Below are 72,089 nucleotides of genomic sequence, written 5' to 3'. Positions count from 1 at the left end.
GTTGGGTCCGATTTTACTACGACTATGAATTAAAAATGGAAACTACGGTTGTGTGACATGTGTGAGAAAAGTTTTTATTTGCCGCCATTTCGCCTGTCGTAACATGCGGTTCCTGAACACATCACAGAGAGCTTATAATATGTGTGTAAATGAAGCAGTGTATGCAACTGTACATAATTAGGCATTAAAACACTCGTGAGATGTTTTAATGCCTTTCATTATGTAACAGTCACATAAATTACTATTGTGATATTCTCAGCTACGTCCGCTAGAGTTCATTCGGGTAGGCGCGATGCAGTGCGGGCGCCAAAGCAGCGGGTTCTGTACCAACGTACGCTCACCCACCGCGCGCTTGTACCTGCTTGGCTCTGGACAACACTACACGTAAAATATTGCTGATATTTTTTAAAAGCCTTTTAGTTAAATATGACCCTTGCAGTAACAAACTAAAAAGGGATGATTTACAGTTTAAGCCCACAAGTAAGTTTACGATCCCAATTTGACCATGTTATCGGTGGACAAAAACAAGCTTGATACTATTTTCCTGCTTGTGAATTTGCTTTATATGATGACATTAAAATTAAACTCGGTTTTCTCATTTACGTAACTCGCATTCAATTTTTTGTTATTTTGAAGGGTACAAACTCTATTCCTCTTAATATAAATTACATTTCCATAAAGGTACTGTGACGCTAGTGTAAGAATGTTAATCTCTTTAAACTTATCCCTCACTTAGAATAATAACGCATAGAAACCTAGTCCGCACACGCTAAGTGAGGCAAATTGAAGCGCTCCCAAAGGGCCTACACGAGCGGGCGGGCCGTCAGTGCTCAAGGTCAACTTGCACAGCGAACAGATCAATAATTTTAGCTAAAAATGACGAAATGTGCGGTTATTGAGTGTAAAAATACGTCAGACAAACCTAAAATAGATACTAACATCACATTCCACACGGAAGTAACGCGTTTCAACTTGTATTTTTAAATAAATATTCACTAAAACCGAAAATGAACCTACTACTAAAACTAGCCTACATGAATTTGATTTTTGCCTCACTTGTGACAGTTCGTTTGATATGAAACTATCGTTATTATTCTAAGATTCCTCAAAGACCCTATGGGGCCCAAATTGTAAATTGCCCTAACAGCACGTTTCTACAGGACAAGATTCTCTTAATATCGGCGGCATTACCCAAAATATGAAAAGGCAACTATTTTAATAACCGGCAATTAATACACCATCGCACTGAGTCTTTATTAGTCTTTCAACCCTGACGTTGGCGAAATCGTCGCTCAAAACGATGGAGCCATAGATGCAAAAGTTGAAGTTGATCATTAATGACCAAAAACAATGATACGGCGGAGAATGGTACGATGCAGGTAGCCAACAGTGATTGTTTTTATTTATTTTTTGTTGGAGCCTGTGATGAGATGTGACCTTCTTACATCGTCTTTTTATCGCCTTTTCTCCGGTTTCTGGCCACTCGTTTTTAAATTTTGAATCGTTCTTTAATTCCTTTGCCGCGCCATTCTGATTTTGTTTCGTTCCATAGTCACGCCCTTTTTTTTTTCTTTTGCCCGATCGCGGCAGCGAACACGTCTTCTCGTTAGTTTTTTGAACCGTTTACCAGTTAACCAAAAATCTCTTGTGCGATAAACATTATATATAAAGATCACAAATATTAATAAAACGGGAATAATATGATTTGTTACCACTATTTCTTTACCCTTTTGAATTGTGAACTTTAAACTCGCTAAGCAAGATGTGTGGAGGCTGCGGAGACTACTACACTCTCCTGGTTACATTCCAAGCGGTACCATTAGCGGTACGCGCGCTTTCAGCCTTGTTTGAAGGTGGAATAGTGAATGGACAGACAGTTTTACATCGTTACCAGACCTTAAAAAATGGAAAATTATTACTGATTCTATTTACGATTTACCCTACCTTATTTATTTCATCATCTCTTGGAACGTCATCATACACTACAATTAGCAAAATATCAATTGTTACAACATAATCTACTTAGTTAATATTGAAATTGAACATTTCTATGATAGCAGAAATATCTCCAAAGATGGAGTAGAAATTAAATGTTAATTTAGTTGAAAAAAATACCTTCAGGATATGTTATTCATTAAATATTGATAATCAGAATAATTGTTAGAAGCTCCTTAGTCCTCTCTGTTAGACTTTACAAAGTGTAGAATAACACATACAAGTTTTTTTTATTTAGTGGTTATTTCTCGCAGAGTAAGCCTGCAACACCTGCAACAAGCACCTTACATGTTGGAGTGGGCGCTGGAATATATCGACGACTCCGTCACTAAACTCAATTGGAACTCATTCAGCAAACATGTTATCGCTGAAGAGTTACACCCAAAGAGGTAATTTAAGACCATATCGATACTTCGGGGAAGAAAAGGTGTAAAAGCCAAACTAGAAAGTTTACATTGGTTCATATCATTTTTTAGCAAAAGCAATTCTTTGACTAAACGGAATCGTATGAGTTTGAACATTAAACTCGAGCACATCCGCAGCTTATTTTTGATAAAATTGTTTTATCAAAAAACAATTGATAAAATTTTACGCCCTTTCCCGAAGTAGCGATATGTCTATACAAATCTTTCATTATGTCATTTTTTTATACCCCCTGGGTTATCTTTTTATTTGCATTGCATTTTTACATTATCAATATTCCAAATAAATCAAAATTACAATAGCAGAAAGGAAAATACTTTAAGATTAGTAACTTAGCTAGTACTATAAAGTACAACGCCCTGCTGATATTCTCAATCTAATAACGCTAGCGACAGGGTTTAATATTTGACAGTTTTGTATGACAAATTGTGCAGCGCCCCTAGCGGTGACTAGGAAAAGTAATATTTTGTATGCATAAAAACTGTATTGTGTTTTTATAATATCCAATTATAAGATTTAACCGTCAAGCAATATCAAAGTTCCAGGCAAGTACTGCTACCTTACCTATTTCTGCCGCCAAGCAGTAAAGGGTGCTGGTGAAATTAAAGTCACATGGGACTTGTCGACTAATGTCTCAGGGTGACAGGCGCAGTGGCAGTGTCCACCAGATGTTTGCGATTTAAAGCTCCGAGGGACAATGCAACTGCAATGGCCATTCTTGTCGCTTAACACCAGGCGCACGACTTGTTTGTCCTGTCACTTATTATTGTAAAAAATAATAATAATTCATAATAATAAATGATTATGTTGAGCGTGGGCGATATTATTATTAATTTAGTTCCATTTTTATTAACATTGATTTCCGCAAAGTAACACCTGAATTTACAAATTATTTTGTATACATTTTAGTATCGCGCTCTCTAGCTACAACTGTCCCAGTAACTTTATGACACTGTTTCTAAATTCGCAAATTTTCCTTTTTCAGTGATAAGAAACCTTGGCTGGTGTACTTCCATTCTCCCAGATGTTACCGATGCTATGAAATGTATGCGGACTTCGCTATAGTAGGCATTGTAAGTATCTACATAAAATTTGTTATAATTACCTTAAATATTTCAGTTAACTTGCCATCAATATCGCGTGAATTACACATACCGGTGGTACATTTATGTTACACAAAAAAGGGAAAATATAAAATAGTAACGTTTAAATTTCAATAAATAAGAACTAAACATTAATTTAAAACGAGCCTTCGCGAGAATTCCGCAGCTGCATTCGGCGACGCCTGTGTGACGTCAAATTTCGACGAAATACTACCGCCTCAAGACGTGCTCGCTGGAATGCTCGAGCATTCCGGAATCGCGCGCGCCTTATCGCGCAGCGTGGCGAAATTGACACTTCCATTCCATTCCGCCGCAATGTAAAAGGAGATCTTGCTCAAGTTGTTTATTACAATTTTATTTCCACAGCACGGTTATAATACAACCTAATATTCCATTCCAGTTACTAAACAATGCAATCCATCTGGGCAAAGTGAACTGTGTGAACGAGCGTGGTCTGTGCCAACACGAACAAATCACAAATTATCCATCCCTCAAACTATATTTAGGCAGAAACAAGCACCATTCATTCAGTAGCGTTATACCTATCCCTGTTACAAACTACGCAAGTTTATTGCAAGACATCAAACCGCATTTGAGAAAGTATGACGAGAACTTGTTAGCTGGTATTGATGTGGACGTTAGGCAGGGAGTGCATATGAAACATGATGAGTTTTAAAGTGTTTTTATTATATAGAAACTATAGCAAGATTATTTTTTCGCTGCAGACTCTGCCATAAAGTATCGGAGCGAGACAACGATATTGTACTCTTTCTCCCACTTATCGGTAGAGGACGGGTAGGTACGGGCCTTTTATCTTAGCGCAGGGCTGTGCATTACTCCATTCGATAAATGCTATCGATATAGATGATGTTTCATTCTGTTTTAATAGTGAAAGTAGGAACCAGGGTTGTTGCGAATATCGGCATCCGCATCAGCATCCACAGATAATCGGCATCAATTAATTATCCGCATTCATCGATGCTGATATTCATAGCGGATGTTCGAGTCGTGACATGACCTAAAAGGCATGTTGGAATAATTTACAAACCTTCGAGAAACAGACTGTAAGCCGAAAAAGCAGTTCAGCTGTTGTTTTTAAAACTTTGACAAAATTCCACAACAAGCAGATTGATTGTGGTCATGCAGATTGATTCTTTTGTTAACAAAGTCACAAAATCATTGAAGTAATATTTTATTACAGTATCAAAGAAAATAGACAGCTTTCACCATTTTACATGTAGATAGATTCAGTAAGTTAACATTAAGTTTCTTTTTAGTAACGTAAAATATCCGCTGATGTGTAAAGAACCTGCATCAGCAACAACCCTAGTAGGAACCCAAATAAAAAAATATTTAATTGTTAAATAAACAATATACAATATTAAAAACTTGAAACTATTAAAAATACGAAGGCTTGCAATAATTTCGTAATTTTACGGAATCTTTAATCTCAGCCAAAAATTGTAACATGGTATTCAAAGGTTTTTAGGTTGCGATATTTAAACAATAGTAGATAATAAATTACCCAAAACTGAGTAAGTGGGATAGAGAGCGCAATATCGCAGTCCGGCTCTGATGATTTATGACCGAATCTACAGCAACTAAATAATCTTACGAGAGTCTGTTCCAATCCATTTTGAACAAAAAGTAAATTAAAATTCTAAATAGTCACTCAATAAATCGAATAAGTAACACTTTCCACGAATATTTCGGCTTGATAATATCATCACTTTTCCAACAATATTCATTTGAATAGCATCGTAAAATCGTATTTGAAAAAGTGAGGTATTATTCATCTATAGTAGTCCAAAAGTGAGGTTATTATTCATCTATATTCTATTTCTTGCCTATGGTTGCATAGTGCTGTTAGAAAAAAACATTCGGTTCAATCAATTGAAAGTTTAGTAATCGATTATTACATCGAACATTTCAATCGCAATCGAACGAGTATCTGAGTGTAAGGATTTGAATTGAAATTTTAAATATGCTTATATAGGTTATGTAAGGAAAACCGCTAGTATGACTCAATTGAACAAATCGATTCATTCAATTATTTAATCAATGTGTAGTTGGCGTTACAATTGGCCATCACTAAACCGTCTATGGTCGGGTGACTTGTTTACTTACTTTTTGTTTAAAATGAATTGAAACGAAGTATAAAGTAAAAAGCTGTCACAAGTCTCCAGAGGAATGTTAACACCATAAAACAAATTGTATAGAAAATGAAAAACGGACTTGCTGTAAAAATACGATTATATGGATGATATACGATATGGATTACGTAGATAAATACTAATAAACTCTGCGCCCAGATTAGCAGCAAGTCACCTTCTTTCTTTAGCCAATTTTTAATGAATTTCATGCATTCATATAGACAATTAGGTTGAGTAAAAATATGCTTATAAAGCATTTCAAGTGTACAACAACCATTGTTGCCATTAATACTTGTACCTATAATATCACAATGTATCTGTCGCTACTAATTTGAAGATAGGTAGGTACACACATTATTTTATGATAGTTTGTAAGTAGGGGAAATCAATTAATTATTATGTATAAGTATACAACAGCAATGTTTAGCTTTTTATTGATAATAATTTATAATTAACGTTATATTCTTACAGAAATGTAGAAACTAGCTTCATAATTTTATAACAATTCCAAAGCACACAAAAGTGAAAATGAATAGTGTATTATACGTATTTCATGCATTTAAAGTATGTATTGTGATATTAATTAGTGGAATCTCGTAAACCCCACTGACTTTAGCCAGTTGTAATATTTATGAATTTTTAATAAATTTATTTGTGAAAATTTTATTTTATTTTCTATGTAACCCTGATAACCCAATTCATAAACATAATCTAAAAAATGAAACAAAAGAATATCAATTTGAATACATTTGAGATGAAAATGGAATAGTTTCATAATAAAATGAGCAGCAAAGCAAATTAATGGATAACTGGCATTTTCACAGAGAGCATCTGCAAAAAAAAAGATAATATTAACATTATAAATTAAAGCATTGTTAACTGTTCATGGGAGTAATCAATATCTTACATCATTGTTCCTATTCAACTGAGCATCAATAACTTCCTGGTCTACGCTGCAAGGCAGAAAAAAGTCTACTGGATTGTACATTCCCTCAAGGTCTAACACAACTCTGTCTTCACCCACTTCCAGGTTGACATCCTTTAAATCCATCTACAAAAATAACAAGATATTTATAAATAAAATGAAACAAAGCATGTTCTTATTCTCTTCCATTATATACCTGTAACATTGGTTTTCATTCAACCTATCAAATGCAATAAAACTATAAAGGAAAATGAATTGTTACCGGTATATCTATATGTTAATGGTTTAATACATAGATACCATAGAATATAGACAACTCTGCTCTTCTTGTTATAACACATTTGCATTTCAATATACTGGCACCTAAAGTTTTTTAATTCGAAAAATGTCAATTAACAATAAAAATGAAAGTAAATAATATTAAAAGCGAACAGTAAAAATATCAATAATGTTACATGTTTATGATAAGGAGGGCAGAACTGTAGGACTTGGATCTGTTCAATGAACTGAAATTTAATTCCTTAAACATTTGTGATTTGACTAAAATTTCAAGTAAACTTACAGTAGCAGGTATTTGAAATTCAGCCAACAAGTACTCTATCTCACCAGTAGGTGGTTCCCTTCTCAATCTATATACTATCTCCTTTTTCTTAGGCTCTGGTATTTCAACAATCTTCGAAGTTTTCTGATCCCCTATCTCCTCAATGAGAGGAGGCTTCATTGCCTCTTCACAGTTCTGCACGTCTCTTATTTGAATTCTATGAGACTGCAAAGTACCAATGGACTTCCTATTCTTAAGCACACAGAACTTTTGCATGTCAATTTCAAATTGATATTTATCCTGCAAGCCCTCAAAGACAACAGTAAGAAAGAATGTGCGAAATAAGTCATCTTTCTCAATTTTTTTGAAAAATTCAGGATTGATAGCAACATCATATACTGTGGTAGGTAAGCCAGACTTATCCTGCTCTGTTCGACCCTCGCCGATACTCATGGGAACTCTGTAAGTAGATGGATCCTCAGAGCTCAATATCTGCATTAGTTCCTCATTAGTAATGTCTCTAGGACACGGTATAGCTTCCGTAAGACATATGTTTACAAACACTTTCTTATTGTCTGGCTTGGTAAATGTTTTAACGCACATACCTGGAAATTTGTTTACAATCAGTGAAGTGTAGGTTAGTATGCAATTGTTTGTAAGAAATTACCATCGATTACCTGGTCTTGGTTTAACTAGCTTGGACGGTACAGTGTCCACTGAAGCTAATAATTTGTTTATTTCTTCTTCAACTGGATTCTCCTGAAAGTTAATTGTTTCCTTGAAATTGTGTCTGTTGATCAGTGTTGGTAATAACTTTACGCAGGTTTTTCAGTCCTTACCTCGATAATTCTCATGTTCTTTTCCATGATTGTTGGATCCACTTCTAAAGTTATCGACTTTTTCGTCATATCGTTTGGTTTCTATGGAAAGTAATAACGATTTGAAAATAATACTAAACCTCCTTCCTATGTAGATTTTTTTTATTAGAATAAATAATAATCCTCTTTGTTTATTAGTTTGTGCCAGTGCCACTATTTTTATGGATTTGGGCTATAGAATTACAAAGTACAAAAGAGCTTCTTAGGTTCTCAGTTAGAAAAATTATAACTCTAACCTTATAAATAACATAAAATCGTTCCACATAAACATCCAAGGACGGTCTTCTTCATTCGACCAATCGTATCCTTGAGGTAAAATATCTTGACCAATACCAGTATCGTTCTATTTCATTCGTTCGATGAATTGACTCCCTATCTGAGTTTTGCAAATATTCATTCGTTTCTTTATACGTCAGTCAACTGTCATGAGAATTGGGTCGATCAACAGTCGATGTCTAATTTATTGAGCTAATTTACCGCATCTTGGACTCATTTTGGAAGAAAATACAATGTCCACGGTACGCCTGAAAATCATATTGATGATGTAATTCTCTTCGGGTGACAAATTGGCTGATAACCTTGGTGAAAAAAATCAATCAAAGGTAAGGGTCTATCTATTCAGTCTTTAGAATTTGTTTGCCATATTTTATTTAATTGAACTTTCTTTTATGTGTATTTGCTTCAAAATAGTCCATAGTTTAAAGGTACATAAAGCATGTTACCGTATTGAATGAGGTTACTATTAGAAATAGCTATAAAAGTTATATTGTAGACAAAAATTTGGACCAGCTTGTCAACTGCAGTGAATGTAAAGATACGTATGCATATAATCGAATATATTAGTATGTAACTCGAAAATTTACTTGAAACGATCGTGTTGCAATCGTTATCTTGTTAATATTTGTAATATTTGCCATTTCCTCAATTATTTACCCAGCAAGTGCATTTAGCACTGTTTGAATTTACTGCAACAATATTTTTTGTCATTTGTTTAAAAATATTATAACGTGCACTTATCTATCATGTAACTACTTATAAATAATTCGTTCCGGATTTTAAGATTACATTAACAATACACTTTAATGTCATTAGTGCAAAATTATATGCTTATTAATGAAGTAGGAAAATTTTAAAAAGCATTGTCATTACTTTAGTGATTTGTTTAGATTTGATTCTTTGGTTATGATAGCTCCATAACTCAACTTTTACTCCACTAAGACAAAATTCCTAGATCTGATACTGTAAGTATTATAATAAGCTTACTTATGCAGAAGAGAATTCAAAATGTAATGCAACATAAACATAAAGACTAGAATTAGAAACATACTTGCTTCAAAAATACCCATACATTTGAAAAAATGTTTATCAAAACTGTACATCTGGAGTTCCATTCTGAATGGATGTGAGACCTGGACAAACACAAAAAAAGACAGCAAGATATTGAAGGCATTAGAAATGTGCAACAGGAGGTGGATGGAAAAAAGCAGACCTCAGAAGAATATGAACACTTTTTAATAATAGTTAGGAAAGACAGAAAGAAACCTTTAAAAGCAATAGAAAACAGAAGCAGGAAATGTTTGGGGACATTTGAGGAGCTTTGGAATGAAAATCTATAAATTTGATAAATTCTAGTTTCTAGTCTCATTTAATGGATTTGTCGCTTTGTATTCATTTCCACGCATTTGAAACATATTTGGAAGGAAGATTTAGCAGTTGCTGTTCAGATTGGATAAATTATTCATACGAATGTATAAAAGCTACCATTTGGCATTAAGAAGGAAGAACAAGTAAACATGTGTCTTATGTGTTCTGACACTCGGAATATATCGAGGGAATGGTAGTAGGAAAACGAAGACTGAGGCTAGCATTCAGTGTATAAATTAAAGAGAAGGTCAAAGTGAGCAGCTATGAAGAGGGCAACGAGCTTGCCATGGATGAATGTAGAGAGTGAAGGAGGCTACACCGACAAGACCCTGGCTTTTAAATAGGCTGATGATGATGTATAAGAAACTCTTTAAACACATACATAAAAGCAAATTATGATACTTTTATAGTTCCTACCTTGCCTATAAAATATCTAGAGAAAATGAATTTAATTTGATTAACAAACTTTAAGCATTGATAGTACCAACCCATCAAAATGAATATACTCTTGTATTGCTATATAATTTGTTTCTATTATGATATAATGGGAACACATGGGCCAGTATAATGGGAACTTTGAGCCGGGCATGACACGGGGCGGGATTTTTTATTAGAATAGTAATCTTTGACAAAATCTCTTATAAATCTGAGTTTTTGTATTTTACCTATTGCATGTACCTATTGACGATGCCTAGTGCTGATCTTTAGGGTATAAATTTGAGTATTTCACATGTAGATAATTTGTTAACCGAAGAAATTAATAAATACATTAATTATGAGGTGACAAAACCTATGTTTATAAACTGTAATAAGAAAGTATGTTACAAAAAGGCCTAAACCATCTCCTTAGAGGAAACTCGTGTTCTACAGTGATACATGATGTAGCTTGATATAATAAATTTATATTTATAAAGATGTTGTTTTATTAAGTTGATAAGTCATTAGCAGATTTACTTACCACGCGTCTTGTCACTCACCCCCCAAGCGTTCCATTACGTCTCGATTGCTACCTGTCGCATTTGCTATAAATCCTGGTCGCTATTAGTATTACTCCCGAGTCGTCCCTTTCGTAACTTTTCCAATTTGCAACTCGTCCCATTTGCACGCACCTATATCCAATTAATTCAAATTGTCCTGTTTTCGACTCCTGTTAATGACTCAAATAAACCACATTAATATAAATTTTCAGAACAACCTATATGGCATAGCAGAGCAATATGGCGGACAAGCACAGTCTGAATTATGAGGTACGAGAGCTGAAGCTCGGTGCCAGCTTCACTAACAACAAGTCCTCACAGTACCATACTATTAAGTGTAAGTAAACTTGAATCTTCATGAATTATAAATATAAATTTTAATGGCAGTGGAGCTCCTTGTGAAAGAATTCGTCCAAGGAAGTACTGCCAACTTACTTTTTTCTGCCGCCAAGCAATAACGTGAGCGTTACTGCATTCTGCGTTTGAAGATTAAGGTTGCCGGTGGAATACCAGGACCATGAGACATGCCAACTTAAGTCTCAGAGTGATGGACACAGTGGCAGTGCCCCTAAGATCTTTGTGATTTAAAGTTCTTGAGTGCCACTGCAACTGTTATGGATAGGCCTGTCGCTTACCACAAGGCGCACGGATTGTTCGTTCCGCCACGTGGTATTATAAAATAATACATACTCAAAATCCAGCGTCCCCATTGTCATAAAAAGCAAGTGACATTAATATTAATTTGAGAGGGTTTTTTTATTATGTTATCATTGAGAAATATAAAGATATAACATATAACCACAATAATCTCTGACCTATTGTATCAAGATTTTCAATACAGGCAATAAATTCCCGAAATAACAACAATGGGAAATTAGAAAAACCTCTTTGGTATTCAATACTTTACCAATTCGTAAAAAAGTACATACCAATTCTAACCTTATTGTATATACATAAGCTTTAAGATTAAATGTGATGAAGGAGGATTTTTGTTGTCCAAAATAACTCAATTCAAAAATATTTTGTAGTCAGGGTAACTTTAAGCAAAATTTTCTCAAACACTTTTTTTAAATTCATCATTTAAACTGCCTCCGTGGCCGAACGCAGAGGTCCCGGGTTCGATTCCCGTATCGGGAGAAATAATTGTATGGCCTACATTTATTTCTCTTGTGAGTTTGGGTGTAATTTGTGTGTATGTGTCCATAGCACCCGCGATACAGGGTTTCCCTAGTGTTGGGCTATGAGTGGGAGCGCGTTATTATTATTATTATGTTATTATTTATAGTCCAATTATTCCAAGTTTGGATATGAAAGACACTGATTAATCATCATTGTCAACCAATTTATAAGTCCGACTACTGGCCACGGGTCTCCTTTTAAGCGAGGGCTTAAGCCAATACTTTACATGTTTTCCGAGTGATGTGAGTCTTCTTCGACGTTCAGGTTTCATCATGATATTTTCCTTCTAAGAAAAGCTCTTGGTAAATTTCAAATTAAATTTCGCACATAATTTCCTAGAACCTCAAAGTTGCCTGGCTACCATCAATAAATCCTATTTCGACTACAGACCAAACAAATTTCGTCCGATTCATTTTTATTTTAATATCTGTAAAAGCCCGAGGAAAGTGTTCAAGGTTACCCGACTTGACTGTAGCACTATGGCTTAAATATTTTATTCTGGCGATCACAATAAAATAATAATGTGGCCCGTGTGCAGTCCTAATGAACTGCTCTGTAGTGTAACTATGCGATACAAGACTGCATTTGCCAATAAGTAGCAATTTAAATGATGATTATGAAATGATTCCAGATGACTTCAAACCTGCATCTGTTGATGTGAACAAAATGGCGACAGTAGACGTGGGCACCAACAATCAAGTTACGGTCACTGTACCCCATTTAGGTAAGTTTGTTCATTATAATTGATACCAGGATCGAATACAAATAAAAATTCCTTCAATGGCTGGACTCGAACCAGCACCTGTTGCCATGCCGAGACCACCGCTCTTAATCAACTGAGCTACAGAACAAGTTAACTGATAGCGATGGGCAAGTCGAGTTAGTCAATTCTATTAACTGGAGTTACTCCTACAACGAGTCAAATCGAGTTACTTTTTTATGAACTAGAGCTAGCTCGGTTAGGTGCCCGCCCCACCGAGCCGAATACTTCATTCGTACCGCGGATAGACTATTCGTTCTCACTCGATTGGTTCGGTCGGCCGGCCGATCGTGCCCAGCTCGGTGAAACGTCGGTTCGAGTTCATATGAATCTACACCAGATCGCTCTCGCTACTCGCGATTGCTCCGTCAGACACCGAGCCGAGTCAACTCGAGTCAGCAATCACATTAACTTGAGTCACTCGAATTGAAATAATCTTAGTATAGAGTACTAAAATAACCAAAATGGGTGATCAAATTAAAAATGAAGTTTAGTCCAAAACTTATCTACGGTCTTAAACTACACATAAAAAGAAACTAATTTATTTACTTAATTTTATAATTTCATCTGCCGAGTGTCGAACAGTCTACAACCTCTGTGGTTGCCTTATATAGACGCGAAACACGTGTCGGGTATATTTTTGGTGGAGGTGTTTGTGACTGTAGTTGCGCTTGTGTTCTTGTTTTACCGCTTAATTTATAACAATTCACATAATCTCATATATTCAACAGACGGTGCGGGCGTGCCCCAAACGGTGTTCAAGGGCAGCCAGCGTCCGTACACGAAAGAATGCGTGCTCATCATTGACCGCGTCACGGGCGAATTCACGCTCGAGAAGCTCTCTAGCAACATACAGGTTAAGAAAACAAGGTTGGTGCATACGCTTTATTATTAAACTATAGTCTTTTTTGAAGACGAAGTAAACTAACATTTGAAGGATTGCCAGTTTTATTATATAAAATTTTAAATAGTTATGTACAACTGTTGGCAGTAGTTTTATCGATAGATTGTGAAAGAAGATAAAATTTTGGCAAAAATTACTGAATTGTGAATGTTACGACGTACTAATTTGCGTTATTTATTCTTAATTTGACAGTTGGCCTACTAGTATCGAGATCAATTTTCGTTCATATACATTTTAACAAGAGTAGCCGGATTTGATTATCTATATATTCTATATTGAATTAAAATGAAAAACTTTAAAATATGTCTCCTCTTTGTATTTTTTCAAAATTGACTATTCAAATGAACTTGTGCTCAGTAATTGGATGAATAATGAGTCGAGGATGATTCAAATTAAACAAGTTCGGCTATTTATTCCATAAGCGTGACTAATATTCAGTCGATAGTCGATAGAATATTTATCGACTACAATCACTAGCTGCTCGCAAGCGGGCAACACTTTTGCGCTATGCACTGTCATTTTACTCTGTCTTCAAAAAAGGCAGATTATAGATAAGTCTTAGATCTCGTGCCCGATGGCCGGTGCAGTGGCGTTGACATGGTCCCCTCCCCCGCCCCTTTTCTCAGCCTTGCAAAGCGATGTTGCTGTTGTTATGGAATCAATTCAAGTGCGTGTAAAATACAATAGAAACGAACTTCGGTCGCGGTTATCGCGCTGTTTAATTTTATAGGCGCGTTTGAATCGATGCAAATGCAATAATGTGCTTTTTGAGCTTCTTCAGCGCCGTAACCGCACGTCGTCTGCTTCTGCTCGCAAAAATTACGGTATGTATTCTAAAATAATGCTAAAAGTATAATGAGTAATTAATTAAAAATTAGATAAAATTTAGCTTTTTAACGTTATTTTTAAACTTCGATGATTATGTTAGTTAAGATGATAATTCCATGGCTATCCAGAATAGTGGTCTATCTTAAAAACACCTAATTCAACAGGAAGATGATTTTAAAAAACTTAACTCGTATCTGGCGCCCAATCGGCCCAATATTGTCCCGTGATTGTTATAATATGAAAGCTCGGTGTCTTAAGGTGCATATAGATTTACTCGACTTTTTGACAATCGACATAAACAAAACGAGTAAATTTGTAAGCAATAGACTATCGACATTGTATGTTTAGTGATCAATATGTGTGATCAGAATAAATCAAATAAATGTGTAAAAAGCAGATAATCAACATCGTACTTATTGTCGATCAATATTTGTGATCACCAAACAAAATCGAGTAAACGTGTAAGAAGCAGACAGACTATCGACATCGTATTTTTTGTCGGTCAACATGTGTGATTATTAGACAAAATCGAGTGAACGTGTAAGAAGCAGACGATCGATATCATGGAGCAAATCCGTAGCCACCAATATTCACAATAAAATTAAGCACGTTTTTAACACGAACACAACACGTCAAAATATTGTATATTGGTTTGTGTAAGTATTTTTGAAACAGCTAATTGTTTGTTTGTAGACAGGAGAGCAGCACGAAACCGCGGCCGCTGACACCTGTGACGGCCGACCTGACGAACACCACGCAGCGCTCCACGTCGCGCACGCGCGTCGCCACGGGCATGCGCACTAACCGGAACCCTGGTATGATTCAATCCCGTTGTAACATCACTCGAATTAGATAGTATATTGTCTCACAAGAGCGGTAAGTAGACAATTAAGAACACAGGGACATTCAAATTCTTTTATAATCTGAAACTTTGTTTTTGCTGTTCCGTCTGTGTGGCATACAATGTTTTTCACACTTGCTCGTAAACAGTGTCCAACGTGCAGGTAAAGTCGACCCTAATGTCCTAAATTATGCCCACGGGCTTTTTCATTACATTATCGCCGTATGGATTTTTTGAGGCAATATTGAGCAAAAAGGTTTTATGCTCTAAAAATCTGAACACATGCAAAACACATTTGCATAAACTTGAAGTTTAAAAAAACTGAACATTTGCAACATAAATATATATCACTAAATTTATTTTGTGAATTCAAATTCTGCAGTATTTATAGAGTTCGGAAATTATTTATTTTATATCTAATACATTGTGGCCGCATACGTCTCTCGTCAACATTTTAGTTTGAGTTGTTGTTATCTATGAAAGAACAGATGGCATTCTGTTTCAAAAAAAAAAAAAATCAAAAAGCCCGCCATTTGCAAAATCCGCAAATGTTGTGTTCTGAAGCGGAATTTATTCACACGAAATAAATTATCGTTTTATCTATTTCCTCGCAAATGTGATGAAAATCATTGTATTTGGCACGGGCTGTAATAAAAATTAAAACCTCGAGTCATTAAAGCCCTCAACCTTCGGCCTCGGGCTTCTAACAAACTCTCGTTAGTGATTACTTATTTACCGCCCATTATCATTATGATTTTCAATCCATAAATTCGTTGATTCTGTAAAAGCCTGATTAGCAAAACGAAGTCAACTCATCGAAGTGAGACACCGGATTTTCCTCTCGTCCGTAGTCGTCTCCGGCAACGCCCCGCAGTCGAACCCGAACGCGCGGTTCAGCGCGCCAGGCGCCGGCGGCACTGCGGCGGCAGGTGGCCCGGCCGGCGCAGGCGCAGCGGCGCCCTCCAAACCGTCCAGCCTCGTGCGTTCGCCGCCGCGACAAAAGACCTCCCCGCCACAGGCTGCGCCGTTAGTATACGAGGCTTTTCAGCAATTACTATTTATTCATTATATATTAGTTGTAGCAGTAGAGTTCCTTGTGAAAGAGTCCGTCCAGGGAAGTACTGTCACCTTACATATTTCTGCTGCCAAGCAGTAATGTGAGTATTACTACGTTCCGGTTCACTCAATAAATCGAATAATTAACACTTTCACGTACATTTCCAAATTTTCAACTTGATATCTCATCACTTTTCTCAACAATATTCATTTGAATAGCATCGTAAAATCGTATTTGAAAAATGGTAGTTCAAAAGTGAGGTTATTCTTCATCTATACTTTTATGACTTGTTTATAGTTGCATAGTGCTGTACGAAAAAAAAAACATACTGTTCATCCAATTAAAGTATTTGTAATCGATTGGTAAATCGAACATTTCAATCACAATCGAACGAGTATCTAAGTGTAAAGATGTGAAATTAAGATTTCGGAAATTTTAAATATACGTAGGAAATGAAACTATTTTTCCGGATATAAATCGCGTATATTTGTTTTTTCAAACAAACCGACGTTTCGGACCCTTTACAGGTCCCATAGTCACGGTTGACATATGACCTGTAAAGGACCCGTTAAACGTCAGTTTGTTTGTAAAAGCAAATTGACCACGGGACCTGTAAAGGGCCCGAAACGTCGGTTTGTTTGAGAAAACAAATATACGCGATTTAAATCCGGAAAATAAGTTTCATTTCCTATGTGTAACGATCGCGAAAACCTAAGAACTTTAAATATACGCTTTTATAGGTTATGTATTTTTCCTATTTATGTAAGGAAAACTGCTAGCTAGTAAACAAATCGAGTCATTCAATTAAATTAATCGATTTTTAGTTTGCATTACAATTGGCCATCACTAAACCGTCTATGGTCAGGTCAGTGACTTGTTTGTTTACTTTTTGTTTGAAATGGATTGGAACGAAGTATATTGGACTAATGTATATCAGCCATTACGACGGGATAATTCGCTGAACCCAGTATTATTAATGTTCCGGAGTAATTGAGTGAGTGGTGTCCGGCAGATGGTCCGGCGGCGGCAACAGCACCCTGGCGTCGTTGCCCATGATCGGCCTGGACGACGCGCCGCTTGCGTCTGCGCCGGTTTACCCGCAGCGGCCGCCCGAGCGCTTCGGCGCGCCCGACAGAGGCGCTAACACGCTCGAGCGTCACCCGCAGCATCAGCAGCACCCGCAACATGCGCAGCACGCGCATCAGCCTCCACCACCATCTGCACCGGTCAGTACATTTTACTTGAAAAAATCTGTTTTCTATAGATTATATAATATAATATGATGTTCTCGACCCTCTCGATCGGTATCATAAAAATTTTGTTTCTTGTTCGACATTTTGATTAGTTCGATTCTCCGATGAGGCCAAGCATGGTTTATGGTTTAAAATATTAATATCTCAAAAGAATACAAATCCACTTAACGAGAAATACAAGGTTTAATAAAATTTCTGCAGAGATTACGTGTTGACAAAATATTATAAACGCCTTATCAATGTACGGTGCTGTTATTCTTTTACGGAATAGACATTTATTTATTTTCATCACACTTGCTTGTAAATAGTGTCATATCATGCAGGCAAGGTTGACCATAATGTCCTAAATTATGTCCATGGGTTTTTTCATTACATTATCGCCATATGGATTTTTTAAGACAAGATTATGCAAAAAGTTTTATGCTTGCCATTATGTTGTGAAGCGATATTTATTCATAGAAGATTATAAATTATCGTTGTATTTATTTCCTCGCAAATGTGATGAAAAACATTGTATGTAGTACAGGCGATCAAAATTACAAATTCAAAAATATCAAGGGCAAAATCACGACCAGTAGCCGAAGGCTGAGGGCTTTAATATCGAGTCATTAAAGCCTAACAAAAATTCCAACAAGACACAATAGTTTAGTACACAATGCACTAAAATTCTTTCTCTTTCGAGCACCGTTGTCTTAAAATCAAACTTGTATAGTGCGCGGTACTTATTTATATTTATGCTTGTCCTTAGACGAATACACACCAGCCGCAGGTGGACGACAGCTCTTCCTCGTCGACGAGTGACAGCGGTAGCGACTCCGACAGCGGAAGCGATAGTGACGATAATCCCCCACAGCGGCTTACTAACGGTCAGTACATACAGAATAGGAATAACATCGTGAAAAACAAGTATTTCCCCTTATCAACGCCATCTAGTGGCTATTGGATTACATAGAACCGTGATCAGCCTTAATAACTTAATTTCTTTAAAAATGTCGATTACGTTGTTTATGATAAAGACAGCAGTATTTATTTAGTAATTTATAGTCTGTTCCAAAACATTTTAAACGAAATGTAAACAAAACGGTTTGGTTGAATTTCCAATGTAATCACTCAATAAATCAAATAAGTAACACTTTCACGTACATTTCGAAGATTTTGACTTGATATTTCATCACTTTTTCCAACAATATCCATTTGAATAACATTGTAATTGTAGTCAAAAAGTGAAGTTATTTTTTAATTAAAGATGTATGAATAGTCTATGGTTGCACAGTGCTGTACGGAAAACAAACATTGAGTTCATTCAATTAAAGTTTTTGTAATCGATTAGTAAACAGAAAATTTCAATTGCAATCGAACGAGTATCTAAGTGTAAAGATTTGAAGGAGGATTTAAAATTAAGATTTCGGGAAGTTTAATTATGCTTTTATAGGTTATGTAATCGCTAGTACAATAACAATTAACAAATCGACTCATTAAATTAATTAATTGATTTTTAGTTGGCACTAAAATTGGCCATCACTAAATGTCTATGGTCGGGTCAGTGACTTGTTTGTTTAAAATTGATTGAAACGGAGTATAGTTATATACGACAGTAGTATCATTAAGGGCTTTCAGTAAACAAATCGCAAAAAAAGGGTACGAAACAAATCGAGACTCGGTGCGGTCTCGAAAATTTTATGTAATTTGAGTTTACAGTAAAAATTATTCTGTTTCATGAGAAACTTCAGAGGTTAATGGGAAGAGATCCCTATGGAATAAGCTGACCTTTGTACACTAACAATTTACGTTGTTGTTAATACGTACCGGAATTCTCAAAGTTACTTATGTTACATATACATACAATACGTATTTAATATTCCATTTTCCAACAAAAATATTTAAATAAATTTTATTATTTATTCTAAGTTTGCCTGGAAGAAATTGCTACTTAGCAATAAGGTTTTACATTAGCTTATTCTGTGATACTCACATTACTATTATGTGTTGTCCTTGTATTTTTTAACGTGCAGTAGGGAATATTTCATTAATTCATTTAATTAATATGTTTCAGGCAACTCTAGCAACACGACCCTCCCTAGCGATGTACTGAAGGACGACCTATGCCTATCCGAGTCGGGTAGCGACTCCGACTGACACTCCGACTCTCTACTAGCTGCCCGAAACGTCCGATCCACCCCCGGCTAAGTCCACTGACTTCACAATGTTCAGGATTGACTTTTTGCACCCTCACAACATGAGTGCGCATACCCATTTGGTCACGCCAAAGGCGATAACGCTGTGCTACTTAGTCTGTGGTATGGCAAAAATTAAACTAACGCCATTATTGTAATTGGCAGACCGACTATCAACCCATATTGTCGCCATTTCAACTACCTTGCACACCGGTTTCCATGGTGACACCATCTCTGACGTCTCGCGTTCCCATACCTATTTCTACCGCCAAACAGTAATGATTGCATAACAGCGATCCAGTTTTTAAGGTTTTTATTTATTTTTCTATTACCAAGTAACGGGACGAATAAGTTGTTCGCGTGGTGGTAAGAGACACTCCTGTCCATAACAGTTGCAGTGCCACTCAGAGCTTTAAATCGCAAAGATTTTATGGGCACTGCCCTTCACCCAGAGACATAAATTGACATGTCCCATGTGCCTGTAATTTCACCAGACCCTTAGCCTTCTAAATCGGAACGCAGTAATGCTCACAATACTGCTTGGCGGCAGAAATATGTAAGGTGGCAGTACTTCCCTAGACGAACTCTTTCTCAAGGAGCTCTGCTGCTACTTGTGATGAAATATTGGTGATGAAATTAGAGGCACATGGGACAGTGTTACGATTAACTTCGAAATCGCTGGGATACAGAGCCACCGTTCGGTTTGAAAGTGGCTTCGATGTAGATAAAAGGGCTACGACACCAAACAAATGGGTCCCCAAGTTTGCTAATTTTAAATCATCTCAATTGTGTGTGGATAGAGTGTCATTGGCAGCATTATGTACGTTTGGTATTCTTCTAAAAGTAACGAGTATTGGCGTAGTAGAATAACACGAGGGCCACGAGTCGCGACGCTCCTAGCGAATTCGCTTATTGCTACAAGCGTCAGCGTCGAGCGTCAATTACAAATATATGATTTTATTTACAAAGTAGCGCTGCAACTTGCAGCAAAATTCGCTACAAGCGAATAAAGATGAGAAAAGTGCTTATTTTTTAAGCTTTTTTAAAAAAGCGTGCTTTTTTTAGACGCTTTTTAGTTTGAAGCTTAAAAATCGATTTAAGATAAGTAAGTTTATTTGTAAAACACGAGCTTTATCGTTATTTATAAAATTATTATTCACATTATGCTTATTTTAAAAAGCAAAATTTTTTAAGCGTGCTTTCCGTCTTAACGCTCTAGACGTGAGCGTTTAAACGAGCGAATTTGCACAAGCATTACGCGCGTTTTTGCGTGCGAGCAGAATAAATTATACGAGAAAGTTCCATAGTATGCAAAAACTGTCGCTCCGCGCATCATCGTTTGAAACAAATTATTTTGTTTTTGTTTGGTTACTTAAAGCAAATAGTAATTAATTTACATTATTATTAATATATATTTAAAGCATATTTCACCAGTAATATCAAACAATATTAAATATTTATTTCCTTGACTCCCCCCCTCCACCGAAGACCCCATTACCAAATATCGTGGGTGTATTTTGAAGTTTTAAAATTGTCGCTTTCAGCGAATTGACGCTTCAAGCGTGGCGATATTTTCGTGGCCGAAGCGTAAGGACAAATATGGTAACTCCATATTAAACGTCGCAGTGCGGCTTGTACGGACTCAAACCTAAGGGTGCTCTAGCGTTGCACGACACTGGTCGTCACAACGCGCATTTCATTATTATGCGAATGTGTGTGTCTGTACACGTACAAACCGCGCTGTTATTGGGTACGGAGCTGCCCTACTTGTTCTTGTTCTACTATGGTAGTGGTTGTCAATGGCTATTGGACATCGAGTATATAACCAGAAATAGAGACGAAAATCTCATTTAGTTTGTTTGAAAATTATTCTGCCAATTCATTACGATGACAACTGTGCTTCGATTGACCAGCCCGAATTCGAAATTCAATTGTTTCATTTCAAATCGACGAATTTAACTTGAGCTTTGCTATAATGGACAAAAATTTAAAAATTACATATTTAATACTTAATTACCGATTATATGTGATTCCGTTTGTTTTGTTATTAAATATTTTGCTATTTTTCCCACATCACCGAATCGAACAGCCCCCCATTGTTAGACATATTACCTTTAATACTATAAATACAGAATATTTTTGGAATATATGGAGACGTACACACAGGTCAGTTGTTGGCGCTGTACAATATCAGTTTTCTAACTTGTGATTTCAGCGCAAACGCGAGTTGATACTTAAAAGTGACATAAGGCCCATTTGCCTGATGAGTTGCCAGGGATGGATGGTTATTTCGTCTCTATTTCTGGTTATATACTCGATGCCATTGAATTATTGTTCAATTGCCATTGCAATTTTTTGGTATTCTGCTCTACAATGGCAAGCCGATGGCATACTTTATTAATATGTTGTATGTTTGATTTGAAGACTAAATTCTGATTAAACGAGATGAAAATTTAAGATATACATAGTAATTTGCGTGGTAGTTTTAGTAAGACAACATCAATTGTTAGTAATTGAATAAATGAATGCCATCACTGCCATTCTACTGACACTCTATTGACGTCATAACTCAATGTAGCTAAAAAACCGACCTCAAAAGTCATTCTTCCCTAATTTGCCACCCTTAGAGGTGGACAATTTTCTTCAAATTTAAATGGGACCACATCTGAGGTACCAGGCCCTTTCCACCAAAAAAGTCAACAAAATCGGTTCACAAATGGAGTTATCGCCTAACACACATACAAAAAAACAGTCGAATTGGGAACCTCTTCCTTTTTTTGAAGTCGGTTAATGCTGGGTATATTAACATCTACACTTTACGCGCCCTCTAGTGACCGTTTAATGGTAGCCCGATAACACTTACAATATACTCGTAACTTCAAATTGCGTTGCATATTATATACCTATATAAGGTAGAATTGCAACATTTACCATTTACCTTAAATAATAATTATGTAGCAAAAATCTGTACTCTAAGTGGGGCTATGGGCGTGCGGTGGATTTTCCATAAATACATTATTCAAAATACGTGGCAAGCGTCTTAACATATCACTTTTCGCTTTGATTCATATAAAAAATCTCATAAAAATAGTTAATAAAAAAATTGTAATCGAACGATTGAAATGTCACTAAACCAACCAATCCACAAGCTAGTCGATGATTGGTTCACACCTTAGGGCGCCTTCACATTAGACCCTTGTAGAAGCGCTACAGTGGCGCGGGAGCTGCGCGTCTGTAGCACTTCATTAATTTTTAATTCTCTAATTGTGAATTGTGAGTTGGCAAATTATTATTTGCACCTATTTATCTTTAGAATGCAATAGAACAAAAGAGTGAAAATCGTCTCGGAAACGCACGTGTGTTAGTGCAAACAACTAATTTAAACACTTACTCATTAGCACTTAATTCTAAATTTCATAATCTTTATGCGGATCTAACTTTGTTGCACTAGCATTCTCTTCTAAATATTATGTGAAAATTAGTGGCGTCACTGCAGCGCTTGTATAAGCATCTAGTTTGAAGACGCCCTTAATAATGACGTATATATCTTAGAAATTAAACGCCATTATTATCAGCTTAGCATAGACACCTTGACTCTTGCCATGCTTCTTTATAAGTGACGGTACATCAAACATACGGATACGTTATTTTTATGTCATTTTATTTTAGGTAGGAAGTCATTAAGGTCCATTTTAAACGAAAATGTAGGGAATGTAATATTTAGATCGACAATGATATTTAAAAATACTTGATACTAAAGTGAGTGAGTTAATAAAATTCTGTGACTAGCTAAAAGCCAGCAACCTTACGGGGGGTCATGCCCGTGATAGATAACTTGGAGGTTTAAAGTCTCTAAGTTGTTCTGCTCAAAGTCTCAGTGTTGTCACGTTAGTGGACGCACGCTAGAGTATCACGTCCATAATAAAACCCAGCGCCCATTGGCGGGATGCTATGACAAGGATCCTTCGGCATTCAATCAAATATGCAGCGGTATCCTTAGGCTACCAGGCTTAGGCATGCTGATGTCTACCGTCAGGACATTATGCTCGCGCCTATGCTCTATTTGAAGCATTATGAAGGTTGCCGAGGCATGACGGCTCGGTATCCTTAAGCAAACGAATGAAATTTCAACTGTAATGTCATAGCAGTGAGGTATATTACTATTTGTCATCAAGAAATCTCCTACTGTGCCATCTCGTCAGTGGGCGCCTGGAATCTGCCCTTGGAACGAAAAAAGGCACAACTAACATTTTCTTATTAAAATTGAGCTTATATATATACATATTTTTATGTATACTTAATTTTTATTGTTTTAATGTTTATTTGAATTATTATTGATATTTTTGTAGAATATCAATAATTTCTGGATATATAGTAAACTCAAAAGACACGATTGACATCAATAATCATACTTTCTGTTATAAAAAATCCTATTACATTTATTAAGTTAAAACCACTAATATTAAATGATTTTACTTAATAATGTACGTAACTGTACCCTTATTTTTATCTCGTTCAATTAGACCTGGCTATCAATGTGCTCTTTACTTCTATCATAAATATGTCAAATATAAAAAAATTACATTTGAGTTATTTATGCTCTTTATAAGCAATTTTTTCTTCCACCAATTTAAAAGAGAAAATTTTCTCTAACTTGGTACAAAAAAAAGATATTGTTTAAAAATTTATAGTTAAAATGCAATTAAACTTTCGGTATTAAAGATGTCTTATGCATTAAGAATATATTTTAACTATACTTCAGAAAAATGTAGAACAATTTTAAAGTCATTTATCTAGGAATTTTGAATTTGCTACTTGTGCCTTTTTATTTTTCGAGGGCAAAAATTATACATAGCCGTGAGTCGGCAAGTAATTCTAAACCTCACGTTGACTGCATTACGGTGTAACCTTGCTAGCTCTGTAACTTAATAACAAATAAATACCTATACTGCCGTTTACATTCCAAGCAGTTCGAATGGATTTTACAAGTGACATAATAATAGTGCCTGAACAGAGAAACACTTATTTTATGCCATTTTTTTGTTAGCGCGCCAAATATTAAGCAAAAACCTTTTATTTTGACCAACGGGTTTTGGGGAAAGTGGTTTTTGTGCAGAACGGATCGTGCCGGTAATTGTCCTAACAGTGTATAAAATTAGCCGAATATTTTTTTAACAAGTTGACTAAAGACAGTATAAGAATACAATTCTTCGAACTTTGCGTTATTATGCTCTAGGAATGGGAGAAGCTTGTCCTGTTCTAACTTATACCGCTTGATTTTACGTCGAAAAAATACATATAAAATGATAACATTATGAAAACTGCTAGATACAGAAAACGTGACGAGTGTAATGATGTCATAAAGGTAAAATGTGCAATTGTTCGGAAAATAATTTTTCGATGTTTTAATATAACACTCTTGACACTGAATAGAATTAAGAAAAATGTTTTTGGTAATATTACCGAAAACAGATGTTTCTATTAATAATTGATGAATTATTGAAATAATGAAAAATGTACAGAGAAACTGAGATATAATTTGAAATTAAAAGGGTAATTTTCAGATTCGTTTCCTGTACCTACCTAATTTAGGGTCAATTACTGTTAAACATATATCGTAAAATATGACCATGAAGTAAGTAATATTTAATATTCGAGTGAGTAACCTGAAATATTATTTCTTAATTCACGGTAATTTATTCGAATACTTAATAATACGAGTAAAAATTACCACCGAAATTAATTACAGTAAACTAATCTAAAAATTACCCAAACAGCACTTTTTATTTGCATACTGTTTCAAAAACAAAATTGATGTTAATAAGATCAATGTGTCGCACGGATTTTCTGCACAAAAGCTACCAGCAATTGATTATAGTAATTTTAACTTAAGAAAACAAACAAGCAAAATTCCACATACACATGTTCGATAAACCAAGAGCAGTTTTATAGAAAACTCCAACCAGATGTCTTCGATAGAATATACGTCGTGTTGTTAGAACTTGTAATAGTTATTATTTAACTATCTACAGGTCTTAGTTGTACGTTTTTTGGTGATAGAAATATCATATTGACGTAGACGAGCAATAAAACTAATTTGAAATTACAAGTAAAAATGAAATTTTACACCATTAAATGAGATGAATGTATATAAGAGTAAGAAAAATATGTGCCTATTATTGTTGAAAAACAAACCATATTTTTGGTTTTTATATTATTTTGTAAAAATGTTTCGTAAGTAGATTATAATTTTATTAAAAAAACTTCAAGCTTTATGCGATTATTATTGTCAAGACAACAATGTATTGGGGTTTTTTGTGAAATAAAAAACCTTTTTCTAGAGCAATGCGGCATCGCTCATTGGTCAAAAACAGTCGTAGCCCTAAGATACCTGACCTCAAACCGTCTATTTGGTTCTGAGCAATCAGTGCGCAGTGTGAGGAAAGGTGTTAAACAAACTTAACCTTTATCTTGTAAGCCGTAAAATTTGTTTTACGATAAATATAAATTCATTTTATGATATGACTTCCTTAGTGCATCATTAGTGAATTACTACTTTTTAAGAAACTTTTTAAGCCAATTTGACCTTTAATTACATTACATAAATACAAATTTAAACCAAAAACCTGGAATTCGTTTACACTATTCTGTTAAATGCATAGAAAGACTCTCAGAACCAAAAGGTAGGCTAGAGGGTCAGGTATCTTAGAGCATCGACTGTACATATTTATTTTCTTATCATATACCAAGCGGCCTAAGGTGACAAGTTTTGCCTCATCATATACTGTGCTCAACCAATTTTTATTTTCTTAAAATTCGACGCGATGCGGCTCGCAAAAACCGTCGCATTAATCTATGGACTGAACTTAAGTTAATAAAAAACATTAAATGGGAATTTGTTAAATCGTGTAATCCATACAATCCTTTACTAAATAACTTAAGCTTAGATTCCTTAAATATGTATTTTACTTACATATTTAATATATTACTTAAGGCTTTTCTTATATCAAATGATGTATGATTTTGTCAAAATTGATAAAGACAAGTTTAGATAGATTTTGTTTAAAATTAAGTGTTTTTGGTTATATTTATTGCTGTGAATAAATGTTTTAGGAAATCAAATGTTATATTGTTTATCGGAGGGTCTACCATCTCATCCGACACGTGTTCTAGATACTCCAATGTCGAAACCTATAAGGTCAAATAAAGGTTAAAGCTGTTTTTTACTTTTTTTTTATAATTTTCATTATGTTCCCGCAGATGCAAGATTACTTTTTACCAGTGTTGGGCAAAATTTAATTGTTCTGGCAATTAACGATTGACAACTGATTAATTGTCAATTGCGAAACAGCAATTAACAATGCGGTTCTCGCAACTAACAATTGATCAATCGTTAATCGCAAATATCTACAATTAACAATTAATCAATTTTCAATCTTTTCAATGTTTTTGATTAACAATTAAAACTGACAATTATGATAAATTTATAGGGCATATGGGGGTGAGTTAGGGCGTTGGCTGTGGGGGCCTGTTGGGGGCCTGCTGGGGGCAGGTTAGGGGGCCGGTTGGGGGCCCGATTGGGGACCCCGGTTGGGGGGCCCCGGTTGAAGGCTCCGGTTGGAGGGCCCGGTTGGGGCCCCCGGTTGGGGCCCTCGGTTAGGGACCCGGTTGGGGGCCCGGATGGGGCCCCGGTTTGAGACTCCCGGTTGGGGCCCCGGTAATGGGCCCCCAACGCCCAATCGGGGCCCCAACCGGGCCCCCCTAACCGGGTCCCAAACCGGGGGCCCCAACCGGCCTCCCCCCCAACCGGCCGGAATTGATTTTAATTACAAATTTAATTGCAATTAAAATCAATTCAATTGAAATCAATTGCAATTAAAATCAATTGCAATTAAAATCAATCGCAATTAAATCAATTGCGACGCGTCGCAATTGATTTAATTGCAATTGATTTCAATTGAATTGATTTTTTAATCTGATTGAATTATTGATTGAAATTTAATTGATTAATGCCCAACACTGCTTTTTACTTTTAATTGTGTTCCTGCAAGTGCACATTTTTTTACTTTTAACCTTAATGGACGGTATCACTTAAAGTACACGCATACATGCCTCCGTGACCGAATGTGTCCATGCCGGTCTGCCACGCAGAAGTTCTAGGTTCGATTCCCGGGCCGGAAGAAATGTTTGTATGGCCTACATCTATTTCTCTCGTGAGTTTGAGTGTAATTTGTGGTTGTCTATGGGTCGTATTCCAGAACTCTACTCAATGCTCAAGTCAGGATTTGAGCAGACTTGAGTATGATTTCAAGCACTGGAAATACTACCCTAAAGGCAAGGACTTGAGTATGATTTTTCAGTGCTCACTGCAATCAGCAAGTCCTGATTTGAGTATTGAGTAGAGTTCTGGAATACGACTCTCAGTGTGTGTCCATGACACCTGCTACTCAGGGTCTCCCTAGTGCGGGGATATGTTGACTGTGTGCGTTATTATTATTATTATTCAACCAACGACTCTCACGTGAAACCAAACACTCTTGTAGCTCAAAAATTGTGAAATTGAGAAAACTCAATGTGAAAATTAAAAAAAACTGAATGGATCTTATTGCGAACAATGTGATTGTGATCTATTCTTAATAATTAATCAGAAATTTATAAACTAGAATACATGTATATGTATAAATAAGTACATTACTTATACATATTTTATTTGTTTCATGACTTAATAATTCGTTAGATTTTACTTTCATAGAAAATAAATCATATTTAAACGGTGAAACTGTGCAAAACGCAGGAGTCGTCGGAGAGGACGCTCGCACGTTTGAACTTACTACCAAATACAGACCTAAAGTGTCTGATAGTACAAAAAAAACTTAGTACTTAATTTTTAGTACATTTATCATGTTTTGTCAAAGTCACGGAACTAAATAATAATAACGCACACACTCAACATAGCCCCGCTCTAGGGGAAACCTGTGTCGCGGGTGCCATGGACGCACACATAGACAACCACAAATTACACCCAAACTCACGAGAGAAATAAAAGTAGGCCATACAAATATTTCTCCGGGCCCGGGAATGGAACCAGGGACCTCTGCGTGGCAGTCCCGCATGGTAACCGTTCGGCCACAGAGGCAATTTTAAATTTATTGTTTATAATGTTAATAACATAGTCCTGGGAGGTTAGTATTTTACAAATAACCCTGTTAAAATATTGGTTTCGTTCAGTTTTTTGTTTTCAAATCGTGTTTTCTCAATTCCACAATGTTGAGTTAGGACAGTATTTGCTTTGGTGTGCTTCTGTAAAAATTATTAGTAGAAGAAAACTGGACACTTTTAAATTCAACTTGGCGCTTATGATTCAGTGTCAAGTATGACGTGCTTTTGATTGTATTACTTTGCAGTCCAGACCACATGTTGTTCAACTGCCTCATCCTGTTTCACTATATGATAGCCGTATCCCCCTTTCATTCCAAAATACACAATACACAAAGTTGAAAACAACAAAACGCAAAGTCCAGGGAGAATGAATATCGACACGAGTTGCCTGCGGCGAAAGTACAGCAGCGGCACTAAGATTTTATTTACCTTAAAGCGAAACTGAGAAAGCTGGATTGTGCTATTTTAGCAGCTTATTCAAAAATAAAATACTATTATTGCACGGATGTCCTTTGTTTCGACCAATGGGCCATGAAATAGGTCGAAGAGAAAATTCTTACAAGTAAATAATAAATAGTTTTCTGTTGTGTTACGAAATCGAACATCTGAGCAAGTTCTATAAGTTACGAAACACTCCCAAAAGAATATTACACCATTATGCACAAGGAAATAAAGTAGATAAAAAATTAAAAGAAACATTCGCAATTTTAAAGCTGTATTTCCATAATCATCTTTACACATAAACGTATTTTTGCTATTTGTGCTAATACACAAGCACTCTTTAATAAATTGTGCAATTTTTTCACACTACTGCAGGTTACAGGAATGTGTTAGGCCGCTTAAAAGTGAGCGTTATTTCATTTAAACTGGTTTTATTTATTAAACAAAATAGTATGTAATTAACTGTATACTACAAAACGTAATAAATAAATTATAAATCACAAACAATGAGGTCATCTCTCACTTTGACAATCACAAGTTTTTAAACATTCAATACTGTTTCGTGTTTCATTCATTTTTTTTTAGTTACAATAATATAATCAACACGTCACTATATTATACCTAAAATAATCCCAAATAAATATGACAATTTATTATTATACGATTTTAGTGCAGGCTCTGGGAAGTTCCAAATATACCGACCGCAATCTGCCAGCGGGTATTGTAGTAGAAAGTCTACGTGTCATTTTTTTTGTAGAGCTCTATGAGAGTCGTCAAATTTCCCCAGCTATTTCTAATAGTTTCATTGAACAAATAATTTGTACGACAGCCGTCTTGTTTATTTGAATTACGAACATTTTTTACTTCCGGTAGAAATTGCCCGAATGTACCTCGATAGTAGTGCTATAGTTAGGTAAAAAATTTGATATCACATCTGCGTCTGGCAACATCAAAAATTTGATCAGGGGTCTACTCTCGATCTCCGTCCGACATCCGTCCGAAACAATTACCGTCAAATAAGCAATATTCGACAAAATTAAAAGACAAGTGTCAAGTATGAAGCTTCATTCGCATCACGCGTCTTTTCATTTGGTCAAGTATTGCTTATTTGGCAGTAATTGTTTCGGACGGATGTCAGACGGAGATCGAGAGTAGACCCCCAGATTGCGGTCTGAATATTTTGTAAATGAACTTAGCCTATATTACAATACTTTAATATGATATACATATAACTATATAACATAGTTTAATGCATTTAACAACTTATTTAGACGAGTCTAATAAAATAAATGATTCTGGTATGTATGTGAACATGATACGATTAAAAACGCCATCAAAAATAGTATATCTGAGTTTAAATTCTCTGCAATATTTGGCAAGTAGCTTTACAAGTAACGCAATACGCAATACGATTTTTGGAATAAGTTAATCCAATAAAAATTGTAACCAATTCACAACCTTTAAGTAATTTTGAGTACGTATTAAGTTTAACAATAAATGATCGCAAAAATATTTAAAATAACAAACAACAGTTACGAAAGATAGATAGTATTATTTATTTATAACATTATTGCTCCCACTTAAATCAAAATTTGCTTTTCGCCTTAAAGCTTCCACACAACGGCGCCTATTCTTGTCTGTATTTGTCTAGTCGTGACTTTATAATTTAAGCATTGTCGCGTAGCGACTCAGCTTTGTCTTTTTAAAATGCGACTTTTTCAGTCTATAACAGGGAGACTAGAGCATTAGTCTTGAGCTACATGTACCGAAGCTCAGCAGCAATTCGGCAAATATATGGCTAGACATAACGCAGCTGATTTTTGGAAGTATAGCGCTATCTATCTGTCGTTTAAACAATAACAATGAAAAATAGGTGGCAAGTCAGGTACAGACTATAAATATTTGGTTTATGCAAAACTGTATGAATGGCAACATGTTTCCAAAATTTGCAAGCTGCAAATTAATTTAATCCGTGCTCCTATCCTACAAATACTGTGCGTAAATGTTTACACCTAAGCGTTTTCGCTTTGCTATGCGACTCCTGGCTGTAAATAGGTTCTTTCAAATGCAACGTGTAGCCGTTTATAAGGTTGTTTTTACAAAAAAACGTTATCATGCGGTGCATTCGTTAATTCATTATCAACCCATTTATAAGTCCTACTACTGAGCACGGGTCTCCTCTCAAGCGAAGGCCATATTCCGCCACGCTGGCCCAATGTGGGCTGGGGACTTCACACGTTGTCCGAAGATTGTGAACCTTCTTCGACGTGCAGGTTTCATCACGATACTTTCCTTGGTGAACCGTCTCGAAACCGTTTTTACAGAAACCTTGTAAAAGATTTCGTAATTGTAGTATGTGATTTTTGCGGTTATGTGATGACAAGTGTGGCCATGTGGTCATGATTATGATGATGAGTTGCTGATAAAGACTGACGTATCGTGGTGGTTATGGCATAAGCACATTCAGTTTTGGATTTTTCAATCAATTCAAGTTATTTAGAAAACAAACGGCAAATGTAACACAAAAATACGTTTAAAGAGAAGACGCAAAAGTGTAAACACACCTTATACAAAATTATGTTCAATAGCCACGAAACCTCTTAAATTACCATTAAAATAAAGAACTTATGATACGGTTTTTGACAATTTTAAAATTTGTTAACTTCGCATATAAATGGAAGAAAACTATTCGAAAAATTGTGCGCATTCGTGGAATATAACGTAAGTTCTTTTAATGTAGGCATACCAAGTTAAAAGATTTCGAGTTAATTAAAAATAACCATGTATATTTATCATCCCTGACAACACTAATGGGCATAACTCACAATTTTAACTAAAACGAATTATTTATACTCGTAGATCGAATTCGTGATCCAATTTCAATGTCTTTATAATGGCTCCATCGACTTCCACGATGATTCTGCCGAATGCCAGTGTTGAAAAAAAAAAACACTTACTTTGGTGTGATTCTGTCATCGATTATATAACCAGAAATAGAGACGAAATAAGGACCATATATTCCTGGTAACACTTTAACGATACAGCTCTTATAAATATCAACTCTCGTTTGCACTGAAATGTAGACAGGCCAAGCACTGACCTGTGTGTATTCGTCTCCGTATATTCCAAAAAATATTCTGTATTTATTGTAATAAAGATATCTAACAATGCCGTGCTGTTATATTCGGTGGTGCGGGAACAGCAAAACATCTAATTACAAAATAAACGGAATCACATCTAATCGGTAATTAAATATGTAATTTTGCAATTTTCGTCCATTATAGCAAAACTAAAGTTAACTGGTCGATGAAGTGAAACAGTTGACGACACCCGTCAATTGTTTCGAACTCGGGCTGGCCAACCGGAGCGCAGTTGTCACAGTAATGATATGGCACAATAATTTTCAAACAAATTAAATGACATTTCATCTCTATTTCTGGTTATATACTCGATGGATTGTGTACAGTTGGATAGCCGGAGATCCGTTGGAAATTCGAGATCAAAAATGTAAACAAACAACTAAGTGACATCTCACAGAACGTGATTTTTTTCAGGTTCCTTTATCAACAGATTCCACTTTTGGCATTAAGAGTAATAATGGAAAAATTCCATTGTACGTTAAAGAACTCTATACAATCGTTTTTTGTCAAAACATTTATCCATGTCGAACAAAAGACGACTTTTTTATAAAATGATAAATTTTCATCCCAATAGCAGCGAAAACGAAGAATAGGTTTTTATGGGCTTATGTTATTAAATAAAAATAACACTTTGATAATATTTTGTTTGTATACAATTTAAGCACAATATCAACTATCATGTATTTTTAAACCTTTTCACGTTTGCACGATTCCTAATTCTTTTTTGTAATGACATCACCTTTGTTTACATTTTTAATTTCCAATCCTATCGCAGAGTATATATAACATTACCACACAGAAATTTAAATTCGAAATTGTAAGTCAATGTTCGAAATCGAATTGATTTTTTTTTCAAAATTGTAAGTTACATTTGTGCTAAAGTAGACGATAATGACAAATATCGAAAACGTACTTTTACAAAGCTACCCAAACTCCAAAACATATTCAAAAACACCAATCCTAAACCAGTAAGCACTATAATGACTAGTGAATGTTTCACTTTAATTGCACAGTAAGCACAGATCTGTTCGAAATAACAATACAGGCACTTTATACAGGGTGAAACGAAAGGGTGCAATAATACTTAAGGAATATACAAGGATCCATGACACTGAAAAACTTTGATGAAAACTCTAATGATAAATTTTCCAATAAATATATTTTTTTAGCAGCGTTACCCAAAGTATTATTGCTCATTTTGCTTCGATTTTAACGTGACTGTAGATGTGATCGAGACTAGTCGTTAGTAGGAATGCGGTCGCGGAGGTACGACAGAACGGACTCTGTACCTTTTGCGAGGATAGCGTGTCGCGGGTTGCGGAAACAGTTCCCCATCAGCTCCAGAGTTCTGTTAACAATGACATTCAAACATATATCACAGGATTTGTGGCAATATTCGCCTTAAGATCAATAAACTAACCAACCACGTATGTCCAATGGCATCATTATTATGTCTTTCTGGCTCAGTGTTGCTATTTTAAAGAAGTTTCTATAATTGTCTACCATATTTTTGGCAGTGTTGCACTTTGTATTAAAATTAGTACAAAATAATAAAACAATTTATTATAAGACATCTTTAGTTATAACTGTTATCATTTCAACACAATTCTTTAACTTTAAATTCGAATGTCGTTAAAATAGGAGAAAGATTTTTTATCCTTAGCTAGAACAATCTATTTGCCAAAGTAATAGGGAAAACTCACCTCAAATGTTTAAAGTTGCCGAGCTCCGGTGGCACTATCGCTATACTGTTATTGGATAAGTCCAGCACGGCGAGTTTCTTCAGCCTGGACAGTGCATCTGAAGAAACGTTTATCTCTGTGATTTTATTCTCCGTAGCTAGAAGGATCTCGAGGTTTTCAAGCTCGTACACACAGGGTGGAATCTTTGGAAATCTGAAAGTAAGCATACCGTTTACTACTGGACATTCATGCAAACTTGTTTTTCTTTTTTTAATTTCATAGTTCCTTTGCACAGAACGGTAAAAAATAACCCTTAAATAAGCCTTCAAATTGGACGCTTGGTGAAGCGCGTTTGTGGCGTCACTACTAATTTTCATACAATGCCACCCGCAACTGCAACGCTTCTACACGCGTCAATTTGAAAACGCCCTTGTGATGACACGTCGGGGTTATTTCATAATCTAGGAAGATGGAACAGACAAATACTACGCTCTTTTTTAAATTATATTTTTTTAAGAACGTGTCGTTAAACCTGATAAAAAATTCACGGAATGCCAAATTTTGTAATTAAATATTCTAATTATTACAACAAAAATAGTTAATGATATTTATAGCATTTTTATGAAATAAAAATAAATGAGTCTTATTTTAAATTCTTTCACCCAGGATAGATTTTGTTGAGTCCCATTTAATTACGGGCTATGACAGAATAATAACGGGGGAGTTTCTTTTCATTTGCTTTATTTCATTATTTTGTTTCCTAATTATTACAATTAGAATTTTATTTTACATTTTTTATACTTTATTATAAATTTTTTATTGCAGTTTTTGGTGGTTTGTATTATTATAATTTTGCATATCAAGTAAAGCTGATTTTTTTTTGTAAAGAATATCTTAAAAAAATCTTTGCACTTGAAATAATTGTTGTTTAAACTAAATTGGTCATGTCAAGGAATTGGACATCTAATTCCAAGACATTCCAAGAAATTCACGAGACATTATCGTTACTTGTCGTGTCGCCTAATTCCAGTCATTATCACAACATGCTGTCAATTCCATGACGTTATAGTAACATAACGTCTAATTCTATTACAATATCCTAATGAGTTGTGCCGTGTAATACGATATAAAACATATACTAACTTGTTGTTAGAAATAACAAGCTCGCGTAAATTCCGCAACGCTTCCAGCTGCTTAGGCAGATCGGCCAATGAGTTCTTACTCAGGTCCATGAATTGCAAGAGTGTGCATTGCCCGATCTCCGGCGGGATACTCGACAAATTATTCGATGCCAGGATCAACTGAGTCAGGGTCTGGTTTAGGTTTACGATTCTGGAAATAATAAATAGATTTTTTTTATTGAACGTCAGAATGTTTTATAACTATGATATTAATTTTTTTTTGTGAAATTACTCCACTAGTTGGTTATAATTATTAATACAAAGACCGAACACTTAGAAAAAAATCCTTCGATAAAATAATAGAGTATAGAATTCAAGTATTTTTTTCTTATAAATATTAGACAAGATCAAATACGTTGCTTTTATCCCAAAGTAAATAACTAAAGTACTTGTAGTTTTTAAGTTACTGAACGTCACGATGTTTGACCATCATGACATTAAATTGTTTTTGTGAAATTACTCCACTACTTTGTTATAATTATTAACACAAAGATCGAACGCTTCCTTCGATCCGACTGGATTCGAACCAACATCTTCCAGCAAACCGTGTCAGACGCTATGCCAACTAAGCCAATGAACAAACTAGCGTACCTTACGAATTTTTCTATGTGCTTGTTGCAGATCTTTGGTTTTGGTTTTTAACGACTTTTTGCCCTACGGCAAAAACTAAAAACGTATAGCACTACGGTCTGGTTTGAATCCAATCGGATCGAAGGATTTTTTTCTAAGTGTGTTGAAACGATTCTTTTACATTTGATGTAGCTACTATTTGAGACTAATTTAGACAAGTTTGCGGATGTAGCAGCATTTTGTCTTTTCCTTTAACGAGGGAAGTCAACGAGTTATATAAATTGGCAGAGAGAGTCTTGTTATGGCAATTATAGACTGTTTCAATTCTACTACTTATTATACTATATAAACTATTTAAATATTCTTTGTTAACTAGTTACAAATTTGCAACTCACCCCAAGGGCATGGCGTTGAGTTTGTTCCTGGACAGGTCCACAATGTGTACTTCCGCATCCGCCGCGACGCTGAACACAGAGTCCGGGACATCCGTCAGGTCTTTGCAAGGTAACATCAAACCTTGGGTTTTTTTCAGTGTGTATCTGCAACAAGTTACATATTTAATGTGATGTTTATGTAAGGTACACTGCTTAATGACGTTGTCATGTGATTGGTGTATTTATTTGGCAAACCAGCAGAATTACACATATATTATTTATTATTCTAGATATGATATGTAATATTATTGTCCTTATGTTTATTCCAATTATAGGTAAGCTCTTATTTGGACCAAAATGATGACTTATAGACTATAAAAATTTGAAGTTTTTAATTTTAAGAATTTCAAACATGCCTTAAGCTAAATTTACAAAAAAAAGCCACAAAAAGCCAAATTATGATTAAAATTAAAAATTAAATCAAATTAACGGCTATAAAATTTATTAAATTGGTTCACAAATAAAACAGTGTGTTTATTCATTAACTATAAGAGACCGAATCAAATAAATTTCAATGTCGAGTTCTTAGGTTCTTTTTTCGACCCTAAAATGAATATACCGAGTGCTTTTTTGAAATGGTGCCAGTATGGGGAAATCCTAAACCATAGAAGATGTAACAAAACTTTCTTAGTACATTGTGTATTAAGGGTAAGGGCGGTAAATATGGAATTACAAGGGAGACTCATTAGGAACTATTATTTCGAAGTCGAGGTTCGTAACTCCCGTTTTTCATCACATTTGCGAGTAAATAGCATGATTGCATGCAAGCTAATTTGACCCTCGGGCCTTTTTTCTTTTCATTACAGCCGTGGTCGTGTTATGAGAAGAAAACACCCGAGGATTTTATTTGGGGTTTTATCATGATTGCTCATACTATTTACATGCAAGTGTGACGAAAAATATGATTGGTTACTAAAATGCAGCCATTCTCCGCTCCGCTTTAATCCAATAAGCCTTACTCACTTATCAGGCCACTGGTCGACGGTATATCTAGTTTCGTTGACTATCTCCTCGGTCATGCGGTCCCTCAAGTATTTCATCATGCGATCGGTGCCACCTCGGAGTACATCTTGCCGCACGAACGACAGCTTGTTGCCATCCATATTCAGGCTTTGCAATTGGGTTAGAAGACCTAGGTTGCTGGGGAGCCTGCAAAAGCGTAGAAAAAAAATTACATTTACTTTATTCTACGGCATATTGTAAAAAAATGGCATTGTATAATCAATATTGGTAATTTATTTGGGTGAAATAACAATAGACACAACTTATAAACCTTAAATAGTAGACACAAAATATAATATTGATTAATTTGATCTTAAATAATTTAGTATCAAATAATAATAATAGATAATTGTAATTTTAAGCAAATATTAATGAATATTATAAAAATATTTTTAATGAAAAGAAATAATGTATAAAATATTTTAATAATAAATTTAATTGAATATAAAAAAAATAATTTTGTTAAAATATAATAATTGTAAAACATATGTAGCGTAAATTGGAATATTCCTTGTTAATTTAAAAATAAGGTATTTAATTAATAACTTTTGTATATATGTATATAAGGTGGTTTACATTAATATTAAACATAAATGGTTGATGACTATACCACCTCAGTCAACCGTGACCATGGGACTTGTTAAGGGCCCGAAACGTCGGTTTCTTTGAAAAAACAAATACACGCGATTTAAGTCCGGAAAAATAAAAATAAGTTTCATTTCCTAAATAAAATTGAAATTTTGAATCCCATTCGCTTAAGCCTAGGTTGACGCCTAAGTTCCAGACAATTGACATTCTAGATATTTCTGATACCTTTAATAAACGAAAAGGGAATCTTCTCTATACACTTGCCACGATTTTTTTTAATGTTTATTTTAAGACTCTTGTTATCTTGCTAAAACTTACTTGTTCAAGTTATTGTTAGTGAGGTCCAGCCGTTGCAGTTTCTTAAGTAGAGCAACGTTCTCTGGCAAGATCTCGATCTTGTTGTCGCGGACGTTCAATACATTCAAGTGCTGCATTTGTTCGCAGAATTCTTCTGTGATCTCCTGTGTATTACCCAACAATGATAAAAGCGCAATACTGATTTCCTTCGCTCAAAATTAGAAAAGTTTGGTAGGCATATATTTGCCTATGAGAAATTTTATGAGATAACAGAAAGGAATAAGTTTTAACAAATCATTCTATATCCGACCATACCACCAAGAAAGTCTCACAGTTTATAGTTTATAAATTATTATAATACTTTTTTTATATATAAAAACATTGACTTAGAATTATATGGACGTCGGGTCCGTGCTAAAAAGTGTCCGAACTTATAGGGCGTTAAAATCGTTTACAGAGCGTCATTCACGCTTTAGTCTTCGTTTGTTCGACTGACAGCGAAGCAAGCAAAATTAGACAGTAACAATTTAAATTCAACGTTTTAGCTTTTTCATATACCTTTACATGTTTAAATAGGTTGACTTGGGACATTTTTTCGTGGTTTTTGTATTAGACCCGTCGTCCGTTTATTTGTAAGTCAATGTATAAAAATATAAATGCTCATTTGAACTCCATCTCACCTGATGGTGTGACGACGAGGTCGATGATGGAGCATTCATGCATTTTTGAGATATCATAAAAAACCATAACCCAGTTTTAGAATATTAAAATTGTTTAATGATATTTCGGCTATGCATCGTTGGGGGTAGGTTCCGATAAGTCGAACACTTGAACTGTTTTTGAAAGAGAATTTTGTGCTCTATTTCTTTCTATATAAAACGGATATTTGACCATTTATCACTTAGCCGCGTTTTGTTTAGTGGACGGCAGAAATAATGCCCTTGCACTCTCGCCTTGAAAAGGGAATAAATCCGCAGACAGGGAATTTCAGTCCATAGCGTTCGCCATATAAATGTGGAACCGTAACGCTTCCTGCGAACCCCAGCCACCGTCTACGCCCCCAATGATGGAATCGCACACTCTCCGTGATAATGTAAAAAAAATAAATTATTTTTTTTTAATTTGACGTTTTTTTGTTTTACATTTTACTTTATTAATTTCTGTATTGCCTTGACATGAATTTTTGTTACTATTTGTGATTAATGTACTATTACATCTTCTTTGACATTTTTTTTTTATTTTGTAGTATTTTGACTTTTACAACTGTTGCGTCTAGATATACTCTGTTAACTATATGTTTGTACAATAATTGAATAATTGAATAAATGAATGTTAAAAACGTTACTAATTACATGATTTTATAATACTAAGGGTCGTATTCCAGAACTCTACTCAATGCTCAAGTCAGGATTTGAGTATGGTTTAAAGCACTTGATATCATACTCAAGTCCCTGCCATGAGGGTCGTATTTCCAGTGCTTATGTTGCCAGTGCAATCCTGACTTAAGCATTAGAATAGAGTTCTAGAATACGACCCTAAGTGACGGGACGAACAAGTCGTGCACCTGGTGGTAAGCGAGACGCCTATCCATAACACTTGCAGTGCCACTGAGCTTTACATCGCAAAGGTATCAGGGGCACTGCCACTGTATCCGTCACCCTGAGATATAAGTTGACAAGTCCCATGTGCCTGTAATTTTACCAGCAGCCTTACTCTTCAAAACTGGAGAACAACAAAGCCGGATTTACATTTGTGTGACGTGTCGTGTCGTTTTATAGTAGTGTGTCGCAATCTGACGTGACGGCTTGTGTTGTGTCGCATCAGAAACGATCCCGATCTACGTAGGACGGGTGAGCGCCGCGTCATGATGTCAGATCAGACAAGTATGCACGCGTTAGTACAGTGTTGTGCCGCGTCAGAGCAGAATATATCCATGAAATCTTTCGTCATCGCTCTCAAGCTCTTTAACGACACAATGAAGCTCGCCAGTATCTCTTATTTTATTCACTGAATGAACCCAATATGTTCTTTTCTTAGTATAGTTGCCATCATCACAAATTAAATATCTTCTTCATAATCAGAATCGGATAATTCAAGAGCATTCCGAACGTATGAATTCTCCGAGAGCCACGACGGTAGATGTGAGCGCTAGCCGTGACGTCAGAGCGCATCACGACAAGTCACGTCAGACAAATATAAACGCGGCTTAATGCCGACATTACTGCTTGGCGGCAGAAATAGGTAAGGTGGCAGTACTTCCCTGGACGAACTCTTTCACAAGGAGCTCTACTGCTACTAATGCTAATTGCTACTAACGAACAAGAATAATAATCAATATTATTAACCTTAATATTGTTATTAGCCAAATAAATTTCCTTAAGAGCGGTGCAACCGAAGAAATCCGGCATCTCGTAGATCTCATTATGATTAGCGTCGAGATACTCCATCTTGCGGAGTTCGCCCATCGGCGGTAGCTTCGTTAAATTGTTATTGTTGATGTTCAATTTCTTCAAATCTAACAACACAAACAAATACGAATGTGAATAGATGTATGAGGAAACGCTAGAAGTGTCATCAAGTAATAAAGTGGTTTGATACTATGTAACAAATTTTAAAAAAGTTTCTGTTCAATTTAGTAGCAAGTTGTAAAAACGAATATTTATACCCCTGAAACTTTGCTTTTGTAGGTGTCACAATTGTTTTTTCATCACACTTGCTCGTAAATATGATTGTATGGTGGCTAACTTGACTATAATGTTCCAAACAAAACCCCCGTACCTTTTTTCCTCCCATTACAGACATGGTCCGTATGTTATTTGTAGCACGATATACTTCCTTACATAGGTCAGGTTCAAGTTCAAGCAAGGAGGTTACTTCCAAATTAAAACATTCACATAAAATGTTATCTAAACAGAAATTTAATTGCAATTCAGCCACATACTACCATTAAGAATATAAATAAAATACTTATTATTAAGAATTTCTTATAAATCATTTTAATTATTTTCTGTATAAAAATTTAGTACATGTTTTTTACAAACCATCATGTCGTATGCTTTGCTTTTTACAACATTTTAGTTCGAGTATCAAGTGTGTAGAACTGTGAAGAGAAAAAAAGAAAGACAGTTGTGTCGACATTTTGAACTCAGCCGATTCACTCTTATATGCCGAATTTAGAGGAAGTCTTTTATAATAATACGAGCCTTTAAGTGTTTAGTGTGATTTGTGTAAAAACAATAATGCTAATGGTATGTTGTACCTCTCAAATTGACGATGTCCGGCGGCAATTCGACCAGTTCATTATGCGATAGGTTGAGCTCAATCAGTCTGATCAGATAGCCCATCCCTGGTGGTAGCTTCTGGATTTTGTTGTGAGATAGATCCTGGAGCAAGTATTGCGTTCTTTTATGTCATTCACAAATTGGTTTCACTTGAAAATTACAGAATCTTCTGGATCTAACTTTCTAACACAAACTTTTTAACAGGGCTGGAAGTGATATAATAATCTGATAATAATCTCAGTACAGAGTACTAAAAAAACCGACCTCAAAAGTACGTGGAATTACGTCAAATAGACGTAAGTTTTATTGAAATATCCCCTAGTTCGCCACTATACAGGACTTGACACTGGAGATAATAAAAATCGGTTTTCACTACTCAAAGTACATGAGAAAAACGCCTTGAATTGGAGAAATAGCAAAATCAACCATTAAAATAATTGCTTCTAAATTAAAGTTTAGGCGCTATTTATAAAAATGAATCTTCATGCGTGAACAGCCACCCTTAGAGGTGGATGATTTTCTTCAAAATGAAATGGGACCACTATGGAAGTACCCCCTTTCCCACAAAAAAGAATCATGAAAGTCGGTTCACAAATACCGGAGTTATCGCGTAACATACATACACCAAAAAAAAAGCATACAGTCGAATTGAGAACCTCCTCCTTCTTTGAAGTCGGTTAAAAAAATCAATGAAGTGCAGTGTAGTAAAGAATAGGTAATAATTATCTTAATAAACAATGTTATGTACAAAATTAATTCGGATTAAAAAAATGCTACCGCTAGCAATATCGTGACATGCGCTTGTATCAGAGACATACCAGCATGTCAAATGTTTATCTCAAAAAAAATCACAAAAACGAATCGTTTTTCCAAAGATATCGCGTGTTTATTTGTTTTCTCACTGTTTGTAATTTTTTGACAAAAATTAAATAAACAAAACTGAATCTGCATTGAAAATTATTTGGTATACTTAAGGACAATTTTATTATCATCATAATTACCAATAATTAAAAATAATTATCAGAAAGTCTTTATAATTTGGAACCTGGCTCTTTATAACAAAATTGATAGTAAAGTTTATGTTTACCATTCCCTGTAAATACCCCCATAGTAGGAACTCAATTCACGAGTATCCCGTCTGTCAAGATTACACAATGAGCATAGTGTAACAGTTAATATTATGTCCTCAGATTCGATAACCAATTTCCACAAGGCAAACAAGGCTCAATTTAAATCGCTGCGGAATGTATTGGTAAAAATAGCTTCCATTCCGTTCCGCGACGACGTAAATTGAACCAAAGTTGACTAATACCTACTTTGTAGTATATTTTATTATGTTTTTTTTTCTCTTTTGTTTTTATGAACCTTTAAAAGATTAAGATGATTCAGCCTAACGTAAGTTGTGTTCCATCTGCAGTAGTTGTGCATCTAATCATCAAATCAAATGTAATAGATGTAACAACGGTTAATAAGCCATAATAAATAAATAAAATCATCATTTTCGTTAATAAAGAACCACATGCATTTTAATACAGCAAATTGATTCCAATAAGTGAAAGGTTTCGAGATAATAGAATCTCTAGGGATGGAACGGAACGTATGAACTGTTTCGTAGTGATTTACACAAATGTACTTTCTCTCCAAATAAAACTTAGTATAATATAGGTTGTTTTTTGCGATAATCTTATTGTTATTGTACTGTTCGAAACTTTATCTTTTAATTTAGTACTGAGAATCGGACAATAAAATTAAATGCTTGCTTTCTTTAAATATCCTCTCTTTGTTGTAGCAATTTAATGCCTAACGTATACAATATTATTTTGTGTAATCTGATGGTCATTAAAGTCGAGTACCTAACTTGTTTAAGCAAGGAGGTTTTGTCGAGTAGCCTAAGTAATAGGTACGAAATTTTAAGAGCTAATTATGTAATTACTGCATACAATAGTTTAAATTAAAATATATTACATTAATATAATGAAAGACAAACAATATTTAAAGATTATTATTAACAAGTCACGACAACAAACTCAAACTAAAGCCAAACAAATGCTACAAAATAAAAAACCAAAGAGATAGAATACAAGTATTCGTGATTGGTTAAGTACTTTAACCAATCAGGATTCAGCAAAAACACGACATACTTTTTTTTCGAAACTCTTTACAGTTCTGTGTACAGAATTATAATGAATTTTTTCAGTTCAGTATCAAGTACCATAGACAATAGAATTTAGACTCAGAACTAAAAAGAGTCTTTGTAATATGGTTTATGAAATTATAATTGACACTTTAAATTACAGGAGTAGAAACAAAGCTTTTTAATCCGCATTCTTGAGTATTTAATAAATTTAGACAGTTTCAGATTACAAGATTATAGTTTAATGCAATCGTTCCAGGTCTTAAGAGCAGTGTTAATAAAAAGACTCGTATAAATTCTTACCAAATACGTCAGCATGACGATATCACCAAAGTCAGGTTCAATTTTGACTAGCAGATTATGAGACAAGCTGAGCCATCTTAGCTCGGTCAGGTTGTAGAACTCCTTGGGCAGTTTGGTCAACTTGTTGTGGTCCAAACTTAAATTGGACAGATGCTTCAGGTGGCCGATTTCAGGAGGGAGTGCCGTGAGCGCGTTGTCGTGAAGCTGCAAAATAATTTATATACTCGCTGAATCTCCTTTACAATATGAGAATATGGACAATGTCAACAATGTGCTGATGCAAAAGGAACAAGGAATTAAAAAAATATATTATATTACAATTTTTAAATATTATTATATTCCTATATATAATAGAAACGAAAAATTGAATCTTGTGGATACTGTTGTATTTCTAGGTATAACGTTAGATGCTAAATTGCATAAGTAAGTTATCAAAACGGCTCGGCTCTGCAGTGCGCGATTAAAAAATAAGGAAACTTTCAGACGTCGAAACCGCTAGCTTGGTTTACTTCAGCTACTTTCACAGTCTAATGACATACGGCATTTTGCTTTGGGGTAATGCCGCCGATATCAATAGAATCTTTGTCCTGCAGAAACATGCAGTTAGGGCAATTTACAATCTGGGCCCCAAAGTATCTTTGAGAGATAAGTTTAAGGCAATTAACATTCTTACACTAGCCTCACAGTACATTTATGAAAATGTAATTTATGTTAAAAGGAATAGTAATTTCTTTATGAAAAATAGTGACAGACATAACATTAATACGAGGAATAAAAATAAACTGGCTTTTCTTGATAGTCGTCTTCACAAAGTCAAAAAATCATTTAAGGGGCAATGTATGCGCTTCTATAACAAGATTCCAGTTGATATACAAAATTTGTCTTTCACGACGTTTAAAACAACAACTTCTACATCATACAACTTCTGCGTACTTGGATGACAAAAATCCATGGTAGTAACCCGTTTAGCTCATGGAGGTAGTCTCGATCTCTGATGTTTCAAATAAAAAAAATATATATTGTAAATGTTTTGTTGTTGTTGAATGTGTACAAATGTTATTTACAAAGAGCAACCCCTAGAGTTTCTTGACCTTTCTTCTCAGGGGAATCTGCCTTACGAATGAGCGGTAGAGTTTAGCCATTGTGACGATTTCAAGTGTAATAATGCTTACCTATGAAATAAAGATTATTTTGAATTTGAATTTGAAATTTGAATAATTTTTAAAATTCGCTAACAAACTAGCTTGTGATTATGCCAAGTTCTTCTTGTAGCCGTACAAATACAATAAATAGATTAAACAAGTACAGATGGCAGCACATCAAGCAACACAATGACGGATCTTGTTCCTTTCCATTGAAGGCAATATTCAAACAAAAGCGCATAGCTTGATGTGCTGGTGACTGTACAAATAGCTTATTTATTATTAAAATGTCTAACTATAGTCCACATGCACCCAACAAAACCTGTAAAACAAAATAAACTACCGGTTATTGACGACGATGGTGCGTTATACAGACAAAATACTGCTTGATTTACATGTTGTTTAGACTTTAAAATTATGGTTTATATTACAAAGAATAATATGTGCACCAAAAAAGAATATTATGTGCACTATTTTAAGATCGTAAGTAAAATTATACTTGGTAATAAACACAAAACAGCAAATAGTAAGTGGATGACATAATCATTACCACTTTACAGGTCACTTTACGAGACATGCCTGTCATGGAGCAAATTGACCTTGAACCCCTTGGTTCAACATTACCTTGTAATGTTTTTATAAATTTTAATTGTACTTCCACTAGTGTCCATACAGGAACCTTGACAATACTTGCTTACTTTTTTAATTGACCTTAAACGTTCTTATACATATACACAATGTTGGATATTTGGCTAGGAAATAATGGTTACAATAAAATATTTAGTAATGGAGTCAGTTAATATTTGATTTCGTTTTGTTTTATTGAGTAATGTCAGACTTCTTTATCTATTATTAGGGTGGCTCAATTCAGGGCCTATACGGCCCCTCATTACTGCGACCATCAGAACATCATTTAAAAATAAGGTATTTAATTAATAACTATTGTAAATATAGTGAAAAAATAGGGTGGTTTGCATCAATATTAGACATAATTGGTTGAAGACTGCATCACCTCCGTCAACTGTGACCATGGGACCTGTAAATAGCCCGAAACGTCGGTTTGTTTGAAAAAACAAATATACACTATTTAAATCCGGAAAAATAGTTTCGTTTTCCATAGTCATAAGAGTTACAAAGATTCATATTTTACTACAGTAAAAAGATATAAAAATGTACCATACACAAACTTATTTCATTTAAACGTTTTTTACCACACTTCCTCACCTTGAGTGTAACCAGTTCAGAAAGAAACTTGATATTGGGTGACAGTGTTTTTATCACGTTTGATGACAGATCGAGGCCCTTGAGAAGTTCCGTGTTCCACCAGTTGTTGCTGTTTGTTTTTGAAAAGTCCACCTCTTTGCTCTCCTCCATGACAAGCTGGTCGATCAACCATACATTTTCTGGAACTGCAAAATACTTGGAGATTATAGCTCCTTGTTAATAAAGGATTTTGGGCTTTTAAAATTTGATTTTTTTTCCACTTTATTGGATATTGAAGAATCTGACAGAGGTAGATAGATACCTTTTCAGTTTTGGAATTGCATTTTTATATTTAATATTTATTATATTTAATAAATTGCTTTATTTATAACATAACATACATATATCATCATTTGTCAATGTATGATTTTACACATGTATAACTTTACATGTACCTACAAGTTTCAGTCAGGCAAGTGGGTACCATGCAAAGTTTACAGTGAGTCGACTGTAAAGGTGCAAGTTTCAATGTAACATATTATATGTATGTTTATTAAATTGTGGAGCAAATATGGACTCTACTATAAATACAATAAAACCCCAAAGGCAAGGCAACGTTTGAATTACACAATGAACAAGTCATAAACACTGGCGTGAAATTCAATGTATTGGAACTGAACTACCGAAAAATGAACCTTAGTGCAAAGGCATTAAGCATATATTTTAAAATATCAATACTTTGTTTTTTATCAGTGAGTGTGATTAGAAAAGTGTATTTTATAAACCGTTAATTGGCGACTAACAATTTCAAAGAATGTTAAATTTCATTTTAATTGCCTACAAGATTTTCAGGAAGCATGAAGAATGTACGTAAAAAGATTCTGAACATACGCTAGGAAATCGTAGGTCGCAATTTTTCCACCATTGCCTATATGATTTAAATATAGAATAAAGATATGATTTCGGCGGGACCATCACAACTCACGATTGTATCAAAATAATATACAGACTCCATATCCATGACATATAACTAATCTGACCTTCACGGTATTTATGACGAAACAGTAAATATCATAAATCACATACCTGTCCCAAGACCTCTGTTGCATAAGCTGAGCTGGCCGGTCCTCTTCGCCGACTTGATCAACCCCTTCGTCAAAACACTATCATCTTCCTTTTTATCTTGAAGATGGAACACAGGTTTGCACACTTTAATTCTAGACTTAACATGAGGCCTATTGGACATTATGTTGGTTGTACAGGTGCGGAGTTATCTAATGCAGCATTAACATTATGGAACGCGATTAAAATTAACAATACGCAACTTTTTGCGCAACAAAATCAACATAGGTACAGCGGTACAGAGAACATGAGAACACCACTCGTTGGTTTCACATTTGCACCGCGCGTGTGCCTTCAGAAACGGAATATGTAACTTGAAATTAGTGCAATTTTGTTATAACTGTTTCGCGAGCTTTGCATAGTATTTTCTATAATGCTTACCTAATTTTTTAATTATTTATTTATTATGTATTTATAAACGTAACAATACTTTTATAATTATATTGTTTAAATTAGGCTCACATTAACTTGGCTCTAAAATTAACTAGGTATTGAACGCACACGTTTTGACACTTTGAAAGTAAAGGCGCGTATTTTTGAATTCTTATTAAATTCCTCGACACCTCTTCAGTTTTCATAGTTTCATCCTTGTTTCATCGAAGTACTCTTGCATAATAGCTCCAACTTTCAAATAATCATGAATCTTTCAAATTCACCACACTATTTTATCGTATTTCTTAACAAGTATGTAGTAAAAATTAAATACAATTGTAATAAAATCTAATTGCCTTTCCTTTCTTGGTAGGCGTCAAAATTCAATTATCACTAAACCTAGAGGATATATTTTTTTAACGTTTTAGTATAATGCTAATAGCTTACCTCTAAACTCAAAAAAAGGGCTAGATATTTCTACTTTGGGAGGATGTTCTGTAACTTCATACATCATATTGGTATGCAGTATTTTTTTAAATATTCACAAATCAATTTAGTTTTTCAATAAATACGAACTTCAAAAGTAAAGTAATGCTTAATAATTATAAAACTAAATTAATATTTTTTGCTAATATTGTGGTTGCATTGTTTGTATGTAATTTTTGACAAAATTAGTGACTGATTGACTTTTTAAAAATAAAATAACGGTGATTTGGCCAGTATGGTCTTATACCTTAGAGGCTGGAAAAAAATTGTCTAAAATCTAAAGATTGTAAGTAGCTATGTGTCAGAATTTGCATGGTTTTAAACCTATATACTAAATCTATGGTTTTAAAACATTCTACAGACCCGGTTTTCTGTTTTTTTTTGTCTCTTTAATTCAAAATTGTGATTTCAAAAACAATCTGCCACTCTTTTTATACTATATAATCGGGTTTCCTACTTGAGATAGAATGCCGTTTGATCGAATATTAATTGCACCAAAACGTTGACTCGATTGTCCATTCGACCTATGAATCATGAGCTCTAAGGTTTGCCACATCGATACATCAAAACCTCGAAAGAACATTTGCTCTAACGATCAACAACCTGCTCGTTCACACCCTGAAATTTAAAAAAATACAAAATACGCCGTAGGCATTGACTTACAATTATAGCCGTAGGTAACTAAATTTTCAGAGAAATCGCTTTTTGGCTGTTGATCGTTAGAGCAAATGTTCTTTCGAGATTTTAATGCATCGATGTGGCAAACCTTAGAGCTCATGATTCATTGGTGAAATCGAGCCAACATTTTCGAGCTATTAATGTTCGATCAAATAACATTCTATCTTAAGTAGGGAACCGCTATAGAAACAACAATGTCTGTTACCTGGATGTGTTTTAACTTTGGCTTATTTAGCAATTTATTTTGCTTTCCTTTCAATATTTTATTATATGTAAACGTAACAATGTCAATGCACTTACGTTTGCTGAAATAGAGGTCTATCAATAAAGTGTTTTTTATTTAATTAAAATATTTTCTCTTTCTAGGTACTTCTCTACGCCATTAATACGTCAAAACTAGATATCGTTGGTGAAAACCAAATAAAATATTTTGATAATTTTTATGTAAGCATTTTAATTTTATCTAATTACAATGTTATTAGCATAGTTTAAAACACAAAATCGACACTATAACTACGTTTTGCCATAAGCTATTGCATATTATCGCCTTAGAAAGTACACGATCTGCTTTTGAACCCCTTTCTTCTTTGATTCTTATGAATTTGTCGTATACTTTCTTCTCACGCACTGCACTTTCTTCATTGCTTCTCCAGTAAATTGGCGGTAGTGTAGCAAGACACTGCAAAAAATAGTGTGATCGGATTTTTCGACAATAAAAAAAACTGCGTAGTAGTGTTTTGGTAACAACTCAAAATAGCCCGTCAAAAGTCAAATTATTCAATTTATTTCTATGGTGACCATGGTTGTGGTAACTTACTTTTACTTTGAATCCGTTACTCCTAAAATACTCTTCAGTTACTATAAAATCGAGCACCATCTTCGTAACCTGTAGGTCTTCATACTTTTCGTCGAAATGGGTAATGGCAGAGGAAGGCGCTGGTTTTCCATTAATGTACCAGGCAAGGGTGGTCTCTGGTCTGGATGGGCCTGAAGTACAGGTGACCCGAACACGTTCGCCGAGTCGGTACCGGGGGTAGAATCCGGTTATAATAGGACCGTAGTCAGGTAATACTAGAAAAAATAATTGTTTTTAGTGGAAATAAAGTAATATTAACGTAATTTAAGCATTTATTAGTTTACAGAAAACATTTACAATGAAAATGTGAAATATAGATCAACCAGTATTTATGTAACATTAGTCATAGGTATAGTATAATAAGCGAAGAGCAACAAGCGAAGCTTTCTTGGCATTCACTCAAATTACACAGTCTTTGAAATCAAGGTGTTAATCGGTCCATAAACTAAGTATATATCTATGCATGAAATTTTAAATGTACCATAAAACATCTGCAATTGTACAGGTCGCAACGAAGCCCAAATTTTGGATTTTGATCCGTGACAGAGATAATCAAAGCCAAACGCTGATGCTGAGACAAAAATATTTCATTCTAACATACCAAATTATGAACAAAATTAAATACCAAAAATCCACAAATGTGTACAATTGTGAAAAAGAAAAAATAATGAAAAAGTAAGGAGTCTTTAATCTGCATAATGTTAATATAGGTACAATTTTGTTTTTAAATCATAGATAAGTATTTAAATGCACTCATGGCATATCATGCTCGGTGTTCCAGTAAGTAAAAATGGAAATGAAATTAATTTGCTACTCCGCGAACCTAATAGTGACGGTTAAAACGTGCAAATTAGCAGCGCTTGTATTGATTTTTTTTCATTACCTTAATTTTCCCAGCTTCCCTCCGCATAAATATTAATAAAATATATAACACAAGCGCAACTACAGTAACAAAAACTACTATTATCATTATTTATAGGTATTTATGACTATAGTTAGCTGCGCTTATATACATATATTTTATAAAATTTATGCGGAGAAAAAATGGAAAAATTAACTGTATGAAAAAATACACAACGCGACTTTTGCACGACTTAACCTTCGCTGGTTTCGCGGAATAGCTAATTAATTTACTTCCTTCTTCGATCATGATCCTTAGGGTCGTATTCCAGAACTCTACTCAATGCTCAAGTAAGGATCTGAGTATGATTTCAAGCACTGGAAATACGACTCTGATGGCAAGGACTTGAGTATGATTTCTAGTGCTTTGAATCATACTCAAGTCCTGACTTGAGCATTGAGTAGAGTTCTAGAATACGACCCTAAGACTTCCATTTTTATTAACATAGATTTCCGCAAAGTAGGTAACGCCAGAATCTATTAATTTTCAATAACTACCTACTTTTATCGACAATGTAATTCTTATTTGTCGGGGGTGTAATGCAGCCTATATATAGATTAGGCTCCTAGATACATCGCCGTCGTGTTGCTCACTTGTAATGTGAGTCACGTTCAAGTAAATATACAGGAGCGGTAGGGTAGTGAAACAGATACTAATTCCTAAGGGAAATATAGTTTGTAGCTAGTAACGAATATTCTAAAAGCTTTGAAAGTGTATGCAAATTAATGTCTTGCGAGCTAGCGCACTGTGAAATCAGAAGGGATTCAACTTCGCTCTTTTGTTCAAGTCTTTATGTTGGCGTAAAGTAAATAAAAGGGATGCTATTTCACGAGAAAATTATTTTCATTCCTAAGCTAAAAACCGGTTACAGAACTTTTTAAATATGCACGCACCTACTGGAAATTGAAGGCGTACTTAACTTTCAACTAATGGTAGTAGGACACCGTCGGCTGTTGATAATGGCCGAAAAAACCAAATAAACAAGAACAACACTCTTTATACGTTTCATAGGTATACTTAACTTACCAATTACATTCAAGTCAGCGTGATCCGATACCGTCGGGAAGAGGGGCCCTTCCCCAGACACCTCGCACCGGTATCGCCCTTCTGTGGCCGGCACCGCTGGGGTTAACGTTAGGTTTGATCCTGATTCGTCTGAAACCTGTTACAGAAAATATACTGGGAAACTAGTAAACCCCCTTTGCGTCCCAGTTCAGCTTACCTATAAACCCAAAAGCGTATGTTTTACATTTTTCAAGAGTTTGCAAACCTTGTTCAATATGTACGTGATACATACCTACAATTTTTGTTGTATTCTTATATGCACTTATCGTAAATTGTACCTACTGTATCGTGAATTTAGTAACAGTAGAGCTCTTTGTGATAGAGTTCGTCCAGGGAAGTACGGACACCTTACCTATTACTTTTTGCGTTAAAGTTTTGAAGGGTGCTGATGAAATTACCAATGGGACTTGTTAACTTAGTATTAGGGTGACGGGCGCAATGGCAGTGCCGTTCAGATCTTTGCGGTTTAAAGCTCTGCGTGGCACTGCAATTGTTATGGACAGACGTGTCGTTTACCACCAGGCGCACGACTTGTTCGTCCCGCCGTATCATAAAAAAAATGTATGTGAAAGAATCTACTACTTTGCACCTATTGATCGATTTAGTAACCAACCCTATCCTCCAATCTATCTTACTAAGGCACTTTAATAATATCGCAACGGTCACGTGATTAACTACCGTTCTAATATCTCACCTCGACGTCGACTCCTGGCAGCTGGAACTTCCTGAACGACTCGAGGTCGCGCGGCACATGGCGAAAGAACTCCCGGCCGTCCTTGTACCACTTGACGGAGTACAGTATGTCCGCGGGGCCCAAAGCCCAGCGACACGACAGCTGCGCGCGTGTGCCTAACGGCACGTATGACGGCACCACAAGATCCAGGAGTTGCAGGGATATTATACATTCTATGAAAAAGGTGTAGGGAAAACGTATTATTCAGGACTGTAAGAAATACCAACATTCTCGCATTCGTGAAATCCTACACATCTTACGAGTTCTTCTTGTGTGCTTTCAGAGATAATAATTATGATGTTCTGGGAAAGCAACTAAAGAATTCTGACCTTTTTAAAATGTACATACCAGCTTTTCTTTCATATTCATGGTCTTACCTATGGTCAAGAACAACACAAACATTGACAATCTGTACTGTCGGTGCAAGAAAACCATCGTGGCTTTCAACCATTATCGTCATCGTACTGAGCATCTCACAGTAAATGGCATATTTCTGCGACTCATGCTCTGAATCTGGAAATTGACAAATAAATGTCTAAGGATATGACATCAACAGATTTCCAGTCATTAAATGGGGACCAATTTAATTAGGAATGTCTTACGTGCCGGTCAATATAAATTTCCAGTAAGAGCAAGGGTAATTTCTGTACATCGTTAACACATGTATCCTATCAATAATAACATACAATATGTAGTTAGCATAGTTAAAGTTAATCGCGAACAAACAAAAACGAATTCAGAAGTAATTTCTACAAAGTAAAGATAATATTATGTGATTTATCAAAGATTGTTATGTAAATGTTAGTCAGTTGTTGAAACTCACCTAACAAGGAATGCATGTTTGTGACTAACTAGGAGATTACTACCATAAATCGGAATTACAAAAACGTGAATATTAGAAAACAAACCCAAACAGCAAAGGAACTGAATAAAAAAAACAAACGATAGTTTGACTGCAACGTGCCAATGGATTGTTCTGACGATTTCATGCAAATCGCTATAAAGTTTCAGTAGGTATTTATGGAAGTGGGGTCTTTCTTTCTCTCAGTGGGGTGACTCAAGTCTTACGTTTGCATTGACTTATATCTATACAAAAATATCTATTGCCGAATATTGGTGTTCCAAAAAGAAGACTAGCCAAAGCGTAGATTACCTAGTAACACCTCTCACGATTAGTCCTTGTGAACTAACAATCGATGTTTTTTTTTCCAGCAAGAGTCCATATCAACGCGAAGTCTACACTATTTAGACCTCGCTGTGGTTAATCCTTCGTGACTGAAGATATTGGCCGATAAAAACTAGCAACGTAATAATTCGTGTGAGTTACACTTTGAAAGTTCTGTCCCCTATTTTGAGTTTGTTAAAGTTGTGAACTGGTTAATAATGCTATTCTGTGGCATGCACAATGCTTCAACTCTGCCACACTCCAACTGCGTCCAGCGTAGTTTAACTTTGAACAATGTTACAACAACCTATAATTATAGGTATAAACTTACAAAGTTCTAACTAGAGTCCATGATAATAATTGTACAAACTATGATTTTATTGTACATACCTTCACAATTATTGTGTATTTGGAAATAATTTAATGATACCTGTGAACTGCCTCCGTGGCCGAACGGTCACTAAGCTGGACTGGCACGAAGAGGTCCCGGGTTCGATTCCCGGGCCGGGAGAAATACTTGTGTGGCCTACATTTATATCTCTTGAGTTTAGGTGTGATTTGTGATTGTTTATGTGCGTGGCCATGGCCATCATGGCCATGACAGGGTTTCCCTAGTGCGGGGCTATCAGTCAGTGCGTGCATTATATATTATTACATTACGTTACCCGGAGTACATTGTTTCATTGACTTTATAATTCAGTAATTAGGTAATAACTTTATAATTCAGTAATTAGGTTAGGTAAAAAAGAATGTTTAACAATATTCTTGGATTTAGTTAAAGCGTTCGACATGATCCCTTTTCCCATACTAGTTGATAAACATGAAGTGATGGATGTAAGTGGAACCAACTTTCTTTTTATACGGATTTGCCTATCAGATAGAACTTAACGGGTACAGTTTGACCTTGGCCTGAATCAGGAGGCTGACTTTAACAACGGAGTTGCTTAAGGTAGTATTTTATGTCCTACCCTTTTATTGTGTTGTAATAAACGAATTACGTCAAATGAAATTAAGAAACTGCTACAATATATTCTAAGCTACACAACATTTTATGGTGATACTTCTACGTAATACAATTTAACCGTTAAGTACCTAGACAACACTGTTGATGGCGGTGCCTCCTTCAGAGATCATATTACAGGCCTCATACAAAGAAACCCATACTCACATACATTTCTAAAAATATCTGGCACTTGAAGTGTTATAATTTATAATCCACCTCATGACTTCGTCAATCGGTTATCTCATAGTATTTCATCTTGAGAACGTGCGGATAAATGCCATATGTTGCAATAAAAGCAGGCAAAAAGTATTAATGTTAAAAGTAAGCCTCTTCAAGCCGCGTCTTCACTCTACGTTTAGTTTACACCACGACGACGGTGAGATCATCACACACATTCGCAACCCACATATTCATTTACTAACATACAACACACGTATGTACGTAAAACGTTGTAATTACCAACTTTATTAGTAAAGGAGCGTAGAGCTCCTATTGCAAGAGTTCATCATATTCGACGTATTGCCTATTTCTGTCGCCAAGCAGTAATGTGAGCATTACTGCGTTCCGGTTTGGAAGGGTAAGAGTGCTGGTAAAATTACAGGCACATGGGACTTGCTAACTTACGACTAAGTCTATGGAGTACAGCGGCCTTTCTTTCTATAAAATCATATCCAAAAGTTTAATAGACTGAATGTGATCTCAGAAGACTCTCAGGGCGTCGGGCACGGACTAAACTTATAAGCATAAACAAACATAAGGCGGAATTGTTGACACAGTACACTGACGCGGGGATCCAATTTCACGCATTTAATCAAACATAGCTAGGTTCAGGCTTAGAAATTATTTAAGCTATCCACTTTTGTTATTCCTGTATTTTTTTTATTGATACATGTACATTCAACAGCACCACATCACACTACACTTTTGTTCCAATATCGCCTCCAGCAAGGAATACTTAGTAGCGTGATATGCTCCATCTGTATAATAACCAAATGACTACACATGATTAGAATAACCTCAGTACAGAGTACTAAAAAAATATTAATATTTTCTCCAAATTTAAATGGTTTCAATACTGGGTACCCTCTTTCCAACAAAAAAAGAATCATCAAAATCGGTTCGCAAATTTGTTAGTTATCGTGTAACATACATACAAAAAAAATTAAAACACACACAAACAAAGGGAATCGAACCCAGGAGTCCCAGGACTACATATGGGAGGTAAGCGTTATGTGAACTAGGCTATAACTCATAACTTTTTTAATTTATTTTATGTGGTCAGTCAAGAATTGTTACATCAACGAAAATCAGGAGCTGAATTTTCAATTTTTTCTGCAAAATCTTAAAACTGGGTGCATAATCTATAATAAACCGACACTTAATTTTATAAAAACGTTACAGCACATTTATTAAAATGTTATTTGATGTTAGGAAAAAATATTATTTTTTATTATGAAAAATAGTGACCGACATAACATTAATACGAGGAATAAAAATAAACTAGCTGTTCTTGACGATCGTCGTCATAAAGTCTCAAATTCATTTAAGGGACAAAGTATTTTTCTTGTATATATTTTGCTTCTACACTAAGATTCCGATTGATATTCAAAATTTGCCATTTATGAGGCTTAAAATTATTGTAAAACAAAAACTTTATACTAAAGGTTATTTCTTCAGGACAACTTCTGCGTGCTTGCATGACAAAAATCCGTGTTAATAACCCGTTTAACTCTTTCAGGTATTCTCGATCTTAGATGTTTAAAAATTAAATATTGTGATAAATGTATACAAGTTTGTATTTACAAAGAGCAACCCCTAGAGTTTCTTGCTCATCCTTCTCAGGGGAATCTGTCTTACGATTCGTAAGGCGGATTCCCTTACTTATTAGTACGGGTGCATGTTTCGGCGGTTTGTTTACCTATGTTTTGAAATTATGTTTTTATTAGTAGTTCGTGTGATAAATTGCGTGCAACGTTGCGTTACGTTTTTTTACGGATTGTTAATTGAATTAACAATAATTTGTTGATTGATTGATAGTTACAATGCAACATAAGGTGTATAAAATATGTACAATTACTCATAATACCTTCATTAGGTTTTTGTGATTGCTAAACATTGGAAATGAGACAATTTTTACGGATTAATTTTTTTTCCAAAATAAACCAAAATTTTTTACATCTGGTTACGGTTCCGGAAAAAAATAGTTAATTTCCAATACAATACTTCATATTCTCAATACCTGCCTACTTAGTTGATTCAGTTAACCGTTTCTTTAATCGTCCATAAAACGAAAATCAACCTAAGTTGCTCGATCGACTAGTTGACGAATTTAACTAGTTGATGGACTGGTTAACCGTCAACGATGGATGAACGTCTCTACTTACGAATGAGCAGTAGAGTTTAATCAGTATGACGATTTCAAGTGTAATTTGCTTACCTATGAAACAAAGATCATTTGACATTGACTTGACTATAAATAAAATTGATATACAAGCACACCAATTACGTGAATCCTACCTACACTAAGTATCAAAATTAGCACCTGATGCCCAAGAACACCCAGAATGAGGAAGAAGTTAGGAGAGTTCATTTCCTAAATTGATTTAAGCGCTGGACGCTTATTGGGTAAAATGTTTTATTAGTCTCACAGGTCGTAAATGGAGATAAGATTTTCAAACTAAGTACCTACATTGTTTGAGTTTAATATGCTGCTGTATCATAAATAATAATGATTAGAGATCGAAAAGGCATACTCAGGCTTTCTTATACCTTTACATAAAGGAAAGATTTTTTATACTTTACATATAGAAACTATAAGGCAACAAAAAGCAAAGAAATGAAAGGTAAAAATAAAAACAAAATAGTGATGTGTTTTTATTGTACTTTTAATTTATGTGAGCATATTACATTTTTTTTTATTTAACTATTTCACTTGAAAATTTTTGTTTTCTTTACGAATTGGAGTTTTTATTTTAAGTATATCCTGTAACCGAAGATTGCCTGGAAGAGATTGCTATCTATCAATAAGTCAATAAGTTATGTATTTGTCCTATATATTGTGTTGTGCAACAAAGAATATTTGTGTTGTAATATTTTTACTTACAAACTTGTAAATAGGTACTAAAGTAATTACTAGTTACACATCAAAAATATAAAATAAAACAATACAACATTTTCGGAGGGAGGTATTTCTTACTCTATATATATGTATTAATTACTTGCAGTTTAGATAAATATATAGAGCAACGACAGATCATACGTCAAAAGAGCTCTTATCACATAAATTTTGTTTGTACAATATTTAAACCTCTGCAGATATGCAGATATGGCCTTGTTACACCAAGGATGTGTATTCTGCCTATTCCATTTCCACAGAAATCGCTTTGAGCCTTCTCCACAATGAAACTTATAATTATCAACCAAGTTGTGCTATATCACACTTATTAATCTCTACACCTATCGAACTTTTAATAGAAAATATGAAAGTCCCCCGTCTGACTCCGTCAAAGTTTCCGTTTTCACAGGCTCTCGGTCCATAATCTACCACATTTTTACCAACTTATTTGATTACTGACCTGCATGAAGACCTTACCTATTTCTATTACACTAGATCTATTTCTGCCGCAGTAATGTGAGCATTAGGTACTGCGTTCCGGTTTTAAAGTGTGAATATTACTGGCACATGGGATTTGTCAATTTACCTATGTCTCAGGGTGACAGACGTGGTGGCAGTGCCCCTCATATCTTTGCGATTAAGGCTCTGAGTGGCACTGCAACTGCTATGTCCCGTCACTTGATGTTATAAAAAGACCCCTGCCCAGCAGTGGAACGTACATGACTTGATATTGCACAAATAATTAGCAATAGATCAAAACTCCCGAGGCACTAAACTAAAGAGTGTTTTACACATTATACTGTAAACAGTTTAACACAAAAATGCACCATATACATACCTTTAATTAGTTGACAATCAGGTTTTAACAACGTAACACAAAATCTAAAGCACTACGTCGAACTTTCAAACCTACTATTTGTCCTAAAATGTAACGAGCTTGAAACTACCTACAATGTACGGAAACTACGGGAGCGTGTGCCGTAGCCGGGCGCACTCAGAGAAATAACGCGCAGGCAAATTTGTAGCACGCTACCAGGCAAATTATCTCGACTGGATACGGGGATATATGGACGTAGAGATTTTCACGGATTTTCACCGAAAATTATGGTTGAATGCAATTTACGCCAGAAGTGGTTTGTTCTAGTACTTTAGCTATGCAAACACGGAAAGTTATTTAAAGAAGTGTTTTGGTTTCGGTTGGCCGAAGGACTTGCTTTGATATGTGTATTATATATTTATTATGTTTTTATTTAAAAAAGGAGGAGGTTCTGAGTTCTACACGTCGCACAGCGAGCTATGGAAAGATCTATGCTGGGTATCTCGTTAAGGGACAAATCCGGAACGAAGTTATCCGTCATAAGACTAAAGTTGTAGACATCGTCCAGAAATGTAGCAAGCTGAAGTGGCAGTGGGCTGGCCACATCTGTCGCAGAACCGATGAGCGATGGAGTAGACGGGTTCGCTAGTGGAGACCACGTCTCGACAAACGTAACGTAGGACGTCCCCCTGCAAGATGGACCGACGATCTGAAGAAGGCCGCGGGTAGTGGTTGGATGCAGAAAACGGGTGATCGAGCACTATGGCGTACACTTGGGGAGGCTTATGTCCAGCAGTGGACTGCAATAGGCTGATTGATTGATTGATGATTGAAGGGCGGCAAACTAGGGGATTCCGGTAACCGATTTCCATAAAACTTGGCAAATGGTTGTAATTCCACGAACTTTTTAGTTCGTTTTTTTTATTAAAAAAACCATGTTTGTGTGTGTATGTTACGAAATTACTCCGACATTCGTGACCTAATTTCGATGATTCTTTTTTTTTTTGACAAGAGGGTCCCAATCAGATTTGAAGAAGATATTCACCTTCAAGGGTGGCAAATTAGGGTATGCATTCAGTTTATTGAATTTAACCCACTTTCCGTGAATCGATTTCAATGAAACCTGGCACATAGATGTAATTCCAATGAAAGCAAAATGTTACGGTGACCTCGAGATGGTTTTATAATGGAAATGGTAGACAGATGAGAGGAACTTCTCACTAATGTACAGCAGCTACCTTGGGCTCATATTATTCGTTTTGACGAGGACTTCCATATTGTGCATTTCAGTTATCGTTGAGCACTGCGAAAACGGAGCTAACTTTTAAGGTAGGTAGGCAGGTTTTTTTTTATAAAAAATGTTACAATTATTTTCTATTAAAGTTCGATAGGTGTAGATCGGAACAAACTGAACATCAAACCAAATACTGTCGTAACCCAAAAATGGTGGAATTGAGAAAACTCGAATTGAAAGTTCAAAAATTACTGAATCGGTAATAAGAGATTGACTAAATATTATATTTATATAAAAATAGCCCCATTATTTGCAATAAGATTAATTCAGTTTGTTTTTATTTTCAAATTTGGTTTACTGTGCAAAAATGTCCTTGTCCTTGTCTTAACCAACGCATTTGCATTTTGGTAACTTTGGAGACATTGCCCCCTAAAGTTTTTTAATTTTTGTCTCATAGTCGAGTTAATTAACTAGGGAATCAGGTGACCAGTCAGTGGTTCGTGATTCGTAGCATATGATTAATGAAAGTAAATAATCTCAGTACAGAGTACTAAAAAACCGACCTCAAAAGTAATTACATATAATTACCATGTTTTATTGAAATCGGTTACCGGGTAGTGAGCAAACCCATTCATCCCCTAGTTCGCCATTAAAATATAATAAAAATCGGTCCTCACTTCTCAAAGTATATCGAGAGAGAAAAACGCCTTGAATTGGAGAATAACAAAATCAACCATTAAAATAATTGCTGCTTATAATAAAATTTAGGCGCTACTTATAAAAATGAATCTTCATGCGAGAACAGTCGCCCTTAGAGGTAGATGATTTGCTTCAAAATTAACTATGGAGATAGGTACCCTCTTTCCAACAAAAAAAGAATCATGAAAATCGGTTCACAAATACCGGAGTTATTGCGAAACATACATACAAAAAAAAACATACTACATACATGAATATACGTATATATGAATATATGTAGTATACATATGTATATTATACTACCAATTGAGAATCTCCTCCTTTTTTGAAGTCGGTTAAAAAAGAATACCATTAAGTAACAATAAGGCTGCTAACAGATTGACTTCACGCATTAACTGCATGCAGTCGATCTTAGCTGTATGAAGTCGGTTTCGACTACATACAGTTAATGCGTTAAGTCGTTATCCGAGACCTCGACTGCATGAAGCTAATAATGACTTCACTCATTAACTGTATGCAGCCGAGATCGACTGCATGCAGTTGATTACGACTTCACGCATTAAATGCAAACATGCAGTCAATCTGTTAACAACCTTATGAGTAACTTACATAACTCCTATATTAAAGCTACACAACCAACACAATTGCAGTGCAATAATCCAGAGCAGGCGAGTGTCATCGTCATTAACTTTCTCAAGCTATTTTCAAGCTCAGAGCTCTCCCTTTAAGGCACGGCCTGCCTTATGAATCAAGGCAAGCTCACCATAAACGCGTTCGCACTACCAAAACCATACGGGCAAAGACTAATTTGGCTGACCACTGTTTAGATTGTGACTCAAAGATTTAAAGTTAACAATCAAGAGCTAAGAATATATAAGCGTGTGGCAATGTAGGGTGTAATAAAAGGAAAATTTTATTTCAAAGAGTGACTAAACCTCTATGTAAGGCAAAAAAGTTATTCGCAACTGATTTTCACGCATAATTAGGTACCTACAATTGTTAATTTTTGTGATTTTTTTTAAGTTAATGGCCACTTAATGTGTAGTACTGGGTAATGAAAAAGTTTCCATTTTGAAAAAATATATTTTTCGGAAAAATAAATATTTTTCTGGAGATTTTTCCACAGTTGACGTTCACATTTGTCAAAGGTTGGAGTTATAGAATGAAACCGATGGAGCCATTGAATTTTTTTTTTTTGCTGTTATCCAATCATTTTAAATATCATTTAGCTTTATCTTGCCTCATATGAGTTAATCAGATTTTTTCTTTTGTTACGCGGCTACGCCCAACTTAACTCAGTTGGTGCTAGTGTTTTATTTATGTAATTAATTTCCCTGTAATCACTTTTTTGATACTCTTCCTGAATTTTTACGTTCTTTTATTAAAAATCGCATTTACATGTCAAACAGGTTACTTACTTAATAATAACTTTACACATATTTCTTATTTTTTGTTTATAAATTATTTCTAAAGTTAGTCCCTTTGGCCCTGAAAATGAGCGCCTTAAGGAACTTACTTATATGCTGAGTTAGCGCCTTATCACTGAACTATATCAAACATTTTACGTTTTTACTTCAGTAGGTACTTAATTTATTCTGTGAATTTATGTTTTATATTAATATATTTATCTTGATTTTATACTCCATTGTTTATTTTTTATTACAGAAATACGCTTAATTCGTATCATTGATCTAATGAAGCCACATTTATGAAGTCGTTACATAAAACGTAGGTACTTCATGAAATAAATTATGTATAATGTTATCAACTAATTTAATTCGCATAGTCTTTAAACCTCTATTTTTATTAGATGTCATTTTCAAGATATGACATTATTATACCAACAAAGGTGCGAATTTTGGTAACAAGATTGTTAATCAAACGGGGTTGGTATTCGTTTGCTTGTTGTGTGTAATTGTTCATTGCTGTATGTAGCTATAAACAATCCAAACACAGTCCCCAGCAGTTCATCAATCCTCTCTACCAATCTAACTCCTTTTGTAAATTATTTTATGTGGGGTAATGAAATCGTTTTTCAGAATATGACATGAGAATTATGAAACAGAAGTAGAAAGTACTTTGAGATTTTTCCCTAAGTATAATATAAAATATAATGGACCGATGACTTGTGCTTATGCCTATATACCCAATACTAGCAAAAAAAAAATCACCAAGGCTTGCCTGTATGGTATGGTATAAACCTTTGCCTTTTCCTTATCGGAAATTATTTTTTTATAATAACAAGTGATCCCCTATTCGCTCTGGAACTTTTGGAGGAAAAAGTGTGGTTTTTATTTTGACTTTCAATTATTTTGTGAAATATAGTTTAAAGTGGAATAGGATAGTGCTATTGTGCCTTAATCGAAGATTAAAACGCGAAATTATACGAATCTCGAACTAAAATACCCGTATCGGCCATTTTTAAGGAATCCTGAGTCAATCCACACACGCCGCCTCAAATTGCCTATCCTCTTTGTGGCGGCCATATTTACAGAAACATAATTAAACTTCATGTTTAGCCCGATGGGTTTGCCAAAGACATATTAATTTTTTTTTAAAGTGACGGGAAAAAACGGCGGGTTTTTGTAGGTACAATTTTTCACAAATTAATTTTTAATTCTAAGTATTATTACGTTTAAGTTTCTTAATCCTTTGTTGCTTGTTTAAGCTGATAGCTCTATAGCCAATGCTCAACACATAAATAAATAATAAATAAAAACAAACGAACAAGTCGTACGCATGGTGGTAAGCGACACGCCTATCCATAACAGTTGTAATGCCACTCAGAGCTTTAAATCGCAAAGATCTCAGGGGCGCTGCCACTGCACCCGTCACCCAGAGACGTAAGTTAATAAGTCCCATGTGCCTGTAATTTCACCAGCACCCTTACCCTTCCAAAATGCAAACATTACTACTTGGCGGCAGCGAATAGCTAAGGTACATCCCTGGTGTAGGTACATTCATGTACTTCCCTGGACGAACATTTTCACAAGGAGCTCTACTACTTAAAAAACAATATCAATATAATCATTTAAGTAGGTAAGTATACCTAATGACTATTTAAAATTGAATAAATCTTGAGATCAAGATGGCCACCGTAAACATACTACGATTTGCCGAGAAAAAATGTCAGAAAACTAAACTATTGAAGAAAAATTACAATCTAAGATCTGGCAGTATGGCCAATTAGACGCCTTGGCCTGTCTCGAAGGACAAAAACTTTACTACTATAGTTTGAAATTAATACATTACATATAACATGTAGCCTAATGTTAATGTATGTAGTCAAGTGCATGCAAGCATAAAGTGGGTATAAAAATGCAAATGAGACTATTCTCGGCCCAACTTTGGCTATATATAAATTTCGTTTTATTAGGACGTTCATTTTCGTAAAAACACGCAGATTTTGATTTGAATATTCAATCAGACTGATAGTTATATTTATTATGAATGTTAAAAGAAAATGATTGCATTTTAACTAAAGACAAATTGATAGCAATTGTCTGTGGTAGTCAAATTAAAGTGATCGCACGATGTTATAATACTCTTTGGCATTGTCTCTACATTTTGCGCTTTCAACACCTGGCAGCAACTGCAAGTCTGTTCTATGAAATTTTAAATTAAGTTTGTTGTATCCTTTCGACACTATCTTCAAGTAAGTAATGTGATATCAGTAACAACAAATTTTGAATTGGCATATAATGACGCCATTGTTACGACATCGTTTTTTTGCAATACATACTGTCACAACAACAGTTATTAAATAGAAATATTTTCAGTCGGTTTGTACCTAATTTGCAGACTTCTGAAGTCACTTATTTATACTTCGTTGTTTTTAGTATTACACAAAAGGAAATTTTGAATCTTATCTATGGCGTAATTTTAGTCTGTCATTTTGTAAGCAAATTAATTTAGTAAATTCCGTGAAACGGAATTCTAAAACATATTCTTAAGATTCATGACAGAGTTTAAAAGTGGCCACCGTAAAGTGAGAATGATGTCCCGTGACATAATGTCGTTCGTTTACATTTAGTAGGTATTTACTAATAAACATTGACTAAAACTTTAATACTTAGTTTTTTTCAAAAACTTAAATAAACAAAGGTTACGAACATAAGTCAATGTTACGAACATAAAGTTTTTAATAAAATAATATCAAATATTACGTCTTAGTGCATATTATCGTACGTGTATTTATAAATACTATTCGTCATTAATTCTCCCGAAGTTTTCCTTCCTTGTAATTTGTAGTCTAAAGAAAGTTTATGTTCACTGCTACTTTGTTTACGTTTTTTTTCTAATTCTAACAAAACTAAATATAATATAAAGCGATCTTTATTCATCGAATACTTAGCTATTTAGTTAGGTGCCCTTAATCATAAAGAACACAGGCTATAAACTTTTAGAGACATTATTTCTAAATGATTACCAATTTGCACAGGTTTTCATATTACCAATTCCCTTGATTTACAATAACAATGAATAAATTTGCTCTCCCTATAAAGAGCAGTCAGGGCAAGCCGCGTGCCCTTAAAATGACAAATACACCGTCTGACTCACGATTCCCTTAAGAAAACACAGTAGCCACGACAACAACAGCTACCAACAAACACAATGCACCAGTCAACATATGTAACGTAGAGCCTGTTAAGTTACCTATAGTGTTAAATGATAAAAGAATACGAAAGATCAATGGGTTCTTTCTTTCACCCATAAATTAAGTTGCTAATTTTCAAGAATTGATAATCAGAAAATATGTTAATTATTTGCCGTGAGCTCACATCGCGACTTTTTTGTTCTACAAAAAATGCTCACATCACGACTTTTTTGTTTTACAAAAAAGAACTATAAGATCCATACATCTAAACAGGGAAACAGGATCTCCCTAAAAAAAATGTTCAAAGAGATCAATATTCTAACGGTAGTATCACAATTTATTTTTAATTGTAATTTATATGTCCATCAAAATATAACTATATATAAGAAACACAAACGTAATACTAGAAATAAAGATAAATTAATCATGTCTCTATACCGATTGCCACTGATTGAAAATACCATTTTATAAGTTAAAAATCAACTTCTGGCGAAAGGGTACTATACTGTTGATGAGTACATGAACGATAAAAATGCATGGAGTTAATATTATATCGTTTTGTTAATTGCTTGTCATTTTATATGAATTGTTTTATTTACTTGACATATCTTTTTTTGTAATCCCTTGTGTGATTTTGATTTTGATTATACTCGATGCTAAATATTTAGGTGTTTTACTTTATACAGTGATCTTTATAATAAATTAATCATAAATTGATTTAAGAAATTAAAAAAAAATTGTAAAGTAATCGTATTCAACTTGTGTTATTCATAGACAATGGTGTTATCTCAGAATAATAATGTTATTATATAATACCTATTTAGTCAGCACACGTCATCATCAAGTAGATTCAGATTCAAATCATTCAGAAATTATAGGATACAAATTAAGATATTTTTTTTAATACCAAGTGACGGAACGAACAAGTCGTACGCCTGGTGGTAAGCGACGCGCCTGTCCACAGCTGCTGCCACTCAGAGCTTTAAATCGCAAAAATCTGCAGGGCACTTCCACTGCGCTCGTGACGCTGAGACTTAAGTTGACAAGACACATATACGTGTAATGTCATCAGCACCCTTACTCTTTAAAACCAGAATGCAGTAATGTTGACATTATTGCTTGGCGGTAGAAATAGGTAAGTAAATAAATAAAATAAATAAATATTATTATTAGACAACATCGCATACGTTACTCTGATCCTAAAGTAAGTAACTAAAGCACTTGTGTTATGGAAATCGGAAACAACGACGGTACCACAAACATCCAGACCCGAGACAATATAGAAAAGTTAGTTTTTTTTACGTTGACCCGACCGGGGATCGAACCCTCCCAGGGTAGATCCCTCAGACATGGCAACACCATGAAAACCGGTATGCAAGCCACTCGACCACGGGGTCGTCAAAATAAGTAAATAAGTACATCCCTGAACGAAGTCTTTCACAATAAGCTCTACTGATACAAAAAGATACCTACAGACCTACATTAAGAAATAGCTTAGCTATTAGGTATCTATTTATATATATTTAAGTTTATTCTTTTAAACATTTACTGTTTAAATGCCTTTTCTCCTTAACTCAGATCTTTAGTAGCAATCTCGTCAGACCACTTACTGCCTCGGCGATGTAGATGCCTAAAATACTTTCCGTGTGTCTCGCCCAAAATGGTTGTTGGAGTGATAACAAAAATTTATGAAAGACAAGATACCGCCGATTTGCAATTAACCAATGTTTGAGACAGGCAACAGCCTTCCACAGCAATAAGTTAGTATAGTAAGTTGCACGTTGCAAATCAACAAGGATAGTTTAGTCTGTTTGATACCTCGATGTTTTGCAAAAATAGTGGCACAATCCAAAATAGTTCCTTTTTTGATTTATTAGAGTGATTACCACAGACATATCGCATGCTTATTCAAACAAAGAAATAAATCAAAATTAATGTTTTTTGGCAATTTAGGTTTAAAGTTTTGCATACTTCAGAGATAAAGTTTGTATGTGGATAAGAAAATATGTAGATTAATTTCAACAAATAGAATGGTTGCAATTTGTAAATGACTGTGTAAGGATTGCAAGTCGTTTAAAAATTTAATTTATTTATTATTTATAATCCAAATTATGAATTTAAAAAAAAGTTCCTACTTAATTCACTTTAAGATTAAAACTTGGGATATTTTATCCAGAATCACGCGAAAAAAGACACAATAAGTCTGTTTGTTATCAAAAAGAACATCAACCATAAGGTTCAATTAGGCTTTACTCCACTTTTATATTGAAACATTTAAAATTACTTTCATGAAATTCCGTATATTCCGCATTCCGCCCCCTTTTTATGAAAATTGACGGAATCAGTTTCTTGATTTTATTAATAATAAAACAAAATACGAAATTATATCTTATTTCAATTACATTTAAATCAATAAACTTTAACAAAAAGTATAATAGGAACATATTCTGTTAATAATGAAGTAATAATTTCAACAGCCCCATGCTTAGCTTCCGATTCCGTCCAAAAATAAGAGTGAACTTTGTCCTTCATACGCCATTTTTGAGTTAGTTTTTGTCAATTCCGTCAAAGTTAGATTGTAACTATGAAATTTAGCCTTATAATAAAATGCCGAAGTATTGCCTCTTGGACATTGCAGCACCGCTTCTAAGTCATAAATAACTTCATCATTTTTTTTGTAATTTTTGACGATCGGTTTGTTTTTCAATTCTACTGTTTTTGTTTTTTCTTCTATATATTCCTATATTTATTATATCCTATATTTTTCTTCTAGATCTTTTTTCTCAGTGAAGTTATTGTATGATAAACATAAGTCACTCTGTTCTGTTTCTGATGGAACAAGCTAATATTGAATTCTTTGGTGAATATTTTGTAGTAAACCAAATAGTTACATCAGATTTTGAGTATTTTTTATACATAAAAAACCTACCTCAAAAGTCATGCAACTCCTAGTATGCCACTTAAATGGGACCACATCTGAGGTACCCTCTTTCCAACAAAAAAGAATCATCAAAATCGGTTTACAAATGCCGGAGTTATCGCTTAACATACATACAAAAAAAATACAGTCGAATTGAGAACCTCCTTCTTCTTTTGAAGTCGGTTAAAAAAAGGTGCGCATTTGACCTCCAACTTACCTGATGGAAAGCGACGATGAGGTCAAAGATGTAGCATGCACACCTAAATAATGTCTATTGAGTCTCGACATGAAGGGTCCAAGTTATAGCGTTCGGGGAAGAAGTACGCAGGCAGGGGAATTCCACTCCCTAGCAGCTCGCCATATAAATGTAGAAGCGAAACGCTTCATGCGAATTCTGGGAATGTCCACAATATAGTGGTGGAACCCCATCCAACGTCTAGTCACCCGATGAGGGAAAGACGAAGGTGGAAATAACTCACACAATTCCATCGCACACTCTCCGTTCCTGTAGAATACCGATACGCAGGCTACTTAGCGGCGGTGTTTAAGACTCTGCAGTTTCGTCTCTACTAAATCCGAGTTACCTACAAGCCTCTTGACACGATTTTCAATAGAATCCAAAGTGGCCAGTTGGTATTTAGCAGATCCATCCCATAAGTGGCAGCAGTACCCCAAACACGATCGGTTTTGTGCTGTTGTGCTTGGCATAGCTGAAGCAACTGTCCCAGTGTGAAAACCGTTAGTACAGCGCGACGGGAAGTGAGCGTGCCTATCTGGAAAATAGGGAGGGTGCTGTACGTGCACCCGGGGCGGCTTGCCTAAGGCACTAGCCGTACAGAGAACCGGATGAAGTCTGTGCAAACGGGTTCATCTGGGGATAGGACTTGACTTAGATAGTACGTGCGGGAGCATGCTCGCGCAGGTCATAGTGCCATAAGTATAGCCTAAGAGTCGGTAGGGAGGCTCACTACAATCAAAACGAATACAGAAAGCATAGAGCTATCCCGGTGTGATGTAATGCCACACCTTGGAAAGGATGCCAAATTTCCTGGTAGCATTTTTGGCCATGTATTCTATGTATCTGCCGAAGTTCAAATTGGATGCCTGGTCCATTCTAAATAGCTGGAGACGGTCGGCTATCGGTATGGATATGTCACGAAAAGTCGGAGTCAAGTCAAAGGGACTCCGTTTAGTGGAGAATAGACACGCTTGCGTTTTGGTAGCGTAAAATTTTACAAGATTGGCATCGCCCCAATCGGAGACTGCCTTAAGTGTCAAATTCAAATGACTAACCATGGATTCTCTACAAGACTGGATTTCTTCTCCACTAACCCTTGCAATGGTCAAGTACCTATCCACAACTGTTGTTTCATCAGCATACCCATAGGTGCCTGGAATTTCTATCAAAGGCTTGAGAAATATCTAAAGACACTGCAATGAATTTGCCAGTTCTTCTATAGTCTCGCTCTATAAGTAAGAAGCGTACACAAGAAGATCCCCGGTAGAGAGCGCCCTCTTCGGAATCCCTACTGGCGATCACTGTGGAGATCGTTATCTTCAAGGTACGATAGGAGACGGTTGTTAAGCACACGTTCCATGATATTGCTGAGTATGGACGTGACTGAGATAGGTCTAGATGACAGAGTCAGCTCAACTTCCCTTTTTAGGTACAAGTTGCACTTTTGCAAGTTTCCAGTACCTGGGGACTACACTAGTCTCCAGTGAGAGGCGATGCAAGCGTGTGAGAACAGGAGACAACTCTGGCGCACATTCACGCAGGACTATTTGCTGGAACCCCATTTAGCCCGGTAGCCCTATTCATGTCTAAACCCCGCAGAGTTCTGAGTACCTCTTTTTGGTATATGCGAACTAGCGACATACATTCGATACACCTGCAGTTATCTTCTGAGAATGTTGATTGGGATGTTAAAAGAAGTCGAACATTCAGAATCCGATAATCTGCTGGATGTTGATAAGCTCGTCTAAGACGATCTTGAATAAGATGAACTATAGGATGGCTATGGTACGAATATTTCTAAGTTTTGATTAACTTCAGAATATAAAGACAATGTCATCTGCGTTAGTTACTATTATTATCAATTAATTATCTGTGGTATCTGATAATATCTCATCACACCTGTTCATTGATTAGTCCAATATATTTGTTTTTCCTGGGTTGTATTTTGATTCGGAGAGATTTCTCTTCATTATTTTAGGCTTCAATTGCGTTATCTTTGTCTTTATTTGGGACGTTGAAGTCGGCGATGTTAAGTTTAATGTTCAACGAGCGCTCTAAGATGTCATTCTAAGGAAAATTAATAATTAATTATAAACACCGGTCAAAATACTTTTTCCTCCAAAAAAATATGTACTAATTGTGAAAAAGGAATTAACTAATCCCATATAATTTAGTTTTTTTAATGGTAAAGAGTAATAATCTCACTTGATACTAATATTCGAAGTATTTTTTATACAATTACTGATGTAACTCATGATAATAATTCATCGACAAAATACTCAATTATTTTTAATTAAACTGAATTAAATGCAAATAACTCAAACAAATTCAGTAAAAATTGAAATGAAACCGCATTATGTCGAAATGTTTCAATGTTTAGTTGCATAAATTTTACAATAAAGTGAAATAAATCTGGAAGACATCACTTTATAAATAAATAAAAAATGAACATGATTCTGACTTGTTAGTAATATAACGATTTATTACGTGTTGTGTCGCACTTACAATTGGTTTGACTTCAGGCGGCGTATGACTGAATCCTGTCTGTTTATTGCTATCAACCTATCCGTAGGTGTTTGCGAAAAAGAGCAAGGCTATCTTTTATCTTACTCATTTTATTCAAATCGAGCGACAGTTGGAGTGTTCCTACTCTTCACGTTTTTGAAAATACGTACTGAATTACCTACCTACCTAATAGTAGATAATTTGTGAGTTTGGGCTCGAACTATTTCCTCCAACATGAATCGAATTGACAAACAGTAAGTCTAAGTCACTTTAGCATAGTTGGAAGAGAACACGCAATGAATACACAACTTTATGTAGATAGGTACTTGTGTAACAAGTGTATAAGTTCATTTTGATAAGCTCTACGACCATTCTACGACGTATGTCTCAATTACCGATAACTATAACTTGAGATATAACCAATTAAAATAAAAATTATAAAAAAAAAAATTCACTGGTGATGGGTAACTGTGCCAAATCTTTATTTTTTTCCATCCTCTAAGGCCAAATCACATGGAGCTGTTTAAAATGAGCTCATTTGTCTCACGTCAACACTTTTTTTAATGACTTTTTTTGGGTCTAAGTAAGTGAAACCTTGTAATTTAGCACCCAGCTCTTCTGTTTATTTATAACTGTCCTCATTATTTTTATCTCGCAAAATATTTTACACTTCAACGGCGGAATGTGACATAAAAGTACTCTCTATATTGGGTTTTACTTATTGTTTATGATAACAGTCAAGATTTTTTTTTAATATTAATGTCACAGGTGGTTTATTAAGTACAATTTTGTTCTTACATATAAATTTTGAATATAGATAGGCCTGTACGTCATCATCAACCCATTTATACGTCCCACTGCTGGGCATGGGTCTTCTTTTAGGGTTGGAAATTTCACATGTCTTCCGAAGATAGTTTGTCTTCTTCGACGTGCATCACGATGTTTCCTTCACCGAAAAACTCATGGTACATTTCAAATTAAATTTCGCACATAAATTCCGAAAAACTTAGAGGTGACTGCCGTGGCTCTTATCATATCTATACGTAAAATATCTACTACAAACAAAACAACGCACACACTCAACATAGGCCCGCACTAACCCTGTGTCGCGGGTGCCATGGACACACACATAGACAACCACAAATTACACCCAAACTCACGAGAGAAATAAATGTAGGCCATACAAATATTTCTCCCGGCCCGGGAATCGAACCTGGAACCTCTGCGCGGTAGTCCGGCATGGTAACCGTTCGGCCACTGAGGCAGTTAACTAGGTAAGCAGGTTTGCTTCTTCGACACTAAACTCTACTCAATGCTCAAGTCAGGATTTGAGTATGGTTTAAAGCACTCGAAATCATACTCAAGTCCCTGCCATTAGGGTTGTATTTCCA

General features: G+C 35.1%; 5 protein-coding genes across 6 annotated transcripts in view; 2 read left to right on the top strand and 3 right to left on the bottom strand.

Annotated features, from left to right (window-relative positions):
* The window catches only part of LOC113227219 (dnaJ homolog subfamily C member 10-like), a 62,506-nt gene extending 57,138 nt beyond the window's left edge, over nt 1–5,368 (top strand). The window contains exons 18-21 of the mRNA XM_026460116.1: nt 260–384; nt 2,250–2,384; nt 3,404–3,491; nt 3,922–5,368. Of these exons, the coding sequence (XP_026315901.1) occupies nt 260–384; nt 2,250–2,384; nt 3,404–3,491; nt 3,922–4,197 (624 nt within the window). The 3' untranslated portion in view covers nt 4,198–5,368. The remainder of the gene's footprint in view (nt 1–259; nt 385–2,249; nt 2,385–3,403; nt 3,492–3,921) is intronic.
* Nucleotides 5,369–6,296: 928 nt separating this feature from the next.
* Nucleotides 6,297–8,048, bottom strand: LOC113227032 (PIH1 domain-containing protein 1-like). Of its 2 annotated transcripts, none has more exons than XM_026459893.1 (5): nt 7,980–8,048; nt 7,818–7,899; nt 7,162–7,745; nt 6,582–6,725; nt 6,297–6,505 (listed from the first exon to the last, which is right to left on the bottom strand). In XM_026459893.1, exons 1-5 carry the CDS (start codon nt 8,046–8,048, stop codon nt 6,473–6,475), a joined length of 912 nt encoding a protein of 303 aa, XP_026315678.1. In that variant the 3' UTR covers nt 6,297–6,472. The 2 variants fall into 2 exon arrangements, with proteins under 2 accessions (XP_026315678.1, XP_026315679.1); XM_026459894.1 differs by having other exon boundaries at nt 7,818–7,896.
* A 427-nt stretch (nt 8,049–8,475) lies between these two features.
* LOC113226949 (ell-associated factor Eaf-like) lies at nt 8,476–20,056 on the top strand. The gene is made up of 9 exons (XM_026459766.1): nt 8,476–8,620; nt 10,852–10,976; nt 12,450–12,542; nt 13,310–13,448; nt 15,004–15,125; nt 16,003–16,177; nt 17,221–17,434; nt 18,210–18,327; nt 19,515–20,056. The coding sequence occupies exons 2-9, from the start codon at nt 10,880–10,882 to the stop codon at nt 19,595–19,597; spliced, it is 1,041 nt and encodes a 346-aa protein (XP_026315551.1). The 5' UTR covers nt 8,476–8,620; nt 10,852–10,879; the 3' UTR covers nt 19,598–20,056.
* A 13,183-nt stretch (nt 20,057–33,239) lies between these two features.
* LOC113226882 (leucine-rich repeat-containing protein 40-like) lies at nt 33,240–47,481 on the bottom strand. The gene is made up of 11 exons (XM_026459677.1): nt 47,279–47,481; nt 46,214–46,398; nt 43,848–44,051; nt 41,389–41,512; nt 40,475–40,644; nt 38,151–38,293; nt 37,206–37,391; nt 36,204–36,347; nt 35,201–35,389; nt 34,079–34,270; nt 33,240–33,723 (listed from the first exon to the last, which is right to left on the bottom strand). The coding sequence occupies exons 1-11, from the start codon at nt 47,436–47,438 to the stop codon at nt 33,612–33,614; spliced, it is 1,809 nt and encodes a 602-aa protein (XP_026315462.1). The 5' UTR covers nt 47,439–47,481; the 3' UTR covers nt 33,240–33,611.
* A 1,847-nt stretch (nt 47,482–49,328) lies between these two features.
* Nucleotides 49,329–58,675, bottom strand: LOC113227146. Its single transcript, XM_026460024.1, has 6 exons — nt 58,527–58,675; nt 52,783–52,918; nt 52,367–52,578; nt 51,634–51,769; nt 49,668–49,921; nt 49,329–49,529 (listed from the first exon to the last, which is right to left on the bottom strand). Exons 2-6 carry the CDS (start codon nt 52,838–52,840, stop codon nt 49,329–49,331), a joined length of 861 nt encoding a protein of 286 aa, XP_026315809.1. The 5' UTR covers nt 52,841–52,918; nt 58,527–58,675.
* Between the last annotated feature and the right edge of the window lie 13,414 nt (nt 58,676–72,089).

Source organism: Hyposmocoma kahamanoa, unplaced genomic scaffold (genome assembly GCF_003589595.1).
Source record: "Hyposmocoma kahamanoa isolate Upper Pololo Valley unplaced genomic scaffold, ASM358959v1 202, whole genome shotgun sequence".
NCBI classification, from domain to species: Eukaryota; Metazoa; Arthropoda; class Insecta; order Lepidoptera; family Cosmopterigidae; genus Hyposmocoma; species Hyposmocoma kahamanoa.
This window is presented reverse-complemented; position numbering and strand designations above follow the sequence as displayed.

What these genes read in the sequence shown, in the direction of transcription:
- LOC113227032 (XM_026459893.1), bottom strand. Translation starts at nt 8,048, where the DNA reads ATGACGAAAAAGTCGATAACTTTAGAAGTGGATCCAACAATCATGGAA. An exon ending in AGAACATGAGAATTATCGAG is followed by an intron (nt 7,900 to 7,979) that starts GTAAGGACTGAA and finishes ATTAACTTTCAG; the next exon opens with GAGAATCCAGTTGAAGAAGA. An exon ending in AGTTGAATAGGAACAATGAT is followed by an intron (nt 6,506 to 6,581) that starts GTAAGATATTGA and finishes TTTTTTTTGCAG; the next exon opens with ATGCTCTCTGTGAAAATGCC.
- LOC113226949 (XM_026459766.1), top strand. Translation starts at nt 10,880, where the DNA reads ATGGCGGACAAGCACAGTCTGAATTATGAGGTACGAGAGCTGAAGCTC. An exon ending in GCGCACTAACCGGAACCCTG is followed by an intron (nt 15,126 to 16,002) that starts GTATGATTCAAT and finishes TCTCGTCCGTAG; the next exon opens with TCGTCTCCGGCAACGCCCCG. An exon ending in CCCACAGCGGCTTACTAACG is followed by an intron (nt 18,328 to 19,514) that starts GTCAGTACATAC and finishes AATATGTTTCAG; the next exon opens with GCAACTCTAGCAACACGACC.
- LOC113226882 (XM_026459677.1), bottom strand. Translation starts at nt 47,438, where the DNA reads ATGTCCAATAGGCCTCATGTTAAGTCTAGAATTAAAGTGTGCAAACCT. An exon ending in ACTAACAATAACTTGAACAA is followed by an intron (nt 37,392 to 38,150) that starts GTAAGTTTTAGC and finishes ACGCTTTTGCAG; the next exon opens with GCTCCCCAGCAACCTAGGTC. An exon ending in CTTGTTATTTCTAACAACAA is followed by an intron (nt 34,271 to 35,200) that starts GTTAGTATATGT and finishes GCTTACTTTCAG; the next exon opens with ATTTCCAAAGATTCCACCCT.
- LOC113227146 (XM_026460024.1), bottom strand. Translation starts at nt 52,840, where the DNA reads ATGGTTTTCTTGCACCGACAGTACAGATTGTCAATGTTTGTGTTGTTC. An exon ending in TGCCAGGAGTCGACGTCGAG is followed by an intron (nt 51,770 to 52,366) that starts GTGAGATATTAG and finishes TTTCTGTAACAG; the next exon opens with GTTTCAGACGAATCAGGATC. An exon ending in CGCTGACTTGAATGTAATTG is followed by an intron (nt 49,922 to 51,633) that starts GTAAGTTAAGTA and finishes TATTTTTTCTAG; the next exon opens with TATTACCTGACTACGGTCCT.